Source organism: Narcine bancroftii, chromosome 11, assembly GCF_036971445.1.
Source record: "Narcine bancroftii isolate sNarBan1 chromosome 11, sNarBan1.hap1, whole genome shotgun sequence".
NCBI classification, from domain to species: domain Eukaryota; kingdom Metazoa; phylum Chordata; class Chondrichthyes; order Torpediniformes; family Narcinidae; genus Narcine; species Narcine bancroftii.
Genome location: NC_091479.1, coordinates 29,492,672 through 29,553,619, shown reverse-complemented (window position 1 = coordinate 29,553,619; position 60,948 = coordinate 29,492,672). Strand labels below are relative to the sequence as shown.

General features: G+C 44.7%; 1 protein-coding gene and 1 long non-coding RNA gene across 4 annotated transcripts; one reads left to right on the top strand and one right to left on the bottom strand.

Moving 5' to 3' along the window:
* Positions 1–1,988: 1,988 nt before the first annotated feature.
* LOC138746353 (uncharacterized) lies at positions 1,989–7,832 on the top strand. 3 transcript variants are annotated; one of them, XR_011346893.1, is made up of 4 exons: positions 1,989–2,111; positions 3,235–3,424; positions 4,108–4,188; positions 7,316–7,832. It is a non-coding gene; the product is annotated as an uncharacterized lncRNA (long non-coding RNA). The 3 variants fall into 3 exon arrangements; XR_011346891.1 differs by having other exon boundaries at positions 1,989–2,116; XR_011346892.1 differs by lacking the exon at positions 7,316–7,832 and having other exon boundaries at positions 1,989–2,116; positions 4,108–6,426.
* Positions 7,833–24,585: 16,753 nt separating this feature from the next.
* LOC138745704 (endogenous retrovirus group 3 member 1 Env polyprotein-like) lies at positions 24,586–32,838 on the bottom strand. The gene is made up of 2 exons (XM_069902986.1): positions 32,163–32,838; positions 24,586–27,106 (listed from the first exon to the last, which is right to left on the bottom strand). Exon 2 carries the CDS (start codon positions 26,793–26,795, stop codon positions 25,092–25,094), a length of 1,704 nt encoding a protein of 567 aa, XP_069759087.1. The 5' UTR covers positions 26,796–27,106; positions 32,163–32,838; the 3' UTR covers positions 24,586–25,091.
* Between the last annotated feature and the right edge of the window lie 28,110 nt (positions 32,839–60,948).

Here is a 60,948-nt window from a genome sequence, read left to right as displayed (position 1 = left end):
GCAGCTGTGGCACTGATCCGAAAAGGGACAACCAGGCGGCCCCAGGAGCCTCTTTTCCGATTAGTGCCACAGGTTTTCTGGGCTGTGCCAAATAGCACGTCAGTGTGGATGGGTCGGCGGCAGGAGACAGGGAGGCAGATCCATGGCTGCCTGCTCTGAGGACAACAGCACTGGCAGATCTTCTGAGAGGTGGAACAACAAAAGAATAGTCAGGGTCCACCACGTGGATGGACACACCTCCAGGAAAACCGCTGAAGCTGACGCGATGCCACTGTGGACTGAGCTGCTCAAATATGCTCTGCCACTATTTTCCCCAAGCAGAGAGACCCCGGAGCCTTGGCAGCATTGGTGCATCATAAATGTGGGCATATGGGGGCACTATGATGGACAGAGGATCTGGGGGTCTCATGATGTTGCAAGAACTGTGATGGCCAAATGCCCTATTTGTCAGCAATTAAAACCAAGGGCCACATTCGCTGGGGTTCGGGAGCTGGCCAAGTCTGATAAATTGACCATATCAGGCCTCTCCCTTGCCAAAATAAAAAGTGATATGTTCTCACGATGGTCAGCACATACTCGGATGTCCTGCCAGCGGGCCGACCAAGCACCATTTAAGCGTGCTCCATATGTGGAATACCCTATCGGGTAATGTCTGACCAGCAATGGGTGGTGATGCCAAGTATTTGGGGCCACCTGCATATCCCCTACCACCCACAGGCATCCAAGATCAATGAGTGAATGAATGACCTGTTCAAGGTATCGTATGTGAAAAGTTAATTGTCAAGTCTTCTATCCATGAGTGGTTGCAAGTGTATCGATTAATCCGCCGAGGTTGTGTCTGTGTGTGTCTTTTACGCCTCGTGCAACTTCACTACATGTGTCAATAAAAGACAACTGTGTTCAAATTCGCCACCCTTGGGAACCCTCGAATCAGTTTCACACACATAATAATTGGTGCAGTGAGCAGGGTCCTTCGAGTTCCGACTGAAAACAGCTGCAGTGGAGATGCTTTGGAATCGGGACAGGAAATCTAGTGCAGGCAGGGAGAACAAGATCTGCGGGTGGACTGACGAGAGTGCAGGGTTGGGGAGCTTGGCAAGCATGCTGGCGGACCACGGCAAACTGGTAGACTGGTCCAAGCTCCTGGATCCACATCTTGAGAAAATAGATCACCACGTGTTGTCCCACTTCAAGAAGTTGGGGTTCCCAAAATCTAAGGGGAATCAGAGGGTGCCTTTTGGCTGCCAGTGTTTCTCCTGAGAAACCAATGTGAGATCATAGAAAGGAAAGATTTGGAGAGGGCCCAGGAAAATAAGGAGATAACGGTGGTCCAGCAGTGCTGCTGTGCACTGCAGGAGGCAGCACAGACTCCCCCAACCTGAGCCACAGTTGTCGAGATGAGAGGGACAGAGGTAGCCAACAGGCATGCCAATCAAGGTCTGACTCCCCCCCACTCCCCCAGTGAGTGAGTTTGTACTGGCCATGGAGCGATTAGCTGAGGCCATTTGCCAGGATTCAGGCATTAAAGGTTTCAGAACAGGCCAGGAAGAGCATGAAATCAATTTATTTGCAGAAGTTGTTCTGATATATCTGACAGACCCAACACACTCATTGCCCAAGTTGTGCACCACCCTGGAGGACTATGGGGAGATCACTGGGTATAAGTTCTTTTGGGATATGTGCAAAATCATGTCACTTAGGAAGGGGGATTAGAGCCAATGTCAAGAAAATAGTCAACAAATGTGGAGGCAAAATGGGATCAAATATCTAGGAGTTAGAATAGATAACAACGAGTAATTTAGACCAGCTGAATTATTCTCCCCTTGCTTGGGGAAATTGAGGAGGATTTAAATGGTTGGATGTCCCTGCCCATTACACTAGTGGTGTCACAGAGAGGGGAGGTGTCACAGAGGGGGGAGATGATGACACAGAGGGGGTGATGATGTCACTGCATGGGGCAGCCATAGCTGAGTTGTGCCATGGCACAGCAACACGAGAAAGATGCATCTCCTGGAAGGGGATTCTGGCCCGCATGTCGGAGTAGAACACTGTCTCATCCCAGGGACCCTCTGATCAACAGGGTTGTGTTTGGAAGCACCCTGCACCCATGGGTGAGGTAAAGAGCCTGTTACAGGCTCCCCGACTGGGACAGAGCCTCCTCTGGCACCATCCTTCACCCAGTGTGGGCAGAGAGAATGGAGGCTGCATTTAATTTCCCCTCTCCCCATCCTGAGTGCAGGGCACTTTATGAGGCAGCTGGGGGGACTGGGGAGGGGAGAACAATGGCATGTGAGGGAATACAGGGGTAGGGTCTGTAGGAGTGGAGGGGAGAATGAAGGAACGGGGTTGCACCACAGGCTAATGTCAAGGGAGATTGGATCAGAGGTAGGGGACATAGGGTTGAGCTGGGAGGATGGGGTGCGAGGGGACGGAAGGCACTGGGGAAACCATGGGGGTGGTGTTAGGTGGGGGATGAGATTGTGGTAGAGGAATCGGGGAAGCGGAGAGTGTGAGGTGTCTGAGGGAGAAGAGAAGTTGCGAGGGGGATGGAAGGTAGACCTTTCAACAGATATGGGACAGAGCTCCCCCTCCACCTGGAATGGGATCTGTCCACTGAGAGACAGGACTGCTCCTCCACCCACCCCCCCCCCCGGGTTACAAGATCCCTTCCACCCTTGCATACACCCCCACACCCCCCCAACCGGGATAGGATTCTTTCCCCCAGTGGACCTGGATCAAGGTGTTAGAAAGTGTTTCTGCTGCGGCGGACCCAGCAGAGTTGAGCGATGAAGCGTGGGGGTCTCTCCGCACCACCTGCTCCCTCAGGCGACGGGGTCTCGCTTGCATCATGGAAGATCACGGTGTTGCTGAGCTTCTGGGAATGTGGAGGGCTTCTGCTAAACCTGTGGTAGCGTTCAGAGTGGTTCATCTCCCCGGGACGTGCTGAAGGTCAAGGATGACCCGATCCTCTCAGGGAGGGAGGGTTGTAGACAAAGTGAACGTCTGCGGAACTGGCTTCAGTCTGAGGAGAGTGATCAAAGAGGGACCTGGGGTGGCAATATTTCTACTGAGAGGCTGGAACGAACCACCAGAGGATCAATTCTGACATTTAGGTGACCCTTGGAAGGGAGTTAGAGGGAGGGGTAGAGACTAACTTGGACAGCAAGGCTGGGTTGGGATAAATGACCTGTTGTGTACCCTCTGGGTGTGTAAATGCTGCTGCTTCTGCCCCAGAGGACATGGCAATAAGGTCACAACAGAGGTGGCCACACCGTGTCATGGACCCAACGTCTCCAAGGTGGTGTCGTGCACAGATGATAAAATCATCGACAATGGATCTTTCGGTGTGGTGCACCAGGCAAGGCTGGTGGACTCCGGAGAGCTGATTGCCATCAAGAAGATCTTGTAGGACAAGAGATTCAAGGTGAGGGGCAGGAGCAGTTGTGTGGAAATGGAACACCCTGATATTTAACTTTAGGCCTACAGCATGTTCACAGGCCCTTGCGACACATGACCCGTTTCACACAATTACACCCAATTGACAAACAACACCCCAAACACATTTTTGAAGGGTGGGTGGAAAGAGGAGCATCTGACAGAGACCAAGGCAGCCATGGGGTTTGGAAACAGAGAAAGTCACACAAACCAACAACAGTCCCCCCATCCCCACACACAACCCCCCACCCCACACACACACACACACACACACACACACACACACACACACACACACACACACATACACACACACACACACACACACACACACACACATACACACACACACACGCACACACACACACACACACACACCCCTGGCAAATATCAGAGATTTTCTGCAAATTCATTGTTTAGTAGAAGCTGGGAAAACAATCATAAAAACTGAAATGATACTTCATTGAACCCCCTGACGAGTCCCCGCTCCAGCGACACGAAAAGTCCCCCCCAACGACTCTCGACGAGTCCCCCACTATGGCCTCCCTAGGAGTTCCCCACCTCTGACCACTTGACGAATCTCCTCCCCGCCTCCCCCCTCAACTTGGACAAGTCGTCCCTCAGGGCCCCGACCCATCGCCCAGCCTTGCTGATGTTCCTCTCTCGCCATAGAACCGCAAATTGCAGATCGTGCGAAAGTTGGATGACACCATCATCGTCCCTCTTCTCAACTTCTACTCCTCTGTAGTCAAGGTAAGATCCACATGCACCCACCCCACCCCCACTCTGATACATTTCATTTGCTGCTACCTTCCCCATTCCTTCAATCGATCTGTCTTGCTGCAGCCTCTCTGTTGCCTCCATCCTGCCCCTCTGACCAGTGCCGACTCCTTGACGCTGGCTGCCCTGCTCCTCACCCATTAACTCATGACCTCTTGCCATTTCAACTCCAGACAGCAGCAGCCAAGACCACAAGACAAGGTCGCCAAATTCGGCCACTCAGCCCCTCCAGTCTGTTTCCCCAAATCATTTCACGAATGTATTTTCCCCCATAACTCATTTCCCCAGAACCTTTTGGTGCCCTTCCCAATCAACGCCTGCTCTGAATCGTCCCAACAACTCAGCCTCCACATGTACGACCCCAGCCAACACCTGGCTGCAAACATTTCTCATCTTGAAACGTCAATGGTTTTTCTCTCCCGGTGAATCCTTGCCTCACGAGGGAGGGCGGTCAGAGCTGCACATTTTGTGCAGTCTCACCAGAAGCCGAATAATCGGGCAGCGGATGGGTCCACTACGGCCTGTTGACGCTCTGCTCGCTGAGCCGTTGGATTCATGCCATGTTGTGTTGAACAGTGGGGGCATCAGGCCTACAGAGAGCAGGAGGGGCTGGCACTCCAGTTGGGAGAGGCACAGGATGTTGGAGGGTAAATCAAGCTGACATGTTTGTATTGTGTCCAAGAGAAAGAGGAGGTTTATTTGAATCTGGGTCTGGACTATGTTCCCGAGACGGTTCACTGCATGGTCCAGCACTTAAACAAGGCCAAGCAGCCCATTCCCATGATCTACATCAAGGTGGTTGTGGGTCTGGGTGGTCAAGTTGTCCACTGGGGCAAGCTTGGATGGTGGGGTTGGAGGATATGAAGGAGTTTACTGGCTGAGTCTCGCTGGGGACTGGATATCGATGAAGGGAGCATGAGGGTCTCAATGGGTATTGGTGAGGAGAGAAAGGGTAGTGAGGGGAGAGGGGTGGAGAGGATGATGAGGATGGATGTTGATTGGCAGGGAGGGGCCCGTCACCCACCTCCCCTTACCCTCAGGATATAGACCCGGCCAGTGTGGAGGCAGAGTGGGTCATGTTATATCGTTGTGTTGCCAGATGTTCATGTACCAGCTGTAGCAGAGCATGGCCTACTTCCATCCTCAGGGGGTTTTCCATTGAGATATCAAGCCCCAGAAGATGCTGGTAGATTCTTATTGCTCCTTTATTTCGGCAGGTAGATCCACCCCTGTCTGTCCGTTCACCACCTCAATGCGGTCCTGATCCCTCTCCCCAACACGGCCTTGTCCCCTCCCCACCAGCTCTCACCCCTCCCCCACCAGCTCTCTCCCCTCCTCCCTCTCCCAACTTGCCCCTTCCACAGCTTAATAACTTATTCTAAATAAGATTGTGGGGGGCTTAGATGGAATGAACAGCCAGAAACCTTTCCTAAAGTGTCAGGTGCAAATCTCAGAGAGCATCCGCTTCAGGTGAGGGGAGATTTTTTTTATGCAGACAGTTGTGAGAGCTTTGAATGCATCACCGGAGAAAGTGGTAGCGGTTGGTAGAATAGGTACATATAAAAGTCTCTGAGACGAGCATGTGGATGTAAGGGAACAGAATTTTTACATGATAGAGGAATTTGGGGATATGGCGAGAAGGCAGGGTAGGTCGAGTTTGGTCATAAATTAGATCAGCCATGATCGTATTGAATGGCGGAGTAGGCTCGATAGGCCATTTTTGTCCTACTCCTGTTCCCACTTCCTATGTTCCTATGGGTGTGGTACAGGTAAAGGTTGTGGAGAACATTTACAAAGGTCAGTACAGCCTTTATGGGCCAAAGGGCCTGTACAAGGCAGCAATGCTTGATGTTCTAATGGATGCGGAAGCTCAGGGAAGGGGTAAGGGAGGGACTGGCCAGGAAGTCTGCAGATTCTTGGGCCGAGAGCAATGCCCAAACATGCTGGGCAAACTCATGGATAGTTTTGTGAGGAGCAGGTCCTGCTTCACGAGTCAAATTGAGTTTTTCGAGGAGGTGTCAAAGGAAATAGATGAAGGTCAAGGTCTGTATGTGCTGCACGAGGATTTTAGTAAGGTGCTTGACAAGGTCCCCACGGAGGCCTCATTCACAATGTCTGGAGGCATGGGATCCATGGAGCCTTGGCTGTGTAGATTCAGAATTGGCTTGTCTGCAGAAAACAGAGGGTAGTAGTAGATGGAACAATGACTAGTGGCGCTCCAAAGGGATCTGCTCTGGGATCCCTGCTCTTTGTGATTTTTATGAATGATGATGGGAGTGGGAGGGTGGGTACGTCAGGGGATGACACAGAGGTAGAGATGTTGTAGACAGTGTAGAAGGTTGTCATAGGTCATCCAGTTTGCAGAGAAGTGACAGATGGAGTTCAATCCTGTAAATCAGATGTACTTAAATAAGCAACTGGTTCAGGTTTATTTCCAGAGTAATTTTCAAGGGCACGAATAACAGTTATTCCAAAGAAGGTTGGAGACCCATTAAAAGTAGCTTCATATAGACCAATATCTTCATTGAATGCGGATTACAAGAATGTGTAGGCAGAGCACTTGGTTAATGGCAGGATTATGAACAGTGTGCAGGACAGAGAAATATTTAGATCCTGCTCCATATATCACTCAAGGTTGCTGTGCAAATTGAGAGGGAGTTTAAGATGGTGTATTGTGTGCTGGCCTTCAGGAGTCAGGGGATTGAGTTCAAAAACCGATAGGTATCGTTGCAGATGTATAAAATTCTCGTCAGACCACACTTGGAATATTGTGTGCATTCCTGGGGCGAGAATACCAGAGGACGTCTAAATAAGGTGAGCTGAGGGAAATTTAGGCAAGACGTGAGGGGTACATTTTATTCACACAGAATGTAGTGGGTGGCTGGAATGCATTGTCGGGGTAGTAACGGAGGCTTGTCCAAAAAAGGCATGAAAAGGATTTTAATATGGACAGGAATTCAAGAAAAATGGAGAGTACTGGTGTGAGGGAGGGGAGGGTTCAGGGGTAGGGGGGATGATGGGGGAAGTGTTGGGACCCTCCAAAGTCATTGTGTTCAGGCCTCAGAGACAGTATCTCTATCACTCGTATTTCTCTTCCCAGGAGAAGGAGCGATCTCAGAGACAAGACACGAGTCCAGAAGAACCTCGCATCCCAGCTGATCAGAGGACGGACAACATCATGATGGCCTGAACCCCTCCCCGTCGTATCCCTCTGGCCCTGCCAACCCCATTCCCTGCCTCTTCCATGTCCCTTCACCCACTTCCCCTCTTCTCCTCTACCCCTCCTCCATCCCAACCCCCTCCCGCTCATCTTCCCCTTCCCCTGCCCTCACACCTATGCCCTAACCCTAGCCCTCTACTCTTCACCTCCCTCTTCCCCTCCGCCCTTCCCTTCCCCTTTCCCCCTCCCCTTCCCCTCCCCCATCCCCTCCCCTAACCCTCCCCTTCCCCTCCCTTTCTCCTCCTCCCCTTCCCCTCCCCCTACCCTTTCCCCTTCCTACCCCTAACCTAGGGGAAGGAGGGGGAGGGGAAGGGGGTAGGAGAAAGGGGGTAGTGGAAGGGGGTAAGGGTAGGGGTTGTGGTAAGGGGTAGGGTAGGGGGTAGTGGTAGGGGGTGCGGGGATGGGGAAGGGGTAGGAGGTAGGGTTAGGGGAAGTGGGTAGGTTGTAAGGGATAGGGTAGGGATAGTGGTAGGGGGTGCGGGTATGGGGAAGGGGTAGGGTTAGGGGAAGGGGGTAGGTTGTAAGGGATAGGGTAGGGGGTAGTTGTAGGGGGTGTGGGTATGGGGAAGGTGTAGGAGGTATGGTTAGGGGAAGGGGATAGTTGTAGGGGGTGCGGGTATGGGGAAGGGGTAGGAGGTAGGGTTAGGGGAAGGAGGTAGGTTGTAAGGGATAGGGATAGGGTTTAGTTTAGGGTTGGGTAAGTTGGGTAGAGTTAGGGTTAGTGTTAGGAGACATGGGGTAGGGTTATATCTTGGTTTATGGTTAGGTCTATAGTTCGGGGAAGTGGGCTGTGTTAGGTATAGGGGAAGGGGGTAGGAGCAGGGGGGTAGAGGAGGAGTGAGGTTTGGGGTTAGGGGATGATGGGTAGCATTAGGGTTGGGGTTAGGGGGTGGCATAGGCATAGGAATAAAGTTAGGGTTAGTGGACGGGGTGGGGGTAGAGTTAGGGGACGTGGAGTGGTGGTAGGGGGTATCGGTAGTGTTAAGGTTAGGTTTAGGATTTTGTTAGGGGTTAGGGTTAGGAGTAGGAGGAAGGGAAGGGGGAGGGGAATGGGGGAGGCGAGCGGGGGACGGGAACTGGGGACTGGAAGGGGGAGGGGATGTGGGAGGGGAACGGGCAGTGGAAAGGGGAGGGGAACGGGGTAGAGGAAAGGGGAGGTGAACGGTGGACGGCATCCCTAGCCCCTCCCCTCCCCTTCCCTTCCCCCGCATTTCCCCTGCCTCTCCTCTCCTCCTTCCAGAAGAAGCTGGGCCTCTTTCCGTCCAGAACCTCCCTGTGGTTTCAGAGCCTCCGTTTCAGGAAGTGCCCTCGACGCTTGCTGCTGGACAGACATCTTGTCTCTTGATTCATTCTGTACCATTGATATTAAATTTAAAAATGATTGGGTTTTTTAAAGCTTGAACTCAAAAGCTGGTCCAGATAGAGAAAACATAAACAGGCCCTTCAGCCCCTCTCTCCTGCTAGCTGAGCTGTTGTAATCAGTCCATATTCCTCTCACCCTTTTCATTCTTAGCTCCCATCCAGCTCATGTTGCCTTGTTAATCTCATGGCCTGTGGGAAGATGCTATTTCCCTCCCTGGCTGCTCTGCTTTTATTCCTCCATATCTCCTTCCTGATGGCAGGGCGACAAAGATGCTCTGTGCTGGATATCTATGAGTCTATTTACAGAGCCCATCCCTGCAATCAATCAGGGGACCGTTGCCTTGAGGTGGCACCCATGTTGCCTCTCCCTCAGCACTCTCAGAACACTACTGCACCCTCCTTCCCCTCCTTTCCCAGGTCTCAGTAACCCGCTGACAATTCCAGTCAGCTGCCATGTCTATACCCTGCCCCACCTAAACTGATGGATCGACCAGCACCTTCTCCCCTGAAGAGTTCGAGGAATCCACGCTCTTGCAATGTCCTGCTATCGAATGCCCTGCATCCTCCTTCCCACTTGGTTCCTCCTGTTATCAGGCGCCTGGATGGACCCCACCCTGTTGAAACTACCCGTGTTCTCACTGATCTCTCTGCGCCTCTGCCCTCCATCCAGGGGTCTTGGATTTCTTGTGGGGGTGGTGGAGAACAAAGCACCAACTTAAGGAGATGGGGAGCAGTACAAAGACCCCCAGGTCCAGGAGACAGGGAGAACCACAGAGATACCCATCTCTGTCATTCGGGTAAAACCTGATTATCAGGTGCAATGTGCAAGGAACTTTCGGTCCTGCTGCACGTGGGCCAGGTTTGGCCCATCCCCACACCACCACCCTGTCAATTCCCAAAACAAATTTCCTATTCATGTGGGGGTCCAAAATGGATATAGTCTGGAGAAGGACCGTGTACATCATCAATCAATGGGGACAAGGGTGTAACCAGCATGACCATAATTGTGTGTGGCTGTGCTTGTAACCAAAGTGCAAGGGCACCAAATGCTGCTCTGTGCTGAGGTTCTACCTGGCTCAGGTGTTGCGAAAGATTGGCCTGGCCATGGTGCTGCACAATGTTCCAGTCAGCAGGACTTTGCCCCTTTACCTTCCTGGGAACGGTTTCATAGACAAACACATTTGACCACAAAGCCATCAGGCAGTGGTCAGCAGAGCATTGCTGACACAGAGACTCCAGGACTAGATGGGATACTGCGGGGTGGTCCACGGAGCAGAGCATCCAGAGATAGACATCCAGAACTGCTGGAAAACCAGAAACTCGGTGAAAGATGCCCTTCAGTTTGCCTGAAACCCAGATGGGAGTAGCAAAATCTAGAAGACATCTGTCTAAAGCAAAGGGAGGAAGATTTAGGGGAGATATCAGGGGTATTTTCTTTTACCCAGAGTTGTGGGTGTCAAGAATGCCTTGCCAGGAGTAGTGATGAAGGCCAAAACATTAGGGACATTTTAGGGGTTCTTAGTTACATTGAGGGGCTGAGATCAAGGAGGATATTCTCCAACAGCAGAGGGTGGCAGTAACCACAAGATGTCAAAGTGGTGGCAATGAAGCTAAACAGAGACCGTCTAATGTGACTGTGCGCCTGGCTGCGGGAATTTGGACTTACGATATAAACCTTGCTAAGTGCTAGTTCAGGTTGGAAACGTTCGACTTCCTTGGGGGTCAAATAAACAGGCACGGAACTAAACCCTGCTTGAAAAGGTAGAGTTTGTTAAGTGCTTCCTCAAACCCCACATAATGAAGGGGCTGCAAGAATTCACTGGTACGATTAATTTTTATCACTGATTCATACCGGTTGTGGCCGACATCATTTTTTTGTTTTTAAACTTTATTTAAGATTTTATAACATGAATAACATATAGAATTACATTTAAAAATTAAGAACAAAATAATAAAATTACAATACAGTATCAGTAATCTAAATAAACTATACCCTCCCCAATAATTATTACACATTAATAACCCAACTCAAATTAGTACAACCCCCCCTTCCCCCCCAAAATAAAGAGTGAAGAATTAATAAAGTTAATAATATATGTGAGAAAAAAACCCACTTACAAAAAAAACAAAAACATAACCAATTAAAATACTAACAAAAAGGAAAGTAATTAATACTAAGATATCAGACTTAAAAAACATATTTAAATCAAACTTAAATGCATATATTTAACAGAGTTAAGATGAAACATATAATTAACAAACTTAATATAAAAAATTAGTAAAATCAGTAACATTGTCTATCAAAAATTCTGAAACAATAATCAATTCTTTAAAAAAAATTGTAGCATGAGAAAAAAAAAGATGAAAAATAAAACTTTCTCAATAGAGATAAACCTTCACCAAATATCAACTAACTTCACATCTATCATCATATTAGTCACATAAACTGCCATCTTAAAACAAAATTCCAACCTCATTAAACATTGTAGGATTCAAATTTGGTACTCTTCCACCATTTTTCCCTTTTAACCTTGAATAATTACCCAATAAAAGCTCCAAAACCACATTTAAATATCCCCAATCATTACGTTAAAATTCAGATATCCAAATATAAAAATACATCTGCAACGAAATCTATATCTTCAACAAATGGAGCATAAGCCAAAAACAAAATTCAAGCCTCATTAAGAATTGTACAATTCAATTTATAACTTTCACCATTATTCCCTTCGTTCTATAACTAAAATAGCAAAATAATATACACCAGAATTACCACTCCTTTCACCTTAAAGTTAAAGAAAAAATATTAAAAAAAAACTTATCCATCCCATTCACATTTAAATTTCAAATATTCCTTATCTACTGAATAAACTTTACAAAAAAAACCACATGAATTTTTAGTTTTTTGAACAATCAAATACTTTCTCATGCTTTTTTTTATAAACACAAAAGAAAACCCTTAACTCTTTAATCTAATAATACAAAAAAAGGAAAAAAAAACAGGTAGGAGGTTAAAAATACCCCCTCCCGTCTAAACCGCGCAATGCGGTAACTCCCAAAAAAATGGGTGTGAGATAACTCACACGTAGCAGATGACTTTCAGGAAATAGTGCCCATCCAGTTCTCTCCCCCAACTCTCACTTCATCTTAAACTAACATCATCATTATTTAATATTTAAAAAAAAATAAAAAAAAAAGAACAACTCTTCTTTTAATCAGCTCCAACTGCCGAGTCACCATTACAACCATTCCTTCTTGTAGTACGGCTCTTTTCTTCCATCTCTTGTCTTCTTAGAGATCGCGGCGGACTACGTCTCTGTTGAAACCGAGTAATTGGCAGCTCTTGAGCAAATGCTATAGCTTCCTTTGGAGAATCAAAGAACTTTGGTTGGCAACCATCTTGAAAAACCTTCAAAACAGCTGGATATCTAAAGGTTGCCTTATAACCTTTCTTCCACAACAACTCTTTTGCAGAATTGAATTCCCGTCATTGGAACATAACTTCTTGACTCAAATCCGCATAGAAGAAAACTCGATTATTTTGAATCATCAAGGGTGATTTTCTCTGTTGTGCATTTCTAATAGCCACTCGTAAAATTATTTCTTGTCGTAATAATTCAAGCAACGAACCAAAACAGGTCTTGGACTTTGACCTGAAATAGGTCTTCTACGCAAGCCTCTGTGAGCACGTTCCAGTATTATACCTTCCAGGAAATGTTCTTGACCCAGCACCTGCAGAATCCATTCAGTAAAAAATTTTCTTGGGTCTGGTCCCTCCATTCCTTCCGGCAAACCAATAATCTTTATATTGTTCCGTCTGGATTGGTTTTCCAAATAATCAATCTTTTTCACCAAATTTTTATTTTGAGTTTGTAAGTCTTTGACCATTTTGGTCACATCTGAAACATGATCTCGTATTTCATCTATATCTTCTTCACACGAATTAAATTTATCTCTCACTTCAAGCTTAAAAGCTCCAAACTCAGCCATCTGTTGAGAATGTATTTTCACCACAGAGTATTAACCCTAGTACCAAGTTCAGTCATAATCTTGGATAATCCCTGCATTGTATAAGATCATTTAGATTCAAGATTCACAAGAATCTTTTCAATTGGAAGAGATTCTGGCTCAACAGATTCCTGCTTCTTCTGCATAACCAAAGGGTCTTCTTTTGCTTCCTTCATTCTGGTTGCCTTCCTTGTAGTATAGCTGCGTGTGGAAACCCCAGCCACAGCCTCTCCAGCAATGACTGGAGGACGCTGGCCGGGGTTTTCCCCAGTCCATCAAGTTGTATAGGTTCTTTTATCTCAAAAGGTGCAGTTTGCAGTGCCACCGCTACAGTTGACAAATGCCTTTCCCCAGCCGGTACTTCAACTGATGTTACTACAAGTGGTTCATTCATAACATTGCCGTCAGATGGTACTGCACATGTGCGAACCTGAGTAACTCTTTGTTCTAAAGGCTGTTTAGCGCCCACTTTAGAGGGCTCTACCGATGTAATATTGAACTCTACATCCGAAAGCTGTACCTTTCTCCTGGGATCCATTTCAGGCTGAGTCTCGATGTCTTTCCTGTAGGTAGGCTCCAAAACTTGAACTTTTGGAAAATGTAGTTTTTTGATAATCTGTTGTCGTTTTTTTTTGCTCTTTTCCACCAATTTTACCATCATAAGTTAAATTAACATCACTGAAGTTATCTAAACTTTTAAAGAATTTTAACGGGCATTTCTAGACAAAACATTAAGATAGAGTCAGGAGAGGACTGGAAGGCACGTCTGATCCTTACACCATCTTGCCACGCCCCCCCGTGGCCCACATCATGCGGAGAAAGGTAAAGACATTACCTGGGACAAAAGGATTTGGAGGCGTTCCAGAAGGCCAAGGACGCACTGGCCAACACAACCCTTGTGGTACACGCCAGGCCAGAGACACCCACCACTCTCACAGTAGATGCTTCCTGCACAGCAGTAGGGGGTGCACTGGAGCAATTCATCAAAGGGGAATGGCAGCCCCTGTCCTTCTTTAGCAGACATCTCTGGCCACCTGAACTCAAATACAGCGTCTTTGACTGAGAGCAATTGGTGCTGTACCTGGCAGTCAGGCACTTAAGGTATTTTTGGAAGGTAGACAATTCAGTGTCTTCATGGACCAGAAGCCATTAACTTTTGCCTTCCATAAAGTGTTGGACCTGTGGTCGGCCAAGCAGCAGCGACTCCTCTCATATGAGTCTGAGTTCACTACCGACATTCAACACATCATGGGTGACGCACTGCCCCATCCCCGCAATCAAGTCTATCCAGGCCCTGTCCCAGTGAATAGACTACTTAGCCCTCGGCAGGGGACAGCAGGATGACCCTGAGATCCTTGCAAGCAAGAGAGCAGTGTCCAGGCTCAGGCTGGAGGATGTTAACATCGATCCTGGTAAGTAGACGCTCCTCTGCGACATTCCAATGGCAAACCCCACCTCATCGTGCCGACAGCATTGAGATGGCAGTTTTATGATGAGGTGCACAATCTGACGCACCCGGCCATCAGTACTGTCAAAATGGTGGTCAATAGGTTGGTCTTGCTGAGCCTCCAGAAACAGGTTGTCAGTGGGCCAAGGCCTGCACACTCTGCCAGATGACCAAAATGCAGACACACGTGAAGGCACCATGCCAGACATTCGAGCCAGCACCACATAGGTTCAGCCACATCTACAATGACATTGTAGGGTCACTACCGGCCTCCCGCGGGATGAGTTACCTTCTCACCAAGATTGCCTGCTCCATGAGGTTCCCCGAGGCGGTCCAGCTGGCTGACACAACCACTTGTGTCCTCCATTAAATTGGAAGCAGTAATAAATATAAAGGAAAGTTTGATAATAAATAGTCTCCCTTGCAGTTGAGGTACAATGTATTTCTTGAGATCAGAGGAATCCTGGAGCCAAGACAAAGTGATCCTGTGTTTCCCAAGGATTAGATTGAGTTGTTGGGGTAGTTGTAAGTGGAAGGGCCGAAAGGTCTCCTGCTCCTTCCACTGCCTTTGATTTCTGTCTTGCGATGCTGATTGGGTTCACCTGTGTGTTCGCTCGCTCGCTGATTGGTTGCTTCAGTTGCGCGAGCCAATGGTTGATTGGGTGAGGCCGCTATGGGATTGGACGCTAAAGTCGGGTTGGATTGATGGGCGGTTTCGCGGGCTGATTGGCTCTTGCTGTGAGGAGGCGGGACGTTGGTGGCGGCGTCGTCTGCTCGGGGTCCGTCGCGTCGCCGCGGGCGCGAATGGGATGAAGTTGGCGGCAGCGCCGGGACCTTCCTCAGCCGCGCAAGCGGGCGACCCGCAGCCCGCCGGGCCCCACCCAGGAGTGGCCGGTACCAGCGGGGTGTTTGGGTGGAGCCGAGGGGTCGGTGCAGGGTGCGGGGAGGGGATGGGGATGAGGGAGAGGGAGGGTGATGGGAGGGGCGGGAGCCCGGAGGGGGCGGGGCAGGTGAATGAGGGGAGGGGGCGGGGGCGGTGAATGAGGGGAGGGGGCGGGGCCAGGCAGGGGTAAGGGGGAGGGTGAAGGGGGAGTTGTAGGGCGAGGGGGAGGCTGGGCATCCAGAGAACTTGGAAGAAGGAGAAGTGAGATTGAACCTTGAACCAAAGAACTTTTCTTAAATTTATACACATTACAAACATGTGTGCTTAGAATTAGAAGGTGGTTCATTTGGATTAGTTAAGTATAGAGTTAATTTAAAGTTTCATTCTAATTTCATGTTTAAATTTGATTAAAAATAACTTCTGTTTTAAAAACCACTTGTCTTGGTGAATGTCTCTTGCTGCTGGGTTTTGGGATCCTATGGGCTCTTAACAATATGTGCTTGGATATTGACATTGGCCCTGTTCAAAGTAGGAAATGGCTTCTACCAGCAGCAGTTTCTGTTTGACAAAAAATATTGATAGGTGGCTGGCCACATACGTTTCCTAAAAATTAATACCCTCACCCTCCCTAAACCACATTCAGCCCCGTGACATCTTTCTACGTTGCATTACTGGGACCACCAAGGACCTGACCCATTTCCCATCTCTCCTTGCAATGCCAATATGGCAGCTGCCATTAAGAACTGACAAATCACATTTTAATTCAGCAAGTAACATGAAGGTTATCCTGACATCCTGCTTAAAAACAAGGGTCAACAAACCTTCCAAATTTTGTCACTTCATTTTTATTTCGATTCCCATGGGGCATTAGTAAAAATGTCCCATCCATTTGCTCACCAAATTATGAGTAAAATCATGATCCCTGTTCATGAAAACCCATAACATTCAATGTTACACAGATAATCTAGGAAGAATTCTGTAATAAAAGTGAATGAAACATTGAAAGAATTTCCCCCTTATAAATGCTGAGATTATGGTGCGTCAAGAGACCAGGTGAGCAAAAAGAGGCCAAATCGCTGCAACACTTGGATAATCCAAGATGGCACAGACTCCCCTTCACTGCCGAGAAGGAGCCCACTCCTAGCACCATGTATGGGCTGAGGAGCCCTACACTTCCACATAGCGGCAGCCAGCTGGAGAGTGACTCCACGACACAATGACGTAAAGATGGAAGTCAGGGATTACGTCACCAGAAGTGGGTTGGCCAGCGAGCACACGTGGGGAATTTAAAACAGTATGTGGTAGCGCTGCCACAGCGGATGCTACAAGGCGATAACTTCTTACTTGCTGCAACCAAACAGGTCTGCAAGATACACCAACCTAAATAGAAAACTTGACGAGAAATCCCAGAGATCATAAATTCAAAAGGATTAGTGAAATATTGACTCTGTATTGTTAACACCAAAGTCCCTATATTTTTAAGGCATTTGGACAAGTAACTGAGAAACATTGCATTTTAAACACTTGGTACATCAGGATCAGAAGGATTGGAGCATTATTGTTCAAGTGACACTACTTTAAAAAATAACATCTAACTTTATGAAGAATGTGATGCTACAACAGGAACAACGGATGGAATCAGACACATTCTATGAGCACTGGGAAGCAAAGAAAAATGGATTTGTGAGAAGTGGCTTCACGTTCACAAAATCTGCTCGAGACAAAAGTTGAGAACAAAGAACATTTATTTACATTTACAACATTGCAAGGTTGGGAACTCTCCCCCTACCTCGGGAAAGTACACCGAGGGCGGGAAGCTTCTTTGTTTTTATACATTTTTCAATTCACCTCCCCTTACATTGTTCCTACATTTATCCTTCTTGGATTGGTTTGGCACTTTTCCCTATTCGCCTGACTCTTGACTGAGTCCGACTTTCTCCTATCCCGTACTCACACCTCCTTTCCCCACCCCCTATTAAACAAGCTCTTTGTGTGTGTACGTGCATATTTCTTAAATTCCTCTGTTATCTTGTTTACTCTGTTCTGCTGTTTTTCATGCGCCATTTTACACAAAGAACATTTTAGCTTTTTTCTTGCTTTTTCTTTCTACCTTCTATAACTGTTTCAGAACTCCTGACATTAAAATAATAACTGTTTCTAAACTCCTGCAATTAAAATAATAACTATCTCTAAACTCCTTCAGATTTGTTTTCCATCCCTTCCTAAGCGACCCAATGACCCCCGACAGGTCCTCCCCGACTTGCGACCGCAATGAAACCCGAAAGGTCCCACAATGGACGCAAGTCGGAGATTTGCCCCTGTGCGAGGAGCCCTGAAGTCTTAGAGACTATTTTTAAAATCAAACGAGAACAGAGAACAGACAAAATGTACGACCCAAAATATGCAGATTGATTTTGTGACTCAGTTTCTCAGGGTCCATCGGCTGGGGGCAGCCATCTTAATTTCAGTGCGCATGCGCAACTTGTTAGTTGGCGCTTTCACAAAGACTTTGCTGAGTGGCCCTCAGTCGGCACGTGCGTATCAGCCGCACATGCGCGAACCCAACTTCAAGTCGCAAATCCACAGCGCATGCGCCAACCAGACTTCCAAAACTTCACCAGTATGGAGGAACATAATCAGGTTGCCAGGCAGGGAAATAACTTATTCCCACAGGCCCACAGGTTGACAATGTAATGTCAGTTGAATGGGTCCATCGAATGAAAAGGTTGAGAGGGATATGGTTTGTTTGCAAGCAGCTTGGCCAGCAGAAAAGAAGGAGCGAAAGGACTGTTTCAGAGTTGTCTATTTGGACCAGTCATTTGAGTTGAATCTTTAAAAAATTCATGACAGGCTGGATTATCATTTTAGATGGAGATTTTAGATTGACACCTGCAGCCCAGGAACAGGCCCTTTCAGCCTATGAGCCACAACCACTCAATTACACCAATGACCTACAATCCCCGGTACGTTTTAAATGGTGGAAGGATGAGGAGCAACTGGTGGAAACCCATGCAGACATGGGAAAAACGTACAACTCCCCACTGACAGTGTCAAATTTGAATCCGGCTCGCTGGCCCCTTAACAGCGTTGTTCTAACCGCGACGCTAACCTTGCCACTCTCAATGGTTCCCAGGGTTCTTCCTCCGACTTTCCATGAGCTGTGATTGCTTCAAATTCCAGTGCCCTTGTTTCCCTGAGGCTCTGACCCCTGCCCAGTGACTCTGTCCCCAATGCCTCTCCCTGGCCGGATAATCATCGCTCTCTTTCCCGGTTCTCACCCAAACTTTCTTACCCCATTTCCACCACCTACAACCCCCCTGTCATGTCCCACCCACTCACCCACAGGGCCAAGGGTAATGAGGTGGGGGAAGGTCAAGGCTGTAGTCACACAGCTTGTCGAAGGACAAGTGAGAGCAGGAGTCCTGGGGAAAATGGTGAAGGGTAGTGTGTACTGTAGCAGCCAGCTACAGGGGCACAGCTTCCAGTGTGGGGGGATGAAGAGAGAGGACTGGCTCAGATGGGACAGATGTCCCAGTGCCAAGTGTCAGGGAATTCCCCAGCTCAGTGAAGGTCTGGGATGCTGCCACCGGCAAGGAGACGGGACCACTGCTCTCCCCACATCTCCACCGTCTGGGGGTCCCTGGAGCAGCAGGTTCCAAGTCCTGTCAGTGGGGGAAGGGGCAGGTTCAGTAACTGGGGTGGGGCAGTTCCAATGCATGATCGATTGGAGATGGGCCTAGTGAGAGGATCGGTCCAGTGGGAGGTCAGACATGATGGGGAATGGGCCTTTGGGGCAGGCCCAGTGGTGGGCTGGGGCTTCAGGATGTGTCTAGTGGGGAGGCGGGGGCTTTGGACACCAGCCAGTGGGGGACAATGGCTTTGGGAATGGACCTGGTGGGGGTCAGGGACTTTGGGGAGGGACCAGTGGGGTATTGTGTTTGTGGGATGACCTGTCGGGCAAAATAATTAGTGACAGGCCGAGTTGGGAACGATATTGGGAACTGAATCGGTAGGAGTTGGGAGGTCCCGGTGGGGATGCAATTGGGAATGGATCCAGTGGGGGATGGTATTGGGGTCTGATCTGGCGAGGGATGGTATTGGGGTTGGATGCAGTGGGGGAATGGATTGGGGATGGACGCAGCGGGGGACGGGATTGGGGATGGATTCGTCTGGAGACGGGATTTTGGATGGAATCAGCGGGGACAGGATTGGGGATGGACCCGGCGGGGTTGGGATTGGGGATGGATCCGGTAGGGGACGGTATTGGGGTTGGACCCAGTAGGGATGTGATTGGAGATGGACCTGGCGAGGGATAATATTGAGGATGGACCTCGTGGAGGAGAATTTTGGAGATGGACCCGGTGGGGGATGGACCCAGCAGGGGACTGTCCATTAACTCACTCTTCAATGCCTCACACCATCTTTGCCGAATGATCACAGCCGCATGATCACCGCTCTCTTTCCCAGGTCTCACCCAAAATTTCCTACCCCAATTCCACCACCTACAACCCCGTCGTCATGTCCCACCCACTCACCCACAGGGTAATGAGGAGGGGACAGCTCCTGGCTGTGTTCACATAGCTCGTTGAAGGACAAGTGGGAGCAGGAGTCCTGGGGCAAGAGGTGAAGGGCAGCTTGTACTGTAGCAGCCAGCTGAACTGGGCCACATTCTCCAAGGTGGAGGGAGAGAAAGGTCTATCTCAGATGGGACAGATATCCCTGTGCAAAGGTTCAGGGGATTCCCCAGCTTGGTGAAGGTATGGGACGCTGCCACCGGGAAGGAGATGGACCACTGCCCTCCCCACATCTCCATTGTCTGGGGGTCCCAGGAACAGCTCATATTCCAAGGCCTGTGGGTGGCAGAAGGGGGAGGTTCAAGAACTGGGGTGGGGAAGTTGTGATGGGTGATTGATTGGAGAGGGTTCCAGTGAGGGAATGGGTCTGGTGGGTGGACAGACCTGATGGGGATGGGCTTTTGGGTACAGGCAAATAGGTGAGGGGGGATGGGATGGGGACTTTAGGCTGGGCATGTTGGGGGACAGGGGCTGGGTGAAGGCCCTGGTGGGAGTCAGGAGCTCTGGGAACAGTCCAAGCAATGGGTGGAGCATTGGGGACGGGCCCAGTGGGGGACAGAGGCTTTGTGGACGATCTCAGCAGGTGTAGGGGTTTGGGGACGGGCCTGGTGGGAGATGGGGGCTTTGGGGATGGGCCTGGTGGGTGACAGGGGACAGTATTGGGGATGGAGCCAGAGGAAGGAGACAACCCCTGGAGCTCCAGTTCACCATTGGGTCACTCACCTTGGCCCACGGACGTACTTTGATCTGCGAGAACTTGAATTCGGTGCACTTGGGGTTCATCTCTCAGATCTGCTCCCTGGTTGAGGTCCCCAACACCTATTGGAACAGAAACCACCTTTACTACTGGCTCAAGGTGAGGGGAGCAGGAGGGTGACAAGGGGAGGGGATGCAGTGTATGCGTACCAGGTCAGGGACATGGGATGAGCCCAAGAACTGGGGTGGTGGTGAAGGCTGAAATCTTAGGGGCATTTAAGAGGCTCTGAGTCACATGGATGAAAGAAGAATGGAGGGTTATGAGGGAGGAAGGGGTTAGTTATTTTTATTTTGGTAGGAAAACATCAGTTGGCACAACATCGAGGGCTGAACTGCTTGTACTGTGCTCTCGTGTTCTATGTTAAAACCTGTCAGTCTTTCAGCAAGCGGAGATGTTGGGGAGGGAACGCTGCCAACTGGCACATTCCAGGCTGCAGGAGTACATGATGAGGAATGGACGGAGACTTGGCGCTGCCAACACGAAGGCACTATAGGGATGGATCATAACCCTCCCATTACTGGGCACTGAGAGGCTGAGACCAAGGGGAACTCCTCCAACAGCAGAGGGGGGCAGTAACCACACGGTATCAAAATGGTGGCAATGAAGATAAACAGAGACGTATACAGCAATGTGCAGTGAAGGGAATATCTGGATTCAACAGGAGGAGGAGAAAGGACTTGCAACGGATTTCCTCTTTGGAAATAATTTCTGAATAATGTCAATTTTGTGGGGTGGGGGGGTTAGGGAAGAGAAAAGCCCTACTTAGTCAACTTTACTTCATGAAATACATTCTCCGATCCAGGAAATCTCTTCTGCACCTGCTCCAAAGTACAAGGTCAAATTTATTACCATTGGATAACACAAGTACGACCTGATGAAACAGCGTTCTTGGGGTAAACACATGTAAACACACAACCAAGCCCTCACACAACAGACAAATGATACATGTGGAGCACGTCCAGAAAAATAACTCCATATTGTTGAATAAATAGCAGAGTTGAGGAGTATTTGTATGAGCAGCTCATGAATCATTCCACATTCTCCCTGCTTGGAGGAAGAGGCTGTTCCTGGGACTGGAGGTACCGGCTCTGAAATTCCTGGATCTCTTTCCTGACGGGAATAGCTGGATGATGCTGTTGGCCGGGTGAAGAGGTCCTCGATGATTTTGTCAATGATCGTAGTGGATCACATTGATATTTGGGGTGGGGGGGGGGCAGGAGGGTGTCCCCAGTGTTGCTCTAGGCCACTTTAGGTCCCGTGGAATGACCTCTGATCATTTAAAAAATATATTATTTATAAATTAAATACACAAAAAATTAACACAATTAATAATAATACAAATGAAATACAAATATATGTGGTATATATAAAAGAAAGAATAAAGAAATCCCCCCATAAACCACCTCATCCCCCCTCCATCTGGACATTAGCAATCTGGCCTCTACTCAGCTCCCACGACACAGATATAGGCGACTGAAAGCAGCGAACAGTGGTTCTGGGGAGGTGGGGGATCATGCTAACTGGGAATCCACCCTATACACAAGATGGCTGACATACGTGGTGACCACACAGAGTCCACGGGGACCAACAACTTTCATCCCAGGGGACAACCCGCACGGAAGGAATCAACAAGGACAGGAATACTGACCAATCGGAGGCCGGCGCGGATGTGACATCACTCCTGTCGACAGCAGCGGGGAGAGAATAGAAGTAGAGCTGCCAGTGTAATGAAGCATCTTTAACTTTGATTGCTTGAGTGTGTATCCTCCTTTCCACCTTTCACAGTAGCGCGAACACTCCAATTTCACATCGGGACTCACGTGTCCAGTTTCCTGATATGAAGAATGAGAAGTGCACACATATTGTCAAATTTGTTTCTGGGATGTTTTAACCGGGTGATAGGAGGAAAGTTTGAATATGGATCTCTTTGAAATTGGAAAAAAAGGGAGATGACCTTACAACATTATGAGAGGACACAGCAGCAGGGATCAAGAGACGATAATGCAAAGGAGCCGAACACCAAGTGTCACAATTTCCCAATAACCGATCGGCTGCTTAGACTTTAAGAAATGTCTTAAATGAAAATGAAATATCCTTGGAATTCTCTACCCTATTGAAGGTTCATTTGAAATTGGGATCCATGGACTTGTGATGAGTTTATTGGTGGACACATTCGTAGAGGAATCATATGCATTTAACTTAGATGCAGATACTTTGAAAAAATTAACAGACATTAAATTGGAAGCGGTAATAAATTTGGAGGAAAGATTGAGAATAAATAGTCTCCCTTGTAGTTGGGGTACAATATATTTCTTGAGATCAGAGGAATCTTGGAGCCAAGACAAAGTGATCCAATGAAATCTAAGGATTTGATTGAGTTGTTGGGGTAGCTGGAAATGGAAGGGCCGAAGGGTCTCCTGCTCCTTCGACTGCCTGTCTTCTGTCTTGCGATGCTGATTGGGTGCGCTGTGTGTTCGATCGCTCGCTGATTGGTTGCTTCAGTTGCCCGAGCCAATGGGCTGATTCGGTAAGACCGCTATTTGATTGGACGCTGAAGTCGGGTTGGATTGATAGGCGGATTCGCGGGCTGATTGGCTCGTGCTGTGAGGAGGCGGGACGTTTGCGGCGACATCGTCTGCTCAGGGTCCGTCGCGTCCCCGCTTGCCCAACGGGAAGAAATTGGCGGCGGCGCCGGGATCCTCAGCCGCGCGGTCCAGGGAAAACGGGCGACCAGCAGCCCGGTGGGCCCCACCCGGGAGCGCCGGTACCAGCGGGGTGCGAGGCCTGATGACGCCGACAGGGCGAGGCTGGAGGCCGCGGGGTAACTTGCAGCGGGAGGTGGCGGGGGCAGGAGATTGGCAAGTCTGGTTGGCGCATGCGTGGTGAATTTGCGCATATGTTGCAGATACGCATGTGCCGATTGAGGGCGACGAAGCGAAACATTTGCGCAAGCGCCAACTGATGACTGGCGCATGCGCACAGAAATTAAGATGGCTGCCCCCATCCAATGGATCCTGAGTCACAAAGTCAATCCGGACATTTTGGGTCTTTTGTGCCCTGTGTCTCTGTTCTCCTTTGTCAAATCATTTGATTTTTAAAAATAGGCTCTAAGGCTTCACGGCTCTTCGCACGGGGTCAAAACCTCGACTTGCGACTATCGTGGACCCTCCCCCACCCCGAAGCGACCATTGTGGGACCTTTGGACTCCACTACGGTCGCAGGTCGGGGAGGACGTGTCGGTGTCATTGGGTCGCTTCGGAAGGGATGGAAAACCAATCCATTTTTCTTTGCTTCCCAATGCTCATAGAATGTGTCTGATTCCATCCGTTTTTCCTGTTGTAGTACCACATTCTTCATCAAGTTAGATGTTATTTTTATAAAGTTGACGTACCATGTTTTTAAAATGCAATGTTTCTCAGTTACTTGTCCAAATGCCTTAAAAATATAGGGACTTTGGTGTTAACAATACAGAGTCAAGATTTCACCAATCCTTTTGAATTTATGATCTCTGGGATTTCTGGTCATGTTTTCTATTTCGGTTGGTGTATCTTGCAGACCTTTTTGGTTGCAGCAAGTAATAAGTTATCGATTTGTAGCATCCGCTGCAGCAGCGCAACCAAATAAAGAGACGTCCCCACAAGGTGAATTTACTGGTTTAAATTTCCCACGTGTGCTCACTGGCCCACCCACTTCTGGTGACGTGCCCCTGACTTCCAGCAGTGACGTCATTGCATTGTGGCATCACTCTCCAGCTGGCTGGTCGCTACGCAGAAGTCAAGGGCATCTCAGCCCGCACATGGTGCTAGGCCCAGGCTCCTTCTCAGTGGTAAAGGGGACTCTGTGCCATCTTGGACTGTCCAAGTGTTGCAGTGATTTGGCCTTTTATGCTTGCCCGGTCGCCTGGTGCGCTACAATCTCAGCATTGATTAGGGGAAAATTCTTTCAATGTTTTATTCACTTTTATTACAGAATTCTTCCTAGTATATCTGTGTAACATTGAAAGTAATGGGTTTTCATGAACAGGGATCATGATTTTACTCATAATTTGGTGAGCCAAATTATGATAGTGTCAGAAATAAAACTTCTCACACATGAGTCTCTTTAAAACTGATGACACGACAAGCTTTATTTACAAGTCTGCAGAGTTGGACTCAACTGGTTTCTCACCAGTTAAGCCCCGATACATACAGTGCATTGATTTTTATACCTTTATTATTTGCCCTTCCCCTTCTTATTAATACTGTTTTAATTGGTTAGTATTACAAAAACATTCTAAGTATAACTGCATTATTAATTATCACGTTCGTTACGTACGCTGTGAACTCTACATTCACTGAATTCTGTTTCTCACACTTCTTATCAATCCTTTGTCTCCTGCATGTCTCTCACTATGACCATGAAAAGATAGGTTTAAAAAAACATATTCAGCAGCTCCTTCTGTCCTTGACTGCTAGTAAACTCTCTGTCCGTTCTGGCTTCCCTGTTTATGATTAATCATCACATTTTAACTTAAGTCTTTTTAACCTAAATTCTCTATATCACAATCCACCCCTTTCTCTCTTTAAAATGTGTTGAATATATGTATAGATATGAATGGGGATTCTAAGCTAGGGAAGAGAAATGTTTTATGATACATTAATCTCACGCTGAAATAAAAGTCTTACAGGGTCTCCCATCCCCCCTGGTTGCATAGCTTGTTCGACCATGGAAATCACCAGGCTGCGTAGACAGGGAATAATACAGGGCAAAATAAGTAGGAGGAATAAAATACCTCCGATGACCCACAAGAAGGTACGCCACCAGGTTCCTCCAAACCATTTGTCCATCCAATTAAATTGTGGGAAAGGATGCCAGGTTTGAACCGGTACATGGGACAATGTACGAATATTATCAGCGATTTTACGAATGGCTTTTCCATTATCATCAATCTGTAAGCAGCAGTTAGTCAAATTAAGTTTGCCACATACACCTCCTTCCGTGGCTAGGAGATAGTCTAGGGCTAGACGGTTCTGATATATAGCAGAGCGCATTTGACCTTGCTGGGATGCAAGTAATTGCAGGGCTATAGCTGTTTGATTTGTAACAATTTCAAGCACTGCTTGTAAGCGAATTATGCGATTTAACATATATATAGGAGTACGATAACCCCAAGATCCATCTTGAGCCCATGTAGCGGGACCATAATATTGAATTATGCGCTCTGGAGGCCAATCATCTCTCCATTCTCCCAAATGTACCGTGGTAGAGCGGGGTTCACGATGTAATGTATCAAAGACCTTCACGCCTAATTTATGACCGTGATCGTGGGGTAGAAGGAAAAATTCTGGGCGGATTATTCCTAGGAAACAAGTTCCACTCCACTGTGAGGGAAGACGAGTATAAGCTTTATTACCACATACCCAGAATAATCCATTTGGGGATACTCCATACCCCCTTTCCCAAACTCTTTTAAGAACAGGATTTGATTGGTATGGTCCTGTGATGGTGGAAGTGGTACAATTCCAAAACTGAATACTGCTATTAGACAGGGGTAGGCAATTAGTTTTAAAAACAGTGGATAAGAACCAAGTCTGAGGTTTAGGAAACCAAGTGAAAACACCAGGCGAAATGCGAATCCATACAGCCTTGCAGGGACTTTCTCCTACTGGGTATTTGCCGGCTCGTGAGAGACAATAAAAACCAGAGGGGACATTAGAGAGAGACCAGGTTTCTCTTGATCTCGTTCGGTTAGTTGTCCAAATGCGGGAAATCATGGTCAATGAATTGAGAGGTTCTCCCCACCAAGGCCATTGTTCTGACATCCGTGGACCCCCGCAGACCCAACAATTAGTTACATTAAAAGTTCCTGCAATTTTAGTTGCCAGATCTACAAAAAGGTTATCTCCCTCAATTACATTACCGAAACTTACATGGTTATTTGGATGGACTCGAACTAAGTCCGGCTGTCTTAAAGGGACAGGCAATTTCGAGTGTGGAGTGTAACTTCTCATTGGAACAGTACGTTGGTGTATGCAAAACCAGAGTCCATCAGGGCATGGTGGGCTTGAGTCACCTTTCCAACCGTTAAGAGGGAAAGGAGTGGTATTAGGAATCTGTATATAATGACCCATATTATTTCCTTCTTTTTCCACACAAGGGGTATATGGATGTTGGGTGGAATTTTCTGCCCAACATTTCTCAGGAACTGAGGTATGGGAAATGAAATTACCTTCCTTTCTTCCCCAAATGTGGTCCTGAAACAGGACCACTGTATCTCTGCATTTCTTACATTTCACACCTGATAAAGACATAGGCAAACTAAGAAAAATCAAAGAACATAACAATAACATTGTGAATTAAGTCTTTTTGCGAAATCGTAAGGTAAGAGGTTTTTCTCCAGGAATACAAGTCCAATCTGAGTTCGTATCAGGGTCCTGTGGCGCCTCTACAGGTCCCTTAAATCTGGATGCGTGTGTCCACCCCTTCTCTCTTGTTCGTGCTGCAGCTTCTGTAGTTAAGAGAACTTGGTATGGACCTTCCCACTGGGGCTGGAGTTTTTCAGTCTTCCAGGTCTTGATAAGAATCCAGTCTCCTGGTTCCACTTTGTGTAAAGAAAAGTCTAGAGGCGGTGTTTGTGCCAATAGTCCTCTCTTTCGTAAATCTGTAAGAGAGCGTGACAGTGCCTGTAAATAGTTCCTAACAAATATATCCCCTTCCCCCAAGGTGGGACACCCCTCAACTGTACTCCAGAAGGGAAGCCCAAACATCATTTCATAAGGGGACAGCCCTACATCTTTTCGTGGGGCAGTACGAATTCTCAATAAGGCTAGGGGCAGACACTTTATCCAAGGCATTTTAGTTTCCACCATTAACTTTGTCAATTGGATTTTTAGTGTTCCATTCATACGCTCGACCTTCCCTGAGCTTTGTGGATGCCAAGGGGTATGTAATTTCCAAGAGACCTGTAATGCATCACAAATCAATTGCTGGATTTTTGAAGAAAAATGTGGACCCCTGTCTGAGTCTATAGAATCCATTATACCATATCTGGGGATTATCTGCTCTAGGAGGAGGCGAGCTACTGTAGAGGCTGTAGTATTTATTGTTGGGAAGGCTTCTACCCATCGGGTAAAGTGATCTATTATCACCAACAGATATTTCCATCTTTGAACTTGAGGTAACTCTGTGAAGTCGATCTGGATACGTTGAAAAGGGCGTATGGCTAATGGTTGACCTCCCATGGTCCCTGTCCTCATTATCTTCTTATTAATTTTTGTGCATAGGTAACAATTTTGCACCTCTTGTTGGGCCAAGGTGTAGATTCCCTTACACACATATTCTCGAAGCACTGTGTCACATAAGGCTTGGGTGCCCCAGTGGCTCTGTTGATGCAGGTGTTTTAAAATATTGCGAGTTATTTCTTTATTTAGAACAATTCTTCCATCTGGTGTTTTCCATGTTCCATCAGGTAACTGGCTTGCGCCCAGCTGATCCATGTTCTTTTCTTCTTTAGCAGTGAAAATGGGAGCTGTCTTTATGCCTTGCCTTATTGGGATTAAAGTCAGCAAACGGACTTCTTGTTGCATGGCTGCTCTTTTGGCTTCTTCATCAGCCAGTCTGTTTCCAATTGCTGTCGGGTTATCTCCCCTTTGATGGCTTGGTATGTAGACCACTGCTATTTCTTGGGGTAATGTTAAGGCTTCTAGAGTCAGAGTAATCATCTGTTCGTGTGCCAATTCCTTTCCTCTTGATGTAATTAGACCACGCTCCTTCCAGATCTTACCAAAGGTATGCACTACTCCGTATGCGTATTTGGAATCTGTGTAAATCGTTCCAATTTTCTTTGCCAGTATTTTGAGGGCTCTCTGCAAGGCATATAGTTCACAGGACTGTGCTGACCAGCTTCCGGGTAGTCTCGTGGATTCTACTACTTTCCAAGTATTTCCTTCTATTATAGCATACCCATTTCTTCTCATTCCGTCAACACATCTGGCGGAGCCATCAATGTAGAATTCATATCCTTCTCCCAGCGGAGTATCGCAAAGGTCTTCTCGGGTCTTGGTCTGAAGATCTGTCAACTCGACACAGTCATGCTCCACCTCTTTCTCTGTTTCACTGCCGTATAAAAATTGAGCTGGGTTGCAGCTATTAATTTTTGCAAACTGTAAATCTTCTCCAACCATTAAAATGGTTTCATACTTTAATATGCGAGAATCAGTCAGCCATCGATGGGCAGTTTGTGTTAATAAAACACTCACAGAATGGAAGGTGTACACAGTCATCTTTCCTCCAAAAGTAAGTTTACGTGCTTCCTCTACCAACAGAGCAGCAGCCGCTACTCCCTGGATACACGTCGGCCATCCGCGAGACACTGGGTCCATCATTTTGGAAAGGAAAGCTACTGGGTGTCGCTGACCGCCTTTTTCTTGTGTTAAAACTCCCACAGCTGTTCCTTGGTTATGAGTGACAAATAGCTGGAAGGGCTGTTTTAAAGAGGGCAGAGTGAGCACTGGGGCTCGTGTTAGGCGATGTTTCAAGTCTTCGAACCATCCCTCCTCCTCCTGGGTCCATTTCAATGGATAGTCATTTTCATTTGTCAGTTTATCATACATAAACTTCACCAAAACTGAGTAGTCCTCTATCCATAACCTACAGTATCCTAAGAGTCCCAGGAATTGTCTTATTTCCTTCTTATTACGGGGTAAAGGCATTCTAGTGATTCCCGCAATTCGTTCAGGGGTAATCCGTTTCTGTCCTTTACTTATCTGGTGTCCCAGATATATCACAGTTTTCTCAACAAACTGTAACTTGTTTCTGGACACTCGTAGACCCTTTTTCCCCAGATAATTCAAGAGTCTAATGGTCTCTCTCCTCATTTCTTGTTCCTTGGGTCCTGATAATAGTAAATCATCCACATACTGCATTAGTTGGGAATCATCAGATTGTGGATAGTCCATCAGGATTTGTTCTAGCATTTGTCCAAACAGGTTTGGAGATTCAGTGAACACTTGGGGCAATACAGTCCACCGAAACTGTCTCCGTCTACCTGTCCATGGATTTTCCCATTCAAACGCAAACATATCTCTACTTTCCTCTTCTAACGGACAAGTCCAGAAGGCATCCTTCAAGTCGATAACACTAAACCACTCATGGTCTGGGGGAATCCGACTCATAATAGTATAGGGATTAGGCACCACTGGGTGGCGGGTCTGAACAATAGCATTCAAACTTCTTAGATCCTGAACTAGGCGATAGGATCCATCTGACTTTTTTACTGGGAGTATGGGGGTGTTATAAGGTGACATGCATTCTTCTAATAGTCCGTCTCGTATTAAAGTCTCAATTACCGGCTGTAGCCCTTTTCTCCCTTCCAAAGAAATAGGATACTGACGTTTCCTTACCGGCTGATGACCTGGTATTAATGTGACATGTAAAGGTGGGATGTCCAGACCTCCTCGATTTCCCTCCTTATACCAGACTCTCTCGTCAATCTGCCGTTCATCCTCTTCCTTTAAAGCGCAGAGGTGGACTCGCACTTCTCCGTCCACAGGGAGAGCACTCAAACCTAGGAGAGCCTGTAAGTCCCTTCCTAGGAGGTTAAATCCAGCCGAAGGTAATAACAAGAGGTCTTGTACCCCTTCTCTCTCTTACAGTTTCACTGTTACTTGGGGAATTATTGATACCATTCTGGGAGCTCCTTCTATCCCAGAAATTGTCAAATTACTTTTTATAGGCTCAGTTCCGATTGGCACAGTTATTACACTACTTCGTTCCGCTCCTGTGTCCACCATAAACACCACCTCTTCTCCCTTGGGACCAATTTTTAGTTTTACCAGGGGTTCCCTCTTATATTTGGTCCCTAACATTTGGAACCCCTGACACCCCTAATCTTCTTCCATAAGTTCGAGGGCACGCAATTCCCTCTTGTATCGGGGGCATTCCCTCTTAAAGTGTCCTTCCTCATTGCAGTAATAGCACTTAACGAATCTCCGGGGTCTTCCCTCTCTTGGATATTTTGGATTGTTTAGAGGAAGGTTTTGTTTTCTTTCCCCTCTGGATTCAGCATTCATCTGTCGGATAGTCTGTACCATAACCTTTGTCGCCTTCTTTTGATCTTCTTCTTCTCTCTGCACATATACTTTTTGTGCCTTTTTTAACAGTTCACTTAGGGGTTTTTCACTCCAGTCCTCCTCCTTTTCTAGTTTCTTTCTAATGTCTTGCCATGATTTGGAAACAAATTCAATTCGAATAAGCTGTTCACCCATTGATGTACTAGGGTCCACACCAGCATACTGTTGGACATTCTTTCTCACCCTCTCCAAAAAATCAGTAGGGGACTCGTCTTTCCCCTGGTGGTTCCCAAGTGCCTTGGTAAAATTGTGACCCTTTGGCACAGCCTCCCGTATCCCTTTAATTGTCCACTCTCTATATTGTCTCATACTTGCCAATCCCTCGGGTGTTCGTTTGTCCCACCTGGGTTCATTTAGGGGATATTTTTGTTCATGGGGTCTAGGGTCCCCAGGTTGTTCATATTCCCACATGAGGAGGGCAGCCCGTCGAATCATCTGCCTCTCCTGGGGTGAAAATAATGTTCCCATTATTGCCTGCATCTCTTCCCACGTATATGTGTTTGGTCCCAAGAATTGGTCAAGCTGTTCAGCCAGTCCTATAGGATCTTCCAATAACTTTTTCATTTCTTTCTTAAATCCCCGCACCTCTGTACTAGTTAGGGGAACATTCACATATCCCGTTCCCCCTCCCGGTCCTCCCATAGGAACTTCTCTCAGGGGATTTAGGTTTATTGAAAACTTTGATGGTCCTGGACCAGTCTGGGATCTTGTCCAGGGTCGGTTTACCGGTGGAAGTTTAGGGTCCGACTCCCTTAATTCATCCTTTTTATCCCGGCCCCCTTCGGGGCAATCAGATTCATCACCTTTCCCCTCCGGTAATAAGCTTTCCTCGGGCGCAGTAGGCACCGGGGGAATATAAGGAGGGGGAAGGTTGTCCAGAGGTTCCCATTTCTTTTCTCCTGCCACTCTCAATTTAAAACATTCTGTTAAGGATCCTGGCCAGGGAACCCAACAAAATGCATATGCTGACTCTTCTTGATTCACCTTTGGTCTCGAATTTACATATATGTTTAATGCTTGTCTAACCCAATCCTCATCAGATCCAAATTTCGGCCACCAGACCGAGGAACCTTTAATAGGTTGTTTTGACCAAAGGAGACAATATTGGACCATCTTTTTCTTGTTTTTGTCCCGATATCTATTACTATCCCAATTTTCGAACATTCTCCCCAAAGGGCTGTCAAGGGGTACTCCCAGGAATTGTCCTGAATTTTCAGACGAGCCCTTAGATTTTGATCCTCCCATTTTCCCACCTGGATCTGTTTATCGTTGCTGAGGACCCTCTCGCTCTGGACCCTACTCCCTTCCTCTCAGACGCCTCGTCGGAGGTGCTGTCCCTCCTTCGGTTACCGCTGAGGTTTCCCTGGGGTTGACCCCTCTCTTCTCGGCACTTCGTCGGAGGTGCTGTCCCTCCTTCGGTTACCGCCGAGGTTTCCCTGGGGTCTATCCTAGAGTCCCGCGACAGGGTCCTCACACAACGACAAAAGATCTATACTTAATCTATTCCGTTAGGTTTTTATCCAAACAGGTGTATCCCGTTACACCTGTTACCCAATCCCCACACCACAATCGTAAGTCGTCACTTACCGGTGTCTTCCCGGGGATTGAACCGTCACCCTTCTCCTCTCCGTCTTGTCGTGTCACCCTGTCCGGATACCACTCGCTCAAGCCGCCCGAAGCGACGAGCAAGGGACTAGGAGCCGCTGAACTCAGCGGGGTGCACCGCCTCCGATGTCCCTCTTCTCGCCTCCCCTCACGGCCGGAGTGTAGATCCCGGACGAGCCCCCATTTGTCAGAAATAAAACTTCTCACACATGAGTCTCTTTAAAACTGATGACACGACAAGCTTTATTTACAAGTCTGCAGAGTTGGACTCAACTGGTTTCTCACCAGTTAAGCCCCGATACATACAGTGCATTGATTTTTATACCTTTATTATTTGCCCTTCCCCTTCTTATTAATACTGTTTTAATTGGTTAGTATTACAAAAACATTCTAAGTATAACTGCATTATTAATTATCACGTTCGTTACGTACGCTGTGAACTCTACATTCACTGAATTCTGTTTCTCACACTTCTTATCAATCCTTTGTCTCCTGCATGTCTCTCACTATGACCATGAAAAGATAGGTTTAAAAAAACATATTCAGCAGCTCCTTCTGTCCTTGACTGCTAGTAAACTCTCTGTCCATTCTGGCTTCCCTGTTTATGATTAATCATCACATTTTAACTTAAGTCTTTTTAACCTAAATTCTCTATATCACAATAGGACAGTTATTGCTAATGCCCCATGGGAATCAAAATAAAAATGAAGTGACAAAATTAGGAAGGTTTGTTGACCCGTCCTTTTTAGCAGGATGTCAGGATAACCTTCATGTTACTTGCTGAATTAAAATGTGATTTGTCAGTTCTTATGGCAGCTGCCATATTGGCATTGCAAGGAGAGATGGGAAATGGGTCAGGTCCTTGGTGGTCCCAGTAATGCAACGTAGAAAGATGTCACGGGGCTGAATGTGGTTTAGGGAGGGAGAGGGTATTAATTTTTAGGAAACGTATGTGGCCAGCCACCTATCAATATTTTTTTTATCAAATAGAAATTCCTGCTGGTAGAAGCCATTTCCTACTTTGAACAGGCCCAATATCATTATCCAAACAGATATTGTTATGGGCCCAAAGGATCCCAAATCCCAGCAGCAAGAGACATTCACCAAGACAATTGGTTTTTAAAACAGAAGTTATTTTTAATCAAATTTAATCATGAAAATAGAATCAAACTTTAACTTAACTCTATACTTAACAAACCCCAATGAATCCCCTTTTAATTCTAAGTGCACATGTTTGTAATGTGTTTAAATTTAAGAAAAGTTATTTGGTTCATAGTTCAATCTCACTTCTCCTTTTTCCAAGTTCTCTGGATGCAGGCAATTCTGCTGTGCACAGAATGGAATGTGTATACATTTCACCAGGATTTGGTGCTCAAAAGGTAAATGTTTACCGCTCAGGATAGTTCTTGTAGGGTTTTTAGAGAGAGATTTGTTGTTCCAGGATTTCCACAACTGAGTTACCACCATTAGTCACCTCAGTGTCTCACTGATGAACCTTGCCCCGTTAGGGTTTTCCAGATGGTAACGTCTTTCTGCAAGCTACTACAGAGTTCCATTCCTCTTATTCCAAACAACAGGAATTCTTTCTTCTGCTTAACCTAGTGTTAGATAAACAAAACCGAGAAGTGACTTTCCTGGAAGCACCCTACAGAAAGGCACTTGTAGCCATCCTGGCTCCATTTCCAAACAATGGTCATTCATTTTATAACATCAGTTCAATTAACACCTACTTGTGAATGTGCATAACATTCTCCAGAGATCTTCAATATTTCTTCAGTCTTTCAAATAAGATGTTTTAAAATGTATGTGTGTGTGTATGTATGTAACCTACTCTAAATCTTACCAAAATCCCAAATATTACCAAATTCTTCAAATATATTTATCCATTACAATATCATGTAAGGAGCATTTAAGAGACTCTTAGACAGGCATGCATAGGTGAAATAAAAACAGGGTTGTAGAGGAAGCACAGCGCGATATTACGAACTACCACCATCAGTTCACAGACTTACCTGACACGTCGCGGCTAACAGTGCTGGGCACCAAAGTACAGTGAGTGTATCAGATGAAGCCCCTGCCTAAAGGCACTGGGCACTAATGGCTCGTAGCTTTAACCTGCTGTTCCTGTGTACCGGAAGGTGTTCACTAATATTCTCATTGACAGGGAGGGAATAAAAGGTCTGTGTATGTCTGCAATAAACCAGTCTTGAGTTGACAACCTTTGTATGTATTTGCCTTTATTTAGTAGCATCTATCGCAGTAGCTCCTACAGGGTATTATTTTTTTGTTAGAAATATCAAGATCAACACAACATCGTGGGCCAAAGGGCTTGTACCGGGCTGTAATATTCTGTTATTTCTGTTATTGCTTGATTTTGAATATCTGTTGTAAGTGTCACATTTGTGGCCCGAAATGTGAAGTTAATAAAACATCAAGCACAAGTTTTATCAGGTAAACTTCTCAGTGTCTTTATCTTCCAGTTTCCTTTGTTCTCCTGCTTGTGTTCTTATCTCCCTCTCATACCACGTGACTTCCGGTACATCTCATACATATTCATTATCATGACATCCCTCCTTTAATCAGAAATAAACTTTACCTTCACTTACCAATATCCCTCGGAAACATACAAACATCGTAACTAATGGTAATACTATAACTCAAATACATAAAGTTTACTTCCTACAGCACTCATACATGCACTTTATGATATAAGATTAAAATACTGTCCCAACGTTCTAATTAAAACTATGGCACAAAGTATTCGTATCGTTTGGGCGCTTTCCGGTTTCGTTTCGGCCTGCCTGCGATATTGTCGTCGCTTCTCGGTTGTTCACTCTCAGCGTCGGAAATACTGCTCGCCACAGCTTCAGGTGTTTCTGGCGCTCTAGTCACTTCATCAGGAGTGCTGATAACTGCCTCTGGAACATCATCAGGTCTCTCAGTTTCAGCATCTCGTATTGGCCTTTCAACCTCTTCGCTCGATGTATCTCTGGACTGGTACTTTTTTACACCTGATACATTTCTCTTATACAGGACTCCAGTCGGAGACTTGACTGTCACCATACTGCCACTTCTGGATACGACAGTATAGGGTTGATGGTAATAAGGTGTGTCTAGCTTACCACCAGTTTCATGCCTCACTAGAACATTATCTCCTGGCATGATGACTGAGTACTTAGCTCCACGTTTCAAATCTGTGTACAGCTTTGCTGCACATTTCTTTTCAGCATCGTGGTCCCTCATCTCCTGGTCGTCTCGGATTTCCTTTATTTCTGGCATTTTTGTGCGGACTTTTCTCCCAAAAAATGCTTCTGCAGGACTTTTTCCAGTGGTTGCATGAGTCGTTGCTCGATAGACAGCCACATAAGATAGCAATGCTTCTCGCCAATTTTGTCCTTCTGCCTGTGCAATCCTCAATCATTTTTCAATGGACTGATTTTGTCTCTCTACTTCTCCGTTGGCTTGCGGCCATTTCGGAGTTACTTTATGATGGTGGATACCTGTGGTCCTCATGTATTCCGCAAATGTCTCTGAAATGAATTGTGGACCATTGTCTGAGTATAATGTAACAGGTCCTCATCTCGTGCTGTGCATGCGTGGGTTCGGATCCCATCCTCGACGCCAATGTCACATTTGTGGCCCGAAATGTGAAGTTAATAAAACATCAAACACAAGTTTTATCAGGTAAACTTCTCAGTGTCTTTATCTTCTAGTTTCCTTTGTTCTCCTGCTTGTGCTCTTATCTCCCTCTCATACCACGTGACTTCTGGTACATCTCATACATATTCATTATCATGACAGTAAGCTCTGTGAGACTTCAATAATGTAGCAAATTTGCACAACAACATTGCAGTCAGAAGTTTGTATCTCCTGGTTGACTTGAGCTTTTCACATTTTTACACAATGCTTTATAGTTCTGGTCAGTAAAAAAAGAAATATTGTGCATGTTGAAGATGTCATTATGTCTGAAAATAACACTGGAACAGAGTCATTAACACCAAGGTAAATATCACCCTTTAGTGGCTGGTGAAGTTTCCTGATGGGCACAAGTTATCCCCCAGTGGCTACAGTGATGTGAAAATGTGGGTAAATTATTTTGTATATGATTTATACATGTTAAAATTAGCTGTTTTTTGTTCCAATTTCAGGTAGGTGTGGTTGCAAAGTGGGTAAGGATAAAAAATACTTGGGGATCAAAAACCGGGGCTTGCATTTGATGGTGTGAAAGTCAAAATGGAAACTCAGAATAAGGCTAATCTGATTAAGCAAGCCACTGGCTCTCAAACTTCCACCAGAAGTGAATCTAGAATTGAATTTTGAGTCTTTTATGGTGGGTATCTTCAAAGTCTTTTGATTGCAAGACTAAATTAAGAGCCCTTTTGCCCCTGGCTGTGCTGAAAGATTGTTTTGTTTATCAACTAAATCTTTCTGAGAGGGAGAATAGAGTGAAGCTGCTTTCCTACTCATTGGTGATGAATCTTGCAGTAAGATCTTTCAAATAATTACAGATTACTAATTCCTCCCAGTCCTCAGGCATTTTCTCCTGCAATCTACATCAGTTACCACCATCCAGGGATTCTCATGCAGGGTAATGTTTCACAATTACCTCCTCCAACCATGTCCTTGCACTCTGTGGCAGGAAACCCAATCCAGAGTAAATGACAGATTGGCTGAGTGCCTCCACTTGGATCACAATGGCCATCTTGGCTCATGGTCGCAAGCTGTTTTAAGTTCTATTCCATTCCCACACTGACCTTTGTCTTCTGCCTCCTCCATTGTCTGGGTGAGGTCAAATACAAAGGAACCATCTCTTATTGAATTTGTGAATCGATGGTATGAATAAGGAATTGTCCAAGTTCATGTAACCAGCCCACACCCCCCCAGGTTTTCTCTCTGTCCTGTTGATCCACTCAGTTCCCCTCATATTTTCCCTTCCAAACCAGATGACTTATAAATGTGGGCAGAGAAATGGCAGATGGAGTTTAATCAGGACAAGTGCCTTGCACTTTGAGAGGACTTGTAGTAGTGTTGCAATGAGCGATCTTGGGGTGCAAGCGCGAGCTCCTTGAAAGTGGCAACACAAGTGTAGAGCGTTAAAGAAATTTTTCTTCATTGAGCAGGGCATGAAGTATAAATGTGGTTAGGTCACATTTTGAGTGTTTTCTGCAATTCTAGTTGCTGCATGACAAAAGGAGTTTATCAGGGGGCTGCTTGGGATAGAGCATTGGCTCTGAGGAGTGATTGGACAAATTTGGATAGTTTTCTCTGGAGCATTGGAAGCTGAGTGATGGCCTGGTTGAAATGTATCCAATTATTGTAGTCCTGGAGAAGGTAGATTTCTTCTTCTCCTGCCCCCGTGGGAGATGTAAAAAACTACGATGCCTATATTGAACATGAGAGGGGGAAAAGGAGAAAAGTGAGGCAGGTTTTTGCACAGTGCGGTGGGGGTATGGCCCACGCTGCCAGGATAGTGGGGAAATCGCCATTATTTAAGAGGCATTTGGTTGGGCACATGAACAAGAAGGAATGGGTGATGTGTATGGACCATGTGCTGACAGATGGGATTAATTTAAATGAGCATCATGGTCACCACAGATATTGTTCACCAAATGGCCTATTCCTAGGCTGCTCTGTTGGGTGATGATTCATCTCTTTTCAAGGATTGTTGCCGATGGGCAGTAAAATTTTCACAGAGGTCTATCTCCAATGAATGTATTTAGAACATTTCCATGAGTTAATTCCCTGTAGAAACAGCAGTTTATTATAGAAACATGGAAGATAGGAGCAGGAGTAGGTCATTCGACCCTTCGAGCCTGCTCCGCCATTCAACGAGATTATGGCTGATCTTAAAGTTCAGTACCTCGTCCCTGCCTTCTCTCCGTAACCTTTAATACCCTTATACTGAAGAAATAAATCTAATTCCCTCTTAAATATATTTAATGAACCTGCCTCTACTGCCCTCTGTGGCAATGAATTCCACAGATTCACCACCCTCTGGGTAAAGAAATTCCTCCTCATCTTGGTCCTAAATGGTTTGCCTATTATCCTCAAACCATGGCCCCGGGTTCTGGATTTTCCCATCCTTGGAAACATCCCATCTGCATCCATTCTGTCCAGTCCTGCCAGAATTTTATATGTCTCTATGAGATCCCCTCTCAATCTTCCAAAATTTGAAAGACATCATTACTGAATCCATTTTAATCAGCCTTCACCTTGTACAATGTTCAGTTGAGACAAGAAAAACAAAATGCAACTTTTAACCTCGAGGAAAGATTAGTAATCCTCTGTACCATAGAATTATTTCTGAAAAAATATTTGGAAAATTTTGTGAATTCAGCTTCCAAACAGTTGATGAAGAGGAACCACAGCAACATTTTTAAAAATTAAACACAGAACATTTATTAGAAGATGTTTATCACTTTCAACATGTTCAGGTTCAGTAATGATCGATTCTGGAATGGAATGTGGCCGTAATAAAAGGAATGCAGGATAGATATATTCCAAGGAAATATAAATTAATGATTTGGATTGTGGTTTAAATGATTTTGTGGCCAAATTTGCGGAGGTCACCAAGATAGGGGACAGAGTAGGAAGTGTAGAAACCGTAAAGTTGCATAAGGATATAGACAGATTAGGAAACTGGGCAAAATTATGGCAGATGAGATTTAACATCGAGAAATGTACAGTTGTACATTTTGGCAGTGGAAATAAACAGGAAGCATACTATTTGGATGGGATGAAAATTCAGACTTGGATGTGCAAAGGGACCTGGGTGTCCTTGTGCAAGGAAAACTAAAAGTTAATGACCAGGTGAAATTGGTAATGAAGAAAGCGAATGCTATGTTGGCATTCATTTCAAGTTGAATAGTGTACAAGGGAAAAGAGATGTTAATGAGGCTCTATGGGGCACAGGTGAGACCTCATGTCGAGTACTGGGTGCAGTTTTGGGCCCCCTATCTGAGAAAGGATGTGATGTTTTTGGAGAGGGTGCAGAGGAGAATGACGAGGATGATTCCCAGAATGCAAAATATAATGTACAAGGAGTGTTTGACAGCTCTAGGGTTGTATTCATTGGGGTATCGTAAATTAAAGAAGAAAGCTCATGGAGATATTTTGTATTTTGAAAGGTTTAGATAGGGTGGATGCGGGTAAGATGTTTCCCTCGGTGGGTGAATCGAGGACATGAAAATTAGAGGTTATCCATATAAAACAGGGATTGGGAAGAACTTCTTTCACCAGTGTCATGGAGCTGTGGAACTTACTGCCTCATACAGCAGTGGATGCCAGATCACTGGGAGTATTTAAACAAGAAATAGACAAGTATCTCGTTAGTGATGGCATGAAGGGATATGGGGAAAATGCTGGAAATTTGAAGGAGTGTAGAGTAGCTCAGTGTGTATTTACAGAATAGACTCAATGGACCTGGTGGCCTGGTTCTGTTCTTTTGTCTTGGGATCTTGTTCTCATTTGAGAGAGATTATCGAAGGCAACTGAGAAAAATGGAAAAATTCGAGGCAATTGTTGGAGTAGGTTATTTGTTTGCCATCTCTATGTAAAATTCCAAAATTATCTGTCACTTTGGATCGGTGCCGATCCCTCCAATCCCTGAGGAACATAGTCTTTCTAATATGTCATGTGTTCTTTCAGCTACAAATGATTCTCTTTTTCAAACATGGCCACAGGTTACTCGTGCTTCATTTCTGTCTTGCAATTTTTTGGGTGGTTTTTCAGTTGTAAATGTGGCAAATTCCATTTTGGGAGTGGATTTCTTGTCACATTTTTCCGTGATGTATTTGAAAAAACGTTGTGTGGACTGCAGCTCTTGAATGGAAGTTAGCTGCATTTGTTGTCCTTCCAATGCCATCTGCTGCCTGACAAGCCTTCAATCTGATTCCTGCCTTTCCAAGCCTTGCTCAAGTGTTTTCCTCGCCTCGTGACCCCATCGTAACGGTGTACAGACATGCAATAAGCCACCATATAAAGGCAGGGTCTGAGACACAGGCTCGTAATACCCCAGATTATCTTAAAATCGCAAGATTGGATTGGCAAGAGTTGGGCGTAGTCCACAGATCTGACAGCAGCTGGGATTCACAGTTGCATATGGTTCTGAAAAAAACTAGGGATTGGCGGCATTGCAGAGATGATGGTACCGTGAACAATTCCACCGTGCCTGACTGATACAATATTCCAAGTTTACAAGACTTCTCAGCAAACCTCCACGGCAAATATGCATTTGCTAAAATAGATCTAGAACGTGCTTACTATTAGATTCCATTTGAGTCTCCGGATGTTTCAAAGAGAGCAGTGATGCTCCCATTCGGCATGTTTGAGTTTCTGAGAATACCATTCGGTCCATGGAATGCAGCTCAGACATTCCAGTGGTTCATGGACCACGAACTCACTGGCCTTGGGTTTGTTTGGTGCTTGTGTTCATCAATTAGATTCTGGTTGTAAGTGTGGATGAAGCGGAGCACAAGATCCACCTTATCTCATCGTTTCCAAGGCTTGAGGAATGCGGCATCGTGATCAATCCCAGGAAATTGTTTCTGGTGCTTCTGATCTTGTATTTTTGAGGCCTAGAGTTATGCAACATGGTATTTTGCCTGATGAATGGGAAGTACGTGAATTTTGAGAATTTCCTCCCCCCGTTATGGTTGGCCAGTTGTGATGGTTTTTAGGTATGAGGAATTTTTATTGCTGTTCCCTGGTGAATGCCACAGCATCTCTATTACCTCTTGCTGAATGACTCAAAGGATCTTATGTCTGTTTCAAAAAGAACTTAACTTTGAAAGACAATGCTGTGTATGCTTTCCATGATGTGAACACTGTTCTTACAAATGCCACTAAGGTTGTACATCAAATGCCCAAGGCCTTGCTTTCTTACCACAGATGCATCTGTCAGTGCTGTGTGACCAGTGTTCGAACAACGAGTCTGTGGGCAATTGGAAACTTTGGCATTTTTTGTTCCAGCCAAGTGGTCACCAGCTCAGGAAAATATGGTACATTTGGGCAAGAACTCTTAGCTATCTATCTCGCAGTGAAACATTTCAGTTTTTAAAAAAATATATTTATAGTTTTGTATACAGTTCAATATAATAATAGAATCCTATCCAAATGATACTTTCAATTATGAAAATGGAATAAAAAAATAAATGTTGTACTGTACATAAAAGTGAGAAGAGAAAAAAGTATAAAAGAAAAATAATACAGATCTAGGTGCAAAGCTCCTGTGATAACTATTCCCTCCCAAAAGGAAAGGCAGGATATTAATAAAATAGTAGAATTAAACCAACATTATAAGGTTCAACCATTAAGATTATAGAAAAGTGGTGGTGGGGTGGAGAAGTGAAAACATTAGATATCCAAACCCATATCTAAATATGGTTTCCATATTTTGAAGTAGGTATCATACCCAGTTCTAATATTATAAGTCACCTTTGCTAAGGGAATACAATTTTGCATTTCCCCACAATCAATTTTAAGATGGGATTGAGCTCTAAAACATGAATTTGAAAAATTAGGAATAAATTAATTGATATGGCATTAAATATAATTGATGAATAAGTTATAATTAACTAATCTATCAAAAACATGAATTACTGTCCCAACAAATGTCAGACCAGAAAAAAGGGTTAATTTCAGTTCCCAAATCCAATTCCCATCTTTCTTTTGATTTATTCAAGTCTGGGTTTGGAGATTCCTCTTGAAGTAGAAGATACAATTTGGAAAGGTTTCTTTGTAATTCCCTCATGAATCCCAATTTCCAATCCAATATTTCATCTTTTTTACTGGAAGGTCATCCTTTGACCATTTGTACAGACCACCAGTCTCTTATGCATACTGTATCTCTACTTGCGAAGGGAGATTCGGCACTTGGACTTCATCCTTCAATTTTCATCGGACACACATGACATCTGAGAGAAAGCGAATGCTGTGGTTGGTGCCCAATCCAGGTGCGACATTACATACAACTACTGGCATCAATTTCAATGCCATGGCTCATGCACGGTGCACTGATCCCGATTTCATCCGGTGTAACCAGATCAACTCTGGTTTCCATCTTCAAGATGTGACCCTGGATGAATCGGCTGAAATGTTGGTCTGATTTTATTTTTTCCCCAACAGGAAGCACTAGGCTGTATGTGTGGGCGGCTATGAGGCAGGAGATTTTCTCTTCACAATCTATCTCTTCCTGGTAGAAGAACATCAATCAAACAGGTTAAGGAACATCTTACCTGGCTTCGTGTTAAACAGAATGTTGGATTATAGGCAAGGACTTGCTTGCTGGGTCAACGCCCTAAAGTCTCCAGGCACATGAAATTAAAGCTGGGGGATTTTGTTGCTTTGGATTCCTATTTCCAGCACGTGCACCTTGTGGCTTGGAAGGTCCACTTCTGCTATCTCGGCAATGTACTTATCTGCTCACGTGTGAGGACAGAACTACCAGGTGGAAGGATGAAATTCCTATCATCGGCATCTCTGCAGAGACAATTGTTTGGACTTTTCTGGATAATTGGATTCCATCTTTTGGTGTTCTGGGCACTATTACAACAGATCGAAGGTCTCAGTTCGAGTCAGCATTGGTCTGAGCTCTCACTGATCCTCTGGGCACTACCTGAATTATGACGAAGCATTTCAGGCCAACAATTGAAAGCACCATTGACAGCAGGTGGTAAATCATCGACATGGAGCAAACGTTTAACCATGGTTCTCCTTTGCGTGACTACAGCTCTTAGGGCAGATCATGGATGTTTAGTGGTAGAGCTAGTCTATGGCTGTATGCTGACCTTGCCAGGGAGTTTGTGAATCTGAGTCCAGACACAGTGCTCATGAACAGGTCAGTTAACTTGACCGTCTTCGAGAAAATGAGATTACTCTGATGTTCTCCTATGTGGCAGCATCATCTGCAGTGGATGTGCCAAATGATTCACTACAGTGTTCTCGTGTGTTTCTTTGACATGATGTTGTTTGTAAACCACTTTAGCCCATTTACGATGGTTCTTTCCAGGTCTTATGGCACCATCCATAGTGTTTTTTGATTGACAGGAATGGAAAAGGTAACACTGTTTCCATCAACAGGTTGAAGCCAGTGTATTTCGAATATCCACGTTCTGCATCAGGGCCAGAGCGAAAGGACCAGTCATGCACCTGCATCCCCTGTCTTCCAGAATCATATGAGATCAGGCTGAACTGTCAACCCTCCAGACCGTTACACTGGGGACAGTTCCATTCAGTCGCCTCCTTGCATGGATCGGAGGCTGGAGGTGGGAGTGGGGGGAGGGGGCTGTCACGGTGATGCATCTGCCTGCTTTCGGAATGGTGCCAGTTGCCGCTGATGATGTAATTGGATCATCGCACTGGAGGAATAGCCCACGTGCGCAGGTGCATTAAGCGTCAGTATATGGGTGATGGATCTCGGATGCAGGAGTGGGGGAGAGGGAGAGCGTCAGGATCACCATGTGGCACTGAGCTAAGGAGAAGGTCAAAGGGGTTTGGCTGGGTGATGTTTGGGGAGTTGAAGAATGCAATGTTGTGTCTGAGGAGGATAAAGAAGGTCGACTGCATTGTCTTCTGGAGGAAACGAGTGAGGGTATTCTTTAATTGTTTGTAAACGATGGTATATCAGTGCCGTTACAAATCTAACCCTTCCCTACCTCACACTCATTACCCTCTATTATTTTTCCATCCATGTATCTTAGTCTTTTGAATGTCCTCATTGTACCAGCCCCCACCTCCACCCGAGCAATGCATCCCAGACCCTCACTGCTCTGTATTTTTTTTTAAACTTGTTTAGACAATCAAATCAAAAGATGAAGGAAGTTCTACTGCTTCATCTCGTGATCTCATCATCATTTCTTTGCAGATTATGGGCAAATTGAGAGAAAAATGTTTGTCTTAAATAGACACTATGAAGGAGAGGGGGAAGGGTGGATCCCTTATTATATCTGCTGTGCAAATACTGCGAGCTGCATTGTTACACCTCATAGCAACACATGTAACACCTCATCATCAGATTTTTAGGAATTCAGGGGAATATTAATGATCTAAAATGCCCAAACTGGATAAATAAGTCGAGATGAATGCCTCGTATTCCCAAATCGGAATGCACTTTGGAAGGCACCATTCGGTTTTCGTGACTTGCTCATGAACCAGAATTTCTCTCACATGGGTTCTTGCTCCTGAGACCATTCTCTTGCTTCCATTTCAATGAAGTGGCTACTTTCCCTTCCTGGCTCCCATGCAAGCTCCCTGTGGCTTCTTTTGTACTGACTGTCATTATGTTGTTGCAAAGTACTGTCCTTCCATCTTTTCTCAAAATCTGGACTAATCCGTACCAACTCATGAAATATTGATGCTCTCCATTTATTGACTTTCTTGATTTGACTTTCTTCCTGTCCAACGTGGTTCGACAGTGGATGGCGCAATCACAACTCTGTTGCGCTGCCAGTGATAGGGATGGGGTTCAAATCTTGCTCTCTCTGTAAGGAGTTTTTATGTTCTCCCTGTGTGTGTGTGTAGGTTTTCTCTGGGGTGGGGGAGGGGGCTCCAGATTTTTCCCACTGTTCAAAAAGTATGGGGGGGCTTGAAGGTCAATCGGGAGGCACAGGCTTGTGGGCCTAAAGGGTCTGTTACTGTGCTGTAACTAATCTTAAAGTATCGCATTGACTCTGATATGTCACTAATGTAAATCTTGGTAGTAATGGTGTGTATGATTCAGCTGTGTCTTGATCTCTCCGGCTATTGGCCTCGTCTCTCATATGGAACCCTATAACTTGGGTGTTTTGGAATTACCTCGTTGTGAGGAGTATATCTGAATGAATAGCTTCGCTAATTACTCACCATGTTCATGTTTAAAGTCCATCTATCCTTGTCTGCCAAGTCTGGACTGGAAAATTGCAAATGTTACTCCACTCCTTAAGAGGGAATAGAGGCAAAAGACTGTAAATTTTAGACCATGTCTTCACATAAAAAAAAATAATTATCACGTAAATTTAACAAATAATTCTGAAAATGAGGCCATTGTAGATGCTAATGCATATTGCCATGTCAATTTTTGCAACAATACTCTAGCCAAAGTACCTTTCTATAAAAATATTCTGATGCCTGCATAACTCTTTAAAGAATATCTTTGGAAGCGAACATGGAATTGATTGAAAAAGATATTGAATACAAGGAAAAATATTCACTTCAACACAATTCACATCTACCATTCATGTCAAAGGTAGATCTTTCCATTTAATTGAATCAGCTTTAATTTTATCAATAGAGAAACATAGTTCAACTTACACAAATGTTGATAATCCACATCAACCATTACCCCTAAATATTTAATTTTCTTAGTCCATCTAAGCTGTGTAATCTGTTTACAAGCAGGATAATCTTCCTCGTAATTGGTAACATGTTCCTCTTATCCTGATTAACCTTATAACCAGACATTTCTCCATATTGTACCAAACAGGTTTGCAGATGTCATAATGATTCTGAGGATTTGTTAAATATATTGGTACAAAGGAACCTTATATTCTCTTCATTTATTTTAATCCCACTAATTTTATCATTTTGTCTTATAGCTTGGGCTAGCGGTTCTATCACCAATGGTGACAAAGGACAGAATTGCCTTGCGGAGCGTGTTAAATTAAAGGTATCTGAAATTTGTCCATTTGTCACCATCCTCACCAAAGGATCTTTATACAAGGCTTTAACTCAACCAGGTAAAAAAGGCCCAAACTTAAATCTTCAAGTACTTTAAATAAAAAGTACCTTTCAACTCGATCAAAGGCTTTTTCTGCATCTAATGCCACTATCATTGATTGATTCAAACAATGTCTTGACACATTAATCAACGTCAACATTCTAACAATATTTTCAGAAGAAAATCTATTCTTAATGAAACCTGCTTAATCAACATGTATTAAACGTGATAAATACTTTGCAAGTCTATTAGCTACTATCTTATAATCTACATTTAATAAAGATACTACTCGATATGAGGCAACTTTCAATGGGGCACTTCCTTTTTTGCAATAACTAAGTCTAGCTCTAGAAAAGAATTCTGGAAATGCGTTTGCTCTTCTGTAGCTTGTTTAAGAACATCCCTGAAAACAGGAGACAAGACTTCATAAAATTCTTTATAAAACCCTCCCGTAAACCCATCTTCTCCAGGTGATATTCAATATCGCTTCTTCAATTTCTAAATCACTGAAAGGAACTTCCAATTCTGTCCTATCTTTATCGTCCAAAACTGATAACTCCAAACTACCTAAAAAAGACTCAACACGTTCCTCATCCTGACTTACATCAAAAGGATATAAATTTTGGTAAAATGAGTGAAATTCATCATTCATTTCCTGAGGTTTAAAAGTGACTCCTGTATTATTTCTTATCACATTTATTGTCCTTGATGCCTGTTCAGTCTTTAATTGCCGAGCAAAAACCTTATACACTCTATCTCCTTACTCATAGTAATGCTATTTGGATCATTGTATTAATTTTTCATATTTATATGTTTGCATTATATTATAACAGTTTCAACTGAATCAAAAAAGTCTTTTTATCCACAGTCGAATTTCGTTGGAATTCATTCTCTCAAATTGTTATTTCCTTCTCCAAATTTTGCCTCTCTGCCAAATGCTGTGTCTTAATTCTTGCAGAATAATTGATTATCAGACATCTTAAATAAGCTTTTAAAGCATCCCACAAAACAAATTTACTTTGTACTGAATATGTATTAATTTGCAAATAAGACTGAATATGGTCTTTGATATAACTTAGAAACTTTGGTTGCTTCAATAACATCCTATGAAATTTTCACCGATAAGGGTCTCTACATTATGCAAACCAGAACATGTGCAGGTGCACAATCCTTTATCCAGAACCCTCGAGGTGGGGCAGGGGTCACTGTGTTCCGAATTTCAGATTTTTCTGGATTTTGCGAAGACAGATTTAAGCCCACCAAATTTGTGCTGCTGTATCCACCCCCACTCCCTTCTAGTTGCGCTGCCTTTTTCCCCCACCCCTCGTCCGCCTGATTCGCGCTGCATCTCTCTCCCCACTTGCTGGTGTTTGGATCTTTCCGGATTTTAGATGTCCGGATAAATGATTGTGTACTTCTACTTAACAATGAAGAATGATCAGACAAAATCCTACTCTTATACTCTGTATGTATAAATCTACCCTGTAATTGTACTGACATTAAGCAAAAGTCAATTCTCGAAAAAGAATCATGTCTGGGTGAATAAAAAGAAAAGTATTTTTCTGTCAGTATTAACTTCCTCCAGATTTCCACCAAATTCAAATCTTTCATTGAGTCTAACATCCATTTAGCTATTTTGGTTCTTTGTACAGTTTTTTGAAATTTATCCAACTCTCAATTAAAATCCCCACCAACCAAAATATTTTCATTAGCTTGACCCAGATTCAAAAAAGTTACAGAAATAACATCTTCATCATCTTCATTGGGTGGATAAACATTCATCAAAGTCCATGCTTCAGCAAAAATTTTACAATTCACCAACAGCTCTCTACCCAATGTGGCAGAGAATGATTCCAACTGAAACGTTATCTTCATATGAACCAAAGTTGCAACTCACCTCTAGCTTTTGAATTAAATGAAGATGCAAAAACATGTCCTACCCAATCTCTTTTCAATTTCTTTCGCAGACAAATGAGTTTCTTGCAAAAAAGCAACATCAACCTTCATTTTCTTTATATATACCAATATTCCCTTCCTTTTAAGTGGATTATTAAGTCCTTTAACATTAAAGGTCAAAAAATTTAAAAGAGCCATAACTTGATTTCCTCTTGAGATTGACACTTCACACAGCAATTACATATTTAAATAAACCCAACCCCCCCTTTCAAACAATAAGAAAACCCTGAAAAAGTGTAAAATCCTACAAGAACCGGACCCCCCTCTGTGGACCAGGTGTAGTTCATACCACAAGTGGCAGATGACTTTAGAAGTAGTAGAGTCAACCACCACCCCCCAACCGTAATTTAAAACCCATCAGTCATCCTAGTGATAACAACCACATTGAGCTTGAGCTTCATCTTCAACATCACTCACCAATTCTGATTCCAACTTCTTTACCCCATTCCCTTCCCAATCTTATCCCAGGACATTTTCCCCATCGATTCCTTCAAATCTGGGAAGGAATTCGCAAACGGGAATGCACCATAAGGACTCTCAAAACATTGAGACTGATCTGGCCCGTAAATCACCTTAAATACCTTTGGATTCCGAAAAGTAAACTTATATCCTTTCTTCCACAGCACTGCTTTGACCAGATTAAACTCTTTCCGCCACTTAATGATCTCTCGACTTAAATCAGCATAAAATAAAACCCTATTGCCTTAAACCATCATTGGGGTTTGATCAAGGCGAGCTTTCTGAACCGCAAGCCACAATATCATTTCTCTATCCTGATATCACAAACATCTTCAAAGAACCGCTCTTAGCATTTGACCCGGAAATGGTTTTCTCCTTAATGGCCTATGAGGCCTATCAAAAAAACACGACTCCAAACATCTCTGGAATCCATTTCCAAAAATAATTTTACAGGATCTTCTGGCAGACCAACTATCTTAATATTATTACGACAACTTTGATTTTCCAACAAATATCTGTTCTGGACATACCAGCGTGTAAACAAATCCTCAATTTGATCCATTATCTCCACATAATGGTCCACACGGTCCTTACAGAGAAATAAAAATGTTACCTATCCTCTTAAATTGATCTTGTCCAGTGTCCACTGCTGTTGAACTCTTATTAATATCAACTTGAATAGATGTAATTTCTTCACACATACCAGCCATTTTTCTCTTCATACCAGCAAATTGATCATTTAAAGTTTCAAAACCTTAGGTCATAGAAGACATCATCTTTTCATTTGGTTGGATCAGTTCTGTAGACATGAGGTTGACTTCCATCCCTGTTGCAGGGGCCTTGAAGTCTGGGGAAGGCCTCTGTGGTGAAATGACAGTTTTCATTGGAGAAGGAGATGTTCTTAAATCCTTAGGCGTCCCTTCAGTGAGTCCAACTGCAGCAAGTAGTCATTCTTGCTCTTCTTCTTCTTGAACTTCTAAGTTGTCCTCCTCCACCTCTTCTCTGCCACCTCATACCTGGCAGCCCAACTGCGGATCTGATCCAGAATTTCCTGAATGCGATAACTTCCACCCATGCTGAGAAGCTCAGTAGAACACAGGGGAGCATCTCCAGATGCATACAGGCAGTTCCCTTCCCGCTAACTCATGCTGGCATTCGGGCACCAACACCCCGTTCTCCTTAGTCAAGCCGGCTCATGTCGGATTCCATACTCGCGCTCCTCCTGGCCTGCCACCAGGCCAAAGATCTCAGCGCCATCTTGCGTCTGAGGATGCGGACGTTTCTTCCAGCTTCTCCTGAGTTCCACGATGAGGATTCGGATCTATCTCTAACTGCTCCTGAGGTTCCTTCTGGAAGGTCGGGCTTGCTTCTTCTGTACTTTTCACAGGTTGAAAACCGAGGTTTTTTCTAAGTTGCTGGTAATGAAATGGTATTGTATGAACTGACCAGTACAGGCATGGGTTGGCCCACCCTCCTGATGACATCCTCTCCTACACTCCTCCCTGGACTCCTCCCCTGTGACCCAGGCCATAAAGGTCGAGCCACCTCTTCCTTCCCTTCACTTCCCTTGCTTGGACGCGAGCCTGCAGTCTTGTGTGTAATAAAGGCTATCGTTCCCCTTATTCTTTGTCTCTGTGATTATTGGGCCAACTGGTCGTGCCCAACACTGCTTTTTTCCTTTCTTAATTTCCAGAATCCTATTGTAGTAAATTTCTGTTCAAAACATTGATAAAGTCTCAAAAGTCACTACAGTTCGAGTATTGAACAGTTCAGTCAGGGAGAGGTGACTTCTCACGTCTTTTATCAACGCCATCTTGCCACGACCCCCGCCCCTCCCTCCCCTCAGCTGACTCCTTGAACACCATCCAATCCACGGACTCTAGGCACTCCTGCAGCTGTCTTCCCTCCCGTGACCACCTTCTGGTTGTCCTGATCTAGTAAGTGATGTGGGCAATTTTAGGCCCCATTTCTAAGAGAGGATGTGATGCCCAGAGGTGGTTTACAAGAATGATCCTGGGGATGAGCGGAATAATGTTTGAGGAGCATTTGATGGTTCTGGGCCTCTACTTGCCCGAGTTTAGAAGGATGAGGCAGGACCTCATTGAAATCTGATGAATAGTGAAAGAGCTGGATTGAGAGGATTTTGCCAGTAGTGGGAGAGTTTAGGACCAGTGGGCACAACCTCAGAATAAAAGGATGTCTGCTTAAAAAGAAGATTGAGAAACCTTTTCATCTGAAGCAGTGATTTTCAAACTCCTCCTCCACACCCCCACCCCGGATCATATTCCACTTAATCTCTGTGCCAGAAGTTCTCTGTTAGTAAGGGATTACTTAAGGTGGAATGTTATTGGAAAGAAAATGTTTGAAAACCTCTGTTTTAATTGTACCTCATTGACTGTTTCTATGCGTGGTTTCATATCTCCAGAGGAAATGGGCCAATGACAATTTTTCTCAAGCAAAATATTTCCTTCACAATTGCGTCCACTGCAGTCTTTCTCAGCCTTTTTTCCCATTCATATGCCACTTTAAGCAATCTCTTACTCATTTTTCGACACTCCAAGGAATAAAGTCCCAACCTGTTCAACCTTTCCCTGTAGCTCAACTCCTGAAGACCTGGCAGCGTCCTGGTAAATCTTCTCTGCACTCTTTCAATCTTACTAATACCCTTCCTGTAGCTAGGTGACCAGAACTGCACACAATACTCCAAATTTGGCCTGACCAACATCTTATCCAACCTCACCATAACTTCCCAACTCCTATTTTCCATATGTTAATTAATGAAGGCCAAGATGACAAAAGCTGTCTTTAGAACCCTGTCGTCCTGTGACACCACTTTCATGGTATTATGTAACTGTGTTTTATCTCTTGCTGCCAATTTGTATAACTTCTCTGTTCAATTTCATAAGGTTGGCTTCTGGAGTATTTTATTGTGCCCCTTGATCTAGAGAGTCTGGCAGAGCAAAGCAATTTTGTTTTCTTTTGTCGGCTCAAATTTTGTCACATTGATCCAAAAACAAGTATTTTCACCATTCCTTCATTTCAGATTCTCTGCAGCTGTCGTATTGAACCTCATCATGACGGCATCATGTTTGTCTTGTTTATCTTTTACCCCTCCATCCAGACACAACGAGTCGACCCCACTCATGCAGCACCACTGCCATTTCTGCTGCTCGGTTTTTCATCCCATGTATTCAGTTTGTTATTTCCCCTCTTCTTTTTCTCAGCAAAGAGAATCAGGTTTGTTTGATCATCTTTCTGAATCCCAGTGAAAGGTTATCGACCTGAAGGTTTTAACTCTGATTATTTTTCCAGTAGATGACCTGCTGAGTATTTCCAGCATTAAGTTTTTATTTTACTGCCTTGGTGTATTACTGAGTGCTTTGAATGGGAGAAGAAATATGGGTTGGGTTAAGTGGAGATGTTTCGATCATGGAGTGCGTTTAGAAAAATAAACATAAAAGGGGAGGGTGCATGGAAATAGTTAAATCATCTTTTAAAATTGTTTTTTGAGCTATGATTGTTTTCCGATGTACGTGCAGTGTTCAGAATTAAAAATTTATTGTGATGAACATGTCAGAAAATTTGTCATTTTGTGGCAACAATACAGATGCAAATATTGTTCTAAATTACATTTTAAAAAAAGAAATCCATTTGTGCAAAATGAAGAGTAAGTGAGGGAGTGACTGGTTCCTTGAACATTCAAAAATCTGATTGCAGAGGGGGAGAAGCTATGTTTGTATCATTGGGTGTTCGTCTTCATGCTCCTGGACCTGTTTCCCTGGTGATAGCAGGGTGAAGAAGGCCTGGTCTGGGTGGTAAGGGGGAGGATAGAGGTTGTTTTCTTGAGACTCCACCTCTTGGAGAAGCCCTTAATACATGGGCTAAGGATGAAAGGGGAAAAGTTTAGTGGAAACATGAGGGGGAGCTTCTCCACACAAGGTGGTGGGAGAGTGGAACAAGCTGCCAGCTGCATGAGGAAATGTGAGGTCAATGTTTGTATTGAAGAACTTGGACAAGTTGAGGGATACGAGGGTGTTGACAGGCTCTGGACTGGATGCTGGTCAGTGTGATAAGGCAGGATAAGAGTTCTTCAGTTGGCGCGTTAAACCATAAGACAGACAGCTGTGTTCTCGCCCATTTAATGGACTGTGCGTGGTGCAGCGGGCCGAGGAATGGCACGTTGATCTGTGGAGTCTCCTGCCGGAAAGCACGGGATACTCACGGGGCTTAATTTAAACCTGCTGGCAGCAAACTCTTAATGATGTCCCACCTTGTCCCGTGGAGCCAGGCACATATAACCATATGACAGTTTACTGCATGGAAACAGGCCATGTCGGCCCTTCGATTCCGTGCCGGTTCACATGAACCTCCCCACTAGTTTCCCCCTCCCACACTCCACCCATATCCTTCCAACCCCCTCATATCCATGTACACATCCAACATTCTCTTCAATGACAGAAAGGACCCTGCCGCAACTATCTCTTCTGCCACCACCACAGAAGCCTCTTATAACATTTCTCCTAAAGTTTTGCCCCCTTACCCTTAACTCATGCCTTCTTGTTCCAACCTCCCCCACCCTCAGGGGAAAGAGTCTACTTATGTCTAGTCGATCTATTCCCTTCATAATTTTAAATACTTCGATCATAACTCCCTTCAACCATCGACGTTCCAATGAATAAATTCGCAGTCTCCTTCATCTTTCTTTGTACTCTAGATGTTGTAAGTCAGGCAACATTTTTGTAAATCTTCTCTGCACCCTCTCCACCTTATCTATATCATTCCTATAATTTGGAAACCAGAGCTGAACACAATTCTCCAAACCTGGCCTCACCAATGCCTTAAACGCTAGTCTATGGTATGATTTATGAAGGCCAGCATGCCATACCCCTTCTTAACTACCCTGTCTTCATGGGAATCCACCTTCAGTGAACTCTGTACCATAACTCCAAGATCCCTCTGTTCCTCTTCATTTCTCGACCCCTTCCCCTTAACTGCATAGGTCCTATTAAGATTATTTTTTCTGGAATGCAGCACCTCACACTTGTCAACATTAAATTCCATCTGCCATCTTTTCCAAACAAACCAAATCCTGTAATCCAAGAAAACCTTCCTCACCATCCACCACTCCCCCTATTTTCATATAGTCTGCATATTTGCTTACCCAGTTAACCACACCCTCATCCAAATCATGAATATAAACAACAGGGAACCCAGCACCAATCCCTGAGGCACACCACTCGTCATAAGCTTCCATCCTGACAGACAGTTGTCCACCATGACTCTCTGCTGTCTATGTCCCAGCCACCTCTGAACCCATCTCACTATCTATTAATCCCTAGTGACTGAACCTTGCTTGCTAACATTACATGTGGAACCTTATCAAAAGCCTTACTAAAATTCAAATAGATCTCGTCAACTGCCCTACCTTCATCCACTTTTCTTGTCACCTCTTCAAAAAATTCAACAAGATTCGTTAAAATGATTTTCCCTTCACAAACCCATGCTGGATGCCACTGATCAATCCCTGTCTATCCAGATATTTGTACATACTATCTCTAAGAATACCCTCCATATCTTTCGCCACCACCAAATTCAAACTTACTGGCCAATAATTACTTGGCCTGCACCTTGTGCTTTTTTTAAACAGCGGAACTACATTTGCAACCCTTCAATCCTGCGACACCACACCCTTCTCCAGTGATCTTTGAAAAATCATTGTCTGAGCCCCCGCTATTTTCTCCCTGACCTCCCTTAACGTCCTGGGAAAAATCCAATCAGGACCAGGAGACTTATCCTCCTCTATTGACCCTGGAAGCTCCAAAACCCTCTCTTTACTAATCCCTATTCTTTCCATAACTAAGCTATTCACCTCATTTATCTCACATAGTCCAGTGACACTTTCCCTTGTGAATACAGAAGAGCAAAATATTGTTCAATATCTCCCCCATCTCATGCAGCTCCTCACATACACATCGTCCACCGTTCCCATTTTCCAGTGGACCTACCCTATCTTTAACCCTCCTTTTACTGTTGACATATATGTAAAAACCCCAAGGATTCACGTTCACCTTATTTGCTATTGACACCTCATACCTTCTTTTTGCCTTTCTAATTTCCCTCTTGACGTTCTTTCTGCAATCTAAGTAAGGATCATACATCTCCTCAATCTTTTGTTTCTTATATTTAGCATGGGCCTCCCTTTTATCCTGAACCGTTCCTAATTTTTCTTGAAAACCACGGCTCCCTTGAACTTTTAGTCTTGCCTTTCGGCCGATCTGGAACATAAAGATCCTGTACTCTCAAAATCTCACCTTTTAAATACCCTCCAATTTTCCTCTTCATCATTTCCAGCTAAAAGATCAGCCCACACAACTCTCTACAAATCCCTTCTCATTTCCTCAAATCTGGCATTCCCCCACTCGAAGACCTTCAACTTCACACCCAACCTATCCGCTTCCATAATTAAGCTCAATCTAATGAACCCATGATCACTGGATCTGAAGTTCTCCCTAACGCTCACTCCACCACATGCTCATTCCCTAACCACAGATCGAACATTGCCCCCCCCCCTCTAGTGGGCATCTCCACATACTGCTACAAAAAGCAGTCCTGAACACATTGTTTGAACTCTAAGCCATGCTGACCTCTCACTGACTGTGTTTCCCAATTGATGTTAGGACTTCACTTGCCTCCTTTCTGGACCAATCAACCTCGGGTATTGCTTAATCAGGCTGAAACCTAGATTTGCCTTGTGGCATAATGGCAGAGGACATGAAATTCTGGCATATAGTAGGTGCATTGGATGCTGCTACAGCATCTCAAGTAAGAGAATTTGTTGCCAATACCCTGGCAGAAAACCAGTACACCAGGTTCTGCCAATTTTTCCTGGATATGCTGGAATTGACAAGACATGAGTGCGGCTTGCGGCTTTTAAATATGGAGGGTCTGGGTGACAGGAATCCATCCGATTTAATGAATGAGATGCTCACATTAACAGATGGTCATTCTCATTGTTTACTTTTTGAGACTCTATTCCTGTCCAAACTCCCAGGTCATGTTGCAATACCAATCATTCACATGGATTTCCACCATCCCCATGACATAGCGCGGGAGGCTGACAGGCTCCATCATACTCCAATGCAAGAGTCTGCTCACGTCCAGACTGTTTTCGCAGCAGATCCATCTCCCGTGTCCCATGAGCCTCCTATATCTGCAGTTCAGTCAAAGAAGGATGAACACGGTGATGGGCGGTGAGAATGGTGTTTTTACCATGGCCATTGGGGTAAAAATGCCCATAAATGTGTCCCACCATTTACCTATTTCAGCAAAAAGGCAGGAAACAAAAAAGCCGGCTACCATTAATGGCCTCGGCAGCTGGGACAAGTATGGGCCTATTGTATCTACAAGATGACGCTGGTAAGCACAAGTTTCTTGTAGACACAAGTGCTGAGGTCGGTTTGCTCCTGCCAACCTATTTTGAAATAAAAACCACAATAAATAACATCACCCGGCTCTTCAAACAGCAAATGGGAAGACAATTCCCTGCTTTGGCACATGATGGGTCATGATTGGGATAGGAGATGTGACATTCCATTGGAATTGTGTATTGGCTTCCATTGCCCAGCCCATTATGGGTGCAGATTTTTTAAGGTCCCATGACTTGCCAGTAGACGTGGAGGAAATTGGTTCATGCTACCAGTTTTCAAATATACCCACTGGTATGTAGCAAATGGAGAGTTGCCCTTCTAGGGGTGCAAACCCTGCACAAAGATGCCTATGCTGCTCTTCTCAATGAATTTATCTGTATTTTCTCACTTAATTTCAATACCTCCTAAACAGCCCAGGATGTGTCCCATTACATAGACACTTCAGGCCAGCTGAATTACACCAGGGCTTTTCGTCTTCCACCTGATAAACTGCTCAGGCAAGGGCAGAGTTTAGTGCAATGGAGGAATTAGGTATCATTCAGCACTCCAACAGACCTTGGGCATCACAGTTACACATGGCACCCAAGAAAACAGGTGGATGAAGACTCTGTGGCGATTACCGTAGGCCAAGGGTGTCAAACTCAAATTCGCAGAGGGCCAAAATTAAAAACTTTTAATAAGTCGTGGGCCAAACTAAATATTTATTGAAAATTTTCAACAACATCTGCATGTTTTCTCTTCTTTCAACATATGTAATGTTAAACTTTTTCTCATTAAAATAAATGTTTAATAATATTTTTGGTTAAACTCTTTCCAGACGAAGCATTAACAAATGAGAAATAAAATATAAAATAAAGTTTGCTGTAAAACCAGACTTCTTTTCATCTCCTCCACCTTCTGGAGCTTTTGCTTCTCGTTCAGATCCTTAAACATGTCCTGGTGTTTCGTTTCATAGTGTCGCCGTATGTTATATTCTTTAACTACAGACACGTTGGCTCCACACACAAGACAAACAGGTTTGTCTTTTAAAATGATGAACATATAGTCTGCCTCCCACCTGTCTTAAAAGGTCCTGTTTTCTGTCTTTCTTTTGGCCATTTTTCGTAAGAGGTTTATTACATGTGAGTTAGGCGACAGATCGCAGATCCTAATGCAAGTAAACAGAGGAGATGGGGGCGATTAACGGGCTGACGGGTCGGCGCCAACGCATTTGCAAAGCATTCTGGGACTTGTAGTATTAGCTGTGCTTGCGCTATATTGGCGCGGCGACCAGCGGGCCAGCTCTAATACATATTTGATATGATCTTGCGAGCCAAATATAATTATATCAAGGGCCAAATTTGGCCCACGGGTCTGAGTTTGATATGTGTGCCGTGGGCTCATTAACTACATCCGACAGATACCCTCTCTCTCATATTCAAGATTTCGCTGCCCAACCGCACAATTTCTGTGCTTTCTCCAAGGTTGATCTTGTCATGAGACACCATCAGATCCCAGTCCATAAGGATGACATTCCTAAAATGGTGATTATTACCCCTTCTGGGCTTTTTGAATTTCTTAGGATGCCACTTGAGTTGAAGAATGCTGTTCAAACCTGCCAGCGGGTTATAGGCACTTTGGACAGAGATTTAGAGTTCCCTTACATCTACTTGGATAACATCTGGTAAAAACAATCTCATCACGAATATTCTGTCCAGACCGACTATATAACATATTCAGTGTGACATTGATATTCCTGAATTAGCCAGTGGAGCCTGATGTTCAGGCATACAGTTCGGCCATTACTAACTTGGACATACAGCAGTTGGCACCACAACTGGGTGGCCAACCTTACTTTGTGACATGTCTTTGGGCTACACTCAATCAGTGATTCTGCCATCTTGGGGGCAACACCTTTTTGACCAGATACACAGCTTGTCTCATCCGTCCATCAGAACATCTGTCAAGCTCATGTCAAATAAATATGTATGGCATGGTCTGCAAAAAGGCGTCGCACAATGGGTCTGCACATGTACCTCCTGCAAGACTGCTAAAATTTTGTGGCACACTAAGGCACCTCTTCAACCTTTCCCAGTGGTACGCAGGTGGTTGGAACACGTGCATGTGGACCTGCTCGAACAATTGCCAGTATCTCAAAACATGAGATACATTCTAACAGTCGCAGAATGTTTCACGCGCTTGCCAGAGGCCATCTCGTTTCCATCCAGTGACACTGAGACAAGGGCCAGAACATTCATCATCAATTGGATGGCTAGATTTGTTTTCCGGCCCACATTACTTCAGACCGTGGAACACAATTCAGCCACAATCCAACGGCCTTGTGCAATATTTCCACTGGCAACTGAAGGCACTCCTCAATTAGGTCAATGAGTTGCCATGGGTTCTATTGGGAGTGCGCATGGCTCCAAAGGAAGATATGTCTGCATTGTCTGCAGAGATGGTTTATGGTACGGTCCTTACATTTTCTTGGGACATTCATTTCACAACCAACTCTGATCTGAATGTCCTTCAGCAACTTCAACATGGTGTTGCAATCAGCAAACCTTTTCCTACCCACTAGCATGGATCCCCTAAACAGAATGTGCCCTCACCACTCCTGGATGTTAATTTTGTTTTTATGCACAGACAGGTCCCAGGAGTCCCGTTACAATGACCGTATGAGGGCCCTTGCCGCGTGGTGAAGAAGGATGGGGTTGTTTATACTTTGGACATTGGGGGACATTCACAGCTGTTTAGTGTGGATAGACTCAAGCCTGCCCATGTGGATCCAGCTTCACCCATTCAGTACCCCCAGCCCAGATAGTGAGGGGGTCCAGCTAAGGTGCATGCAGCTGCTGCTTTAGTTTCTGGTGACGGTTCTGGGTGGGGGGTGGGGGGTGGTTGGTGTAGCAGCTGTCTAATGGGCCGAGTGGGCATGGTTCTTTGCCGGGTGTGCAAAATCATAAGACAGAGAGCTGGGTACTCATCCATTTAATTGACCACCCTCACGTGGTGCTGCTTGCCGAGGAATGGCACGCTGATCTGTGGATTCTCCTGCCGGAAGGAATAACATAACATAACATAACATAACAATTACAGCACGGAATCAGGCCATTAGGCCCTTCTAGTCTGCACCGAACCAAACACCCCTTTCTAGTCCCACCTCCCTGCACAATGCCCATAACCCTCCATCTTCTTCTCATCCATATACCTGTCCAACCTTTTCTTAAATAATACAATTGACTCCGCCGCCACTATTTCTCCCGGAAGATCATTCCACACAGCTACCACTCTCTGAGTAAAGAAGTTCCCCCTCATGTTACCTCTAAACCTCTGCCCCTTAATTCTTAACTCATGTCCTCTTGTTTTAAACTTTCCTCCTCTTAACGGAAATAGTCTATCCACATCCTTCTGTCTATCCCTTTCATAATCTTAAATACTTCTATCAAATCCCCTCTCAACCTTCTACGCTCCAAAGAATAAAGACCCAATCTGTCCAATCTCTCCCCATACTCCAGATGCTTAAACCCAGGCAACATTCTGGTAAACCTTCTCTGCATTCTCTCCACTCTGTTTATATCCTTCCTATAATTAGGCGACCAGAACTGCACACAGAACTCCAAATTAGGCCGCACCAACGTCTTATACAATCTCAACATCACCTCCCAACTCCTATATTCCATGCAATGATTGATAAAGGCCAGCATTCTAAAAGCCTTCTTCACCACCCTATTCACGTGAGTTTCTACTTTCAGGGAACGATGTACCGTCACTCCTAAATCTTTCTGCTCTTCTGTATTCCTCAATGCTCTCCCATTTACCACGTATGTCCTATTCTGATTCTTCTTACCAAAATGAAGCACCTCACACTTATCAGCATTAAATTCCATCTGCCATTTTTCAGCCCACTTTTCTAAGCAGCCCAAATCCCTCTGCAATCCTTGAAAACCTTCTTCATTATCCACTATTCCACCTATCTTAGTATCGTCTGCATATTTACTAATCCAATTCACCACCCCATCATCTAGATCATTAATGTATATAACGAACAACAATGGGCCCAATACAGATCCTTGAGGCACACCACTGGTCACCGGCCTCCAACCTGACAGACAATTATCCACTACCACTCTCTGGCCTCTCCCTTTCAGCCAATGTTCAATCCATTTGACTATCTCAAAATTTATACCTAAAGACTGCACCTTCCTAACTAACCTTCCATGTGGTACCTTATCGAAGGCCTTACTGAAGTCCATATAGACAACATCCACTGTGCTACCCTCATCCACATTCCTAGTCACCTCTTCAAAAAATTCAATCAGATTGGTCAAACATGACCTTCCTCCCACAAATCCATGTTGAGTGCTCCTGATCAGACCCTGTCTATCCAGATGTTTATAAGTACTATCTCTAAGAATTTTCTCCATTAATTTACCTACCATAGACGTCAAACTTACAGGCCGATAGTTGCCAGGCTTCCTCCTTGAACCCTTTTTAAATAACGGAACCACATGCGCAATGCGCCAATCCTCCGGCACTATCCCCATATCTAATGACATTTGAAAAATTACCGCCAGAGCCTCTGCTATTTCCTCCTTCACTTCTCTCAATGTCCTGGGGAAGATCCCGTCTGGTCCCGGAGACTTATCCACCTTTATATTCTTCAAAAGCCTTAAAACTACACCTTTTGTAATCTCTATATTCCCCATATTTACCCAATTTGCTTTTTTTTATCCCACATCTCCCAATATCCTTCTCCTTAGTGAATACTGAAGAAAAGAAACTGTTCAATATCTCCCCCATTTCTCTAGGTTCCACACACAGTTTTCCACTCTGATTTTCTAAGGGACCAATTTTGTCTCTAGCTTTCCTCTTACCATTAACATATTTGTAGAACTCTTTTGGATTAGTTTTCACCCTGCTTGCCATAGTTTTCTCGTACCTTCTTTTAGCTTTCCTAATTCCTCTCTTAAGATTCCTCTTACATTCAATGTATCTTTCAAACATCTCCTTAACTCCATGCTTCTTATATCTAATGTACGCCTCCCTTTTTCTTCAAACCAAGTTTCCAATATTCCTTGAAAACCACGGCTCTCTCAAACCTTTTGCCCCTCCTTTTAACCTAACAGGAACATAAAGCTTTTGCACTCTCAAAATCTGATCTTTAAAAGACTTCCATCTCTCTACTACATCCTGCCCATAAAACAAATTGTCCCAATGCACACCCTGCAAGTCCTTTCGCATCTCCTCAAAT

Coding starts and splice junctions, on each gene's coding strand:
- LOC138745704 (XM_069902986.1), bottom strand. CDS start 26,795: ATGTTATTGTTATGTTCTTTGATTTTTCTTAGTTTGCCTATGTCTTTA.